This window comes from Cnephaeus nilssonii, assembly GCF_951640355.1.
Source record: "Cnephaeus nilssonii genome assembly, chromosome: 16".
NCBI lineage: Eukaryota > Metazoa > Chordata > Mammalia > Chiroptera > Vespertilionidae > Cnephaeus > Cnephaeus nilssonii.
Window position 1 is genome coordinate 30,058,526 of NC_137087.1, and position 72,089 is coordinate 30,130,614.

Genomic DNA, 72,089 nt, shown 5'->3' on the forward strand with positions numbered 1-72,089 from the left:
AGAAAAGGAAACAATCAGAACCACAGACATATAGGAAAATTTGTGTTACTGGTGTTTTATTAAGAATTAAGCCCAGAAAGATACAATTTCTAATTTTCACCATAATAAAATATTCAGTTTGGAAATTGATTATATCTTTCATTTTAAACGCATAGAGTTGGTAAAGGCATTTAGAATCAGTTGTTTTAATTTGAGAGGGGAGCATTATCTCTTTACTTAGGGCTTTGCTGGCAATGATGATTGACATGTGTAGAGTCTCTCAATATGTGTGTAAGTTACTGCCTAATGGTGCAATGAGGAAAGACTTTCTAAAGACTCCAGAACTCCAAACTGATCCAAAATTATTGGCCCATATATTAGCAACCTGGTTATCTAATTTGTTTTTAAGCTCCTAAGAAAATGGGGAGTATAAGTTATTTAAGATTTCTGAGTAACTAAGCTATTGATAATATACGTTCCTTGCTGTTTTTAGTGAGACAATTATAACCCAAAGTCATTGGGAGCCACTCCATGCTTTTCATAGTTCTTGTTCGTATTTTCCCATGATTCCCTTGGTTTTCTTTCAGAATCTTATACTCTAAAAGAGAGGATTTACAAATTTGTTTCAAAGCTTTGAATATTTTTCTACTGATTATTTAGTTGTTTTAGCAGTGTAATATGTTTGGTATATATACATCTTATGAAACATTGTAATTTAAAAGACCCACAAAAATATTTACATTTGACTTAAGCATAGCTTATATTTTAAGAAATGATGCTGGCAATTCCTTCTACAAAGCTGATCTGGGATGAAACTTAAAGGTTCAAATCAATGGATTTGGGCATTTCTCAGCTGTTGATGCTTGTGAAAAATTGCTGACAATTTGAGACACTAAATGTGTTTACTGCATCAGATGATGGTAAATGTTCTGGGTACTAACACTTTTTCTTTAGTTTTGCTCCCTGGAGATTAGATGTTTATATCTTCTATTTGCTACTCTCAGTGTTCTGAATTGGTTGCCTTTATCCACAAACAGCAGCACAAAGGCTAAAGGTATAATGGGCATAGACTTTAAAAAACAATCCCCCGTTTTAAATTGTGTTGTTTTTAGGATGGTGTTCCCTATTCTCCTCCAAGCGTTTATCATAAAATGAGTGGTTGGAGGAATATTTGAATCAAACACTGCCACATTGATTTTTAATTGATAATGGTTATTGTTTTAGACCTTGAGAGATAAAGTAGATGACATAAAAATGTAAGAGACTCTGAGTCAACAAGACTATCTATAATATACTGTAGTATAAAAGGGAAGATAGCCATAAATGAACTACAGTATGAATATTTTCATATTGCAGTACTTCTGTGGTATATTACTTTATTTTTCCTTTGCAGGTGGAGATTTAATCATTTTAGCAAATCTTGCTCCATTGAAACCATCAGGGAAGGGTTGGAAAGGTAATGAGTTGGGTTTTTAGACTATAGGGCTTAGAATAGTCTCTATGTATTTGACTGAACATAAACAATGAATTGGGTGGTGATATTTTCAAAACAAGATTGATTAGGTAAGCCAAATTATTCAGGGAACAAATTACTCTTGACTCTTGAGTCAATCAGAACAAATTACAAATTGTAACGAACTTACACAAATTCTGTTATTAATTCTCATGCAAACATGTTGTATAGCAAAATAAACTTTTTTCATTAAATGTGTGTCTATTTAAAATAATTGCACATGATTAAATGCTATGCTGTCAGAACGAGATTGTTCATGTAATACAGCTGAATTAGGTATTAGTGAAGCTTGGCACTTGTTATTAATTTTAAGGTTCAAAACTAAACATATCCAACATATCCAGTAAAATAAAACACAATATCCTCTTAAACTAGAAATCAGTTCTAATCAAGGAAAAAACATGATAAAAATCCATTTCTATTCATTGGCATTTTATTATGCTTTCTGATTTTTTATTCTATTTAATTTGGTAAAACATGAATAAAAATCTGAACAACATAAAGAAGAAGAATAAACCATTATGAGTGAAATCCTAGGCAAATTTCGCTTGTAATGATTGCCTCTCCTTGTCATACTCAATAGAACATAAACTCTCTTAAAGACAGAGACTTTTTCTTAATTCAATACTAAATCCATACAATCTAGACTAGTACCCAGCACATATCAATGCTCAAAGAAGATTAGATAAATGAAAGCCCATTTAGAAATGATAATTATTCCCCATTTCCAAAGATATTAAATAGCCTGTATATTAAATTATTGAATAGTTATAACATCAGTATATCCTAAACCTAAATGTTTATATTTTACATAGATTAACAGCATTTATAAAACATAAAAAATCTTCAGTAGTTAAAAATAACTATTATAACAATAATGATAACAAAAATAATTAAAAACAGATTAAGACATATTGTCTATGAATTTTGATTTAATTCCTGAGTATAGGCAGAAAACTAAAAATTGGGCCTTATAAATTTTTAAATTATGATCTATGCATGCATTTTTATTTCTGAGTCAAAAATAATATATTCAAGGCAGTTTAATAACCATTTGCCTAATATGAATTAATCATCAGAAAATTGGCATATTCTACTTTATTGTTTAGTTTCTAAACCACCAACACTAGTATAACTACTCAGTCTTAATTGAGGCTTCAATTAAATCTTAATGAATCCAGAAATTATTCCTCTATCAGATTTATAACTAAAGGGTCTGTAAACACATTTCTTTAATGTTTACTTTTAGTGGCCAGTAGCTAGTGAATGGACTAAAGTTTGACATATTTATTTATTATTTCAAAATTTATTGAATAATATTTTGTGCATGGTCCTGAGTGAATGTATATAAATGTATATTAAATGATTCCAGTCAATGAGATGAATGGTACTGGGCTTTAAAAATTTGCATTAGTTATAAACTTTTAATTTGGCTTCCTATATAGAATCCAGCATGTGCTTGATATTGGCAGAGGTCTGGAGTAACAAACCATGGTCACCAGCTGGAAACAGTTCTCCAAGATCGTAGCCAGAGCTGTCACAATAGACAGGATTGGCAAGGTTTAGAGAATTTTGAGATAAAATGGAAGGAAGGTAAACACCTGAGGACTTTGGACTTTGACTATTCAAAAAAGCGGTGACATACTAGATGATTACTTCTGAAGGAAGAAGAAAAAAAAATTTGCTCACTATCATCCTTAGCATTTACTATACAGTAATTTATATTTCTTTTTGTTAATCGATGTTCTATGGGATCATTGCAGGACCAAAGCTCATAGTCTTCCTTGATGGGCCATTGCAAAGTTGTATATCCCCCGCGTCCCATGTTTATTAGTCCTCCTGTTTGGAAGCAGACCTGCCAGATTATTTCTTGTTTACAAAGATGGGGGCATATTTGTTAGAACAGTGTACTCAGATTCATGAGAGCATTTATTGCCAGATGGTAGAGTTGTGACAGAAGGGTGAGTGCTTTCAGGCATAAAGAAGGAATGCCAATGAAATCTCCTTTGGAATTTTCTTCATGTTCAGAGGATTAACTAAGACAATAGCAAGCTCATATACTGCTTTGTGGGGACTGATGGAGGAGTGAACAGATGTTCATATTCAAAGCTATCTGGCTTAAGTTCTGGCTTTGGGACTAGGAATGGGCCAAGAAACAGCCAGCATTGTACAAGCAGGGGAGAACATTCTGGCTTTTCTCCTAACAGCCTCAAGAGGAATATGTATTATTAATACTCTTATTTTTATATCTTTAGAATCAATTCATTGGTTCATACTTCCCTATTGGTGCACTCTTTTTGGCAATTGTGGTGGTAGTGATGGAAAGTGGGAAGATTCTACATTTTATTCTCCGACAATTTCCATGCATTATCTCTTTTAACTCTTAGAAACATATTTTCAGGAAGATATTACTTTAATATTTAATAGCTGAGCAAACTGAAACTTAGAGAGGTAACACACATTGCTGAGGAGAGGGCAGAAGAGTCAGGAAGCCATTAGTGGTTATAAACCAAGCACTGCTGGGAGTTACACTGCCTGGCTTGACTCAAATATGAACACAGATCTTGTGGCACTGGGCAAGGTTCACTACTTCTTAAAATTTCATTCTTTCCACCTATTAAATAGGAATAATAAAAGTACTTTTCTTAAAGGGCTATTGTAAAGGTAAAATGGGACAAGACATATAATGTGTAGCACAAGGAAGGTTATTAAATCGACAAAATTAGGAATCAAAACCATGTATATGTTTTCGGATGTCACTCTGTTTCCTATTAGAGTTTGAGGCCTTACACCAATCTGGTACACTTATGAGAACCCAATGAATTTTCATAGCTGGTCATAAGGTAGTATATTTTGAGTAAGCATAATATGTCAGAATCTAAATTTACAAGGCAAATAAAATGTTTGTTACAAAAGGACACACCCAGGTGTGTGCAAATACATTAGTTCTCATGTGACATTTACCAAATGGTTCATTTTGTAGTAAGCCAAGTTTTAAACTTTGGGAAAGCATCTACTGTCTTTTGAAATACCGCCTATGTGAGGCAACCCACCTCACAGACAAGGGAGGAAAAATATTTTAAAAATTTATAAATTTCTAATTTGACATTTAGTTTTATAGAACAATTAAGAACATTGGCTTTAGGGTTAGGTGAATGTGTGTTTAAGTTTTTGCTTTTAAATTTTAGCTCTCTGACCTTGGGCAAGTTGCTTAATCTTTCTAAGCCTCAGTTTCCTCATCTGCAAAGTGATGCTAATACCTACCCCATAGTTTTGTTGTGAGCATTAAATAAAAGTAGATGTTAAGTGTTTATATTCAAGATACACAAGGAGTGAGGCCAGCTGGAAGCCTCCCCAATTCCAATCTGTAAGTCTTTCTGAAGCATCACTGTAATACATCAGAAATATGACTTATTAATTTGAGTCCATGTGTCATTTCATACTTTTGATGTGAAAATTGGTCCTTCTCCCATGGATTAAATCAGAGCCCAGGGGTTCCATAACAATTAAGTGGATTTTTCTGGTCACAATTATCTAACCTTTCTCTGTTTCATAGTGTGTGTGTATACTAGTATATGTGTGTGTAAGAGAGAGGAAGAGAGCCTCCTTAAACAGTAATTCAGAATCTGTGTGCAAGCTGTACTGCTACCAGAACAAACACCGTAACAATAAATAAATAAATGATATATATGTGCCATATTTAAATTTCATGAACTTGTGCTGTGTTTCACCTCTCTTCATTTGATCCTCACAATATTCAGTGAATTACATGCTGTAATTATTTCCATTTCATGACAGGAAAATTGAAGATTAGAGAGGTTAAATAACTCTTCTAAGATTATGCAGCCAAGAAGTATCAAAGACCAAATTTAAACCTAGTTACTGTGTTCAAAATCTTATGTTCTTTATCATCATGATATTAGTGGTGCTAGGTACTAAGATTTAATTTGGTACATAAATTGTAAGCCCTTCCTAAGAAGTTCTCTGGTTAAGATTATTGCAAACTAGAGTATAGGAATTACAAAAAAATGGGAAATGTTTTATAACATATATTTTTAACAGATTGTGTTTCAGTTCACACATTTATGTATATTTTTTGAGTATTTGTTATCTTGTGTTTTAATTTCCTTTTTTATTTTGATCTAATTGTAGGTTCACATGCAGTTGTAAGAAATGATACAGAGAGAGCTCCGCACCCTTTACCCAGTTTCCCCAATGATAACATCTTCTAAGCTATAGTACAATATCACAACCAGGATAGTGACATTGATACCATCCACTTATTCACATTTCCTCCTTTTTACTTGTACTTATTTGCATGTATGTGTTTAGTTCTACCACATGCAATTTTATCATGTGTAGGTTTTGTGTATTCACCCCTACACTTAAGATACAGAGCCCTTATATTACCACATATATCCCTCATGTTGCCCTTCTCTATTCATATAATACACCTCCCTACCTCAACCTCCTTTCCCTGCTATCCCCTACTCCTGCCAATTACTAATCTGTTCTCTGTTTCTAAAGTATTTTTAAAAATAAGTAAATAAATAAAATAGTTTGGGATCCTATCTAATAAAAGAGTAATATACAGATTGATCATCATTGCAACACACAATATAGCTGCCCCTATGTGGTCAAAGATTCTGCCCCCATGTGGACACAAGATGGCCACCACAAGATGGCCAGCAGGAGAGGGCAGTTGGGAGGCACCCGGCCTGCAAGGGAGGGCAGTTGTGAGGGACCAGGCCTGCAAGGGAGGGCAGTTGAGAGGGACCAGGTTTGCAAGGGAGGGCAGTGGGAGGTGATCAACCCTGCAGGAGAGGGCAGTTAGGGGTGACCAGGCTGGCAGAGGAGGGAAGTTGGGGACAAACAGGCTGGCAGGGGAGCAGTTAAGCATCAACCAGGCTGGCAGCGGAGTGGTTAGGGGGTGATCAGGCTGGCAGGCAGAAGCGGTTAGGGGCAATCAGGAAGGCAGGCAGGCAAGCAGTTGGGAGCCAGCAGTCCTGGATTGAGAGAGGGATGTCCGACTGCCCGTTTTGGCCCGATCTGGGATCGGGCCTAAACGGGCAGTCGGATATCCCTCTAGGAGTCCCAGATTGGAGAGGGTACAGGCTGGGCTGAGGGACAACCCCCCGCCGTGCACGAATTTCGTGCACCGGGCTTCTAGTTGTTATATAAATAGAATTCTATGATAATAATTTTTTGGGATTAGATTTTTTTCCACTCAACATAATTCACTCAAGATTAGTATATAAAAAAGCAATTGAGAAAAAAAAGCAATTGAGGTTTTATATGTTTTTCTTGCTGAACTCGTTTATTAGATTATGAGATATTTTGTTTTAGTAGATTTATTAGGATTTTCTGCATATACAACCATGATGTCTACAATAGGGACAGTTTTATTTCTTGCTTTTCAATCTGTATGTCTTTTATTTCTTTTTCTTGCCTTATTGTAGTGGCTAGGACTTCCAGTATTATGTTGAAAAGAGTGGTGATATATACATTTATTATGTGAGAAAATCAGTTTCTCTGTGTCAGCACCAAAAATTAATAGTAAACAAAACCAAAGTTATTAGCTCTCTTATATTTGCACATTATTTTGGTCCACAGATCAAGAAAAGTTAGCTATCATCATAATAATATGATGATGTATTTTCCATTATTGTTTCTATAATTTATAAAAACATACATTAGTAATTTAAAAAATATTTATTTTCTGGACTTATTCAAATAGTTGTTTTTATTTCAAGTTTTGGAGAGTACTAATTCATGTTTATTTTGTCTTCTGACCCTCAACTCATGGTGGATTATTATCTTTGTGCATTTTAATAGTTCTATATCATGAACTCATTTTAAGCACAAAAAATATTCTCCCCTAAAGAAGGTAAATATGACAAGTTTTTGGGAAACATTTTTTTCTGGAATGATTTTGAATTGGCTTTTGTTAGGTGCCTTAGGTGCATTACTTGCCTGTTTTCAATTTTCAAAATAATTTGTTGGCTTCATATTTCTCTGTGCCACTGGTGCATTGTAGATTTTGACTCCAAACTGGTGGGAAATATACCTGCAATTTATCACAGAAGAATTGTTTTTTTCCTTTCATATCTAGGACAAACCTAACCTGTCTTAGTTTGGCTTCCTCAGAAGGAGACCCCAAGGTAAGGATTCAAATCCAAGCAGTTAAGACCAGCTGGCATGGCTCAATGGTTGAGCATTGACCTATGAACGAGGGGTCATGGTTCAATTCCCGGTCGGGACACATGTCTGGATTGTGGTCTTGATTCCCAGTGTGGAGCATGCAGGAGGCTTCTCTCTCATCACTGATGTTTCTATCTTCTTTCACTCTCCCTTTCTCTCTGATATCAATAAAATAATATATTTTAAAAAATCCAAGCAGTTAATTTGGGAAGTTATCCCAGATAATACCAATTGGAGCCTGGTCAAAATGAGACAAAAAAGGGAAGAAAACCAACAAAGGTTGAATGACAACTGTAAGTGGTATTGCGTTTTTATTTCCAATTCCTCACTTTTAGTATAAAGATTGGGTTATTAGTGTGGGCAACTGGAGCATAACCCTACTGGAGATAGCATAACCTACGCCACAGTTACCCCAAAAAAGGAGTTACCCCATCATTGGTACCTTCTCTCCAATACTTTAAGCTTGCTCTATATATGCACCAAACCAAAAATCCATACCAGTTCTTCAGACACATTTTATTAGAGTCTCAGGTATTGGCTGTCAGCATTTTTGTCATTTCCCTGGGTCAATGGGTTGAGTAATGAGTGTTTCTTGCACTGAACTTATAGCCTTCCAGGATCCAGTGATCTTCAGAGTGCTGAGTTCCGATCCCCTACCTGATCTGGCCCAAGGCCTGCCCTCCTGCCCTGTGAGGGTGTTCAACCCTAAGGCTCTAGCCACTGGAGCTGACAGTAATAAATATCTTTATTACTGTCAGCTCCAGTAATACCCACTGCTCTGTCTTCAGCTTCCTGTTTGCTTTTGGCACCTGGATATTTGTTTTTGTGTTGTGTATTCTGCTGGAATTTGAAGACAACTCTTTTGAAAAGCTACACAGTGTACTGTGGTATGGGTGCACATTTATTAAAATCTTTTGCTTAGTGATGGACATTATTTGCGTGTGTGTGTAGGTTTTTGTTTGTTTTTGCACTATGAACATAGTTGCTCTAAACTTCCTTTTATATGTATATTTTGTAGTAGTGCATTTATCTATGGGATAAGGCCCCAGAAATGATAGAACATCTCAGAAGTTTTAACTGATTGATTCTTTACTGCATTCCAAAAAGGCTGAGGTAATTTATATTTCCACCATCATTAATGCTGGTAGAAAGATTTATCAGTCTTATAAAGACCAGTCAGAAATTAGAATCTTTCTTCTCAAAGCATTAATACTTTAATTCTCTAGTTTCTCATCAAAGAAGAGAATTTTGCCATTTATTTAAACAGAAAATAAATTGTATAATAATAAAATCAAAGCACCAAGATTGAACAATAAATCTGCAAACTTTGTGTCTGGCAAATCAGGAAACTTGAGATTAAATGCACTATCATTTATACCTGAACCAGAGGAAAAGAAATAATAGATTCTCACTTCCAACTAAACTAACTCCATCCAAGGAAAGTTATTACTTCTTAGCTTCCTGGTTAATGAGGGGTCATTCAGGTGCTTGGTATGAATCCTTAGGGAGCCATAACCTGGGGTTACAGCAGCCTGGAGACATCAGTGTGGTGATTAGGACATGCTCATGAAATCAGATGAAGGAACTGCTTCCTTGGAATTTGAAAAATGCTGCCTGTTAAAATGTAGTGTCAAAGTTATCTTGGGGATGCTTGAGTTCACAGGTTTCTGGCACAGTCGACTGGACAGGCTTCTCTAAAACCAGCCTGGTTTATCTCTGTTAAAATGAGCTTCTATTTCTGACACATTCTAACTGATAAATATCTCCTGAGCTCTATGTGGCCATGGCTTCTGCATTTGCAGTGTTTCTCTGTGAACTGAGACACTTTAAGAAAAAAAATCAACTCTGATCAGAGTACTATTTCTTTCCATTAAAATACAATTCCCATAAAATTTATTTTTACATATAAAAATAAAGACAATCTGATTGAGTGAAGTTTAACTAATTGTAAAATCACCATTTAAGTCTTCATATTCTGAATTTGTCATTTTAAAAGCAATGGCTGCACTGAAATTTATTTTGATATTATTTATAGAAAAAAGATTGGCTAAAATATCAATATAAAGATTTCAAAGGAAATAGTTAAAACTACCAGAGAGAATACTTTTCAAGCACAATAAGAATAATATTTTATGTAGCATCCTAATAAAAACATGCTAATGTAATTGTAAATCTTTTCCTTACATAACACTTGGTAACCCTCTTTCTAATTCTTGTAAATGCATGAAACTTTAAGAAAACAGTTTTTCTTTTCAGAAATATAAATTCCATTTCATTAGTTAAAAATGACTTCTCACTATTAAATCCTAATGAATTTTATGTGCAGTTTTATTTACTCATTTATATTTATTTGTGGTGTGTCCAGAAATTGTTAGAAGTGATTTTTGGCTTCTAGAAGAATACTTTATGTATGTCCACATAGAGTTCTTAACAATTCAGTCTGTCTTTTTGTGTGTGTGCAGGGAGAGAAAGGGATGTTTGGTGAGAAGAGTCTTATATCTCCTAATGGTCTAACTTCTCTTGAAAAATTCGTGCAGAGTCATCTGCCTTTTTTTCCCTAGTGGAAGAGGAGGTGACTTACAATGATTTTTAGTTTATGGAGAGGATCCTCTACAGGATTGTCCTTACCCATTTGTTTTGATTCAGTCAAATTCAGCCTTCACTAGGGAGATGTCTTGTTCACTGCATCAGCAAACAAGTTCTTTATCCACTAAGCTTCTATTATAATTATTTTGTATATTTCTCAGCATGTATCATATAGTGAATTATATCATAGCTGTTGATGTGAACTCTTGAGGTGAGTCCATGTTAAACATTTTTATACTCACCCATTCTCAAAAGTAATGTTATCAGCATGAGATTTTGCATGCAGTTAGTAAAAAATAAAGGCAAGCTAATCGAAATTGTCAGGTGATATGCTTCTTGGAGATGGGGAGGGTGTGTGGGAAGCAACATGTGGCCATGCTAATGAGAAGAAATAACTCTCGCAGAAAGCTGCACAATAAGAAGATTCATGTCACACAGATTATAAGTTACACATCTCATAAGTTTAATAACTAAAAAGGTGACATTTGAGCAAATACCTGCATGTGGTAAGGAAGTAAATGCATGTACTTTACCCATCTGATTAACTGAGCTGTTTATTGTATCAGTTGCTAGACTAAGTTTTGGTGGTAAAATGGTAAGAGCATATCCTGTCCTACTTTCTTCAAACTAGTGGGAGAGGCAAAATCAAGCAAATATCATAAATGAATGGAAGTTAAAACTGAGATAAGTGTTCTAAAGGAATGTGAGTGATGCCTTAAGAATGTATGAAAGAGAAACTTTGACTTAATTTTAAAGGGTAGGCATCCTGAAATTAAAATTTCAGGTTCCCTTGACAAAACAGTGTTTGAGCCAAGATCTAAAGGAGGGGTAGAAATGGATCAGATAGAGGGGCTTGCGGTTGGGACACAGAGGTGAAGAGTGTTCCAGATGAAAGACCATAATGGGCAAAGAGCCAGAGACAGAGTGACTGGGGGCTGAGGGGAAACTAAAAGAAGAAGGCGGCATATATATGGAGTCCAGAGGCCTAGAGACAATGTGGTATGAGGTGTGATCTGTGAGGATGGGCTGAGGCCCAGCCAGGCAGGCTCACAGTCTTTATTGCTACTAATGTTAGCATTTTCAAAGCATACCCATATCTGTTTTCTTATTTTATTTTTCACATCACCCATGTGATGTAGGTGGGCAGGATGCCTACAGTTGACAGATGGAATCCGAGATTCGAGTTATATTTTGAATCCTCATGATCAGTTAATGAAGTTGCTGAAAACAACTAAATGATTTGTATGTGTTCTATTCCCAGGGATTTTTCTCCCAGGCTACGGTGAATATTAAATTTGGGTACAGTGTCTGTTCCTTCTTTCCTTGATCATGGTCATGATAGTTGATTTTCACACCTAAAACACTGAAACATGTAAAATTGGTATAGTTTTGAGCTGGCAGGGGATTTCAAATCCTGGTCTTTTTGTCTGGTGATTCTGGCTTAATGTTATACCCTTACGGGAGGATATCATACTATGTTGCATATTCATAAATTCAGAATGAAATGCTTCACAAAATTGGTGTTTATAGTACTCCATTTTACGTTGTGATGACATTTTAATACAACTGTTCATGTTCTTTCATGAATCAGAAACTTTTTTTATCCTTTAGAATTTTCCCTTTATGTCAGTTTATGCAAATTATGTCAGTGGCGTTGCCTGCAATGTACACTGAAAATTTATACAAATGTAAAATATATTCAAGAACTGATAGAAATATTGGGCGACAGTCTATAAAAGGATTCAACAAAACCTACAGGTGTTAATCTTTTGTTGCAGATAAAAATTTCTTAAAAACTACTTCCCTGAAAAAATTTCATAATAGATTGTCATTTCCAACTTAATATAGAGATTTTTTTTATGTAGCTTGTTAAGAGAAATTTCTCACTCCCTTAATAGCAGCTAGCAATTCTGTATGGCATTGCTCAAAAGTTATCGGAATTCATTATATTGAATTTACATTCTCTTTAAATAGTGATTGCTCAGAGTAAAAGATACAATAATACTGCCATATTTTGTGTGTGGCTTTACTATATTATTAAAGTTTCAACTATGTATTTCTCTTTTTATAATAAAGATGATTAAAATTCTTTTGGTAACACATTTTGTAAAGATTATATGAAAAAAAAAAGAATCTCTGACCTTCTTTTTGTTTCTAATGATTTCAGTATCATACCGATTTCTCCTTTCTTAGAAGGTGCTTCATAAATAACTTATATTCCCTTTTACTTTTGATCTGTGCATTCATTCTCCCACTACTAAATGGTCATTTCCTCTGATTCCTTAAGTTCTGATATACAACTTCACCTCATTCCCCAAGTGAATCCTGAAACTATTCTATAAATATAGCTCTGTTGCTTCTGACTTCTTAGAATATCTGTCATTATCTATACTCTAGCTTCAAAGGAATCTGTGACAAGCCTGTAACCCAAGATTACAAAATGACTCTATACCATAGAAAAGGGATAAGAAGATAAAGGAAATAAGAAAATTAAGAGGAATTAAGAGGAAATAAAGGAAACAGGAGGGTAAAGGAAAATCCTAACCAGAAGACAGGAAGGCGGATCCCTACCACATTTAAAATTCCTGTTGCTTAAGTACGCTGGCAAGGATAGTGTGTTACAGTTGGTTCAGTGTTAGCGGAGAAATTTTGACTATACAAGGATAGTTAAAACTAAAACAGAAAAAAAAGAAACTTGCAATCAAATGTCCTTTCATGGAAATAAAAAAAATAGTATTATGGGGAAAATGAGAAGGAAGAAAAGACCAGCATAAACTGTTGCTGGAAAACCAATATGGAGCAGTATTTAATGAATGACTTCAGCTCTCTCTCTCTGATGGCACTGCATATCATCTGAAAAGCTTGCATTCACGTATTTGTCCAATATTATATCTCTTTATCTTTATTATGTCATTCTCAAAAGAGATGAGAGGACCCAGGATGTCCTGTTGATGTTCACATATGTCACCTGGATATGAGAAATACTCCAACTATTCTAGTGAAACTGTCCTGGGCCCTGGTAGAAATGAGGTGACATTCTTCTTCACCCTAGATTATAGAACTCTAATACTATCCATCTAGCATCTCTGTCTGCCTAAATATTGAATCCTGTCACAGTCCACAAGCTGTAGCACAGAATAAAGGTAATATTTCCCTTTCTGTCTCTTATCCAGTATTCTTGTCTTCTGATTTAAAAAATTTGCAGAAAAGTACTAGACACGTTCTAGGGAAGAAATACCTTTATTCTGTGATACTCTTGTTTGAAAATTGTGTTTATCAAGAAATCCCATACATTTAGGATATGTGATACTTATACTGTAAAACTACAGAAGCAATTTATAAAGAGAAAGCTATGATCCCATGGTCAGATATGCTAAGGACAAAGACTCAAGAATCATAGAAAACTATGAGTCTATCTCTGTTTTGCTTATTAGTTCATTAGATTCCACATGTGAGTGAAATTATATGGTATTTGTGTTTCTCTGACTGGCTTATTTCACTTAGCATAGTGCTCCCCAGGTTCATCCATGCTATTGCAAAGGGTAAGATTTCCTTATTTTTACCGTCAAGTAGTATTTCATTGTGTAAATGTATCACAGTATTTTTTATCCACTCATCTACTGTTGGGCACTTGAACTGCTTCCAAATCTTGGCTATTGTAAATAATGCTGTAGTGAACATAGGGGTGCACATGTTGTTTCAAATTAGTGTTTTGGATTTCTTCGGATATGTGGAATGTGATGAATAAAATGAACTAACAAGCAAAGTAGAGACCAACTTATTGAGAGCAGTCTGACAGCTATTGGGGGAAGGCTTGGGTGTCTGGGTGGGTGGTGGGTGGTAAGTAGAGGGATAGAGCAAAAAAGGAACAGCAGGAGCCCGGCCGGTGTTGCTCAGTGGTTGAGCGTCGAACTATGAACCAGGAGGTCATGGTTCAATTCCTTGTCAAGGCACATGTCTGGGTTGTGGGCTTGATCCCCAGTGGGGGCCATGCAGGAGGCAGCCAATCAATGATTCTCCCTCATCATTGATGTTTCTATCCCTTTCTCCCTCTCCCTTCCTCTGTGAAATAAATAAAAATATGTTTTAAAAAAAAGAGAAGATAAAAAGGGAGGAAAAACTCATAGATGTGAATAACAGTGTGGTGATTACTGGGGAAAGGAGGTGGGGAAGATTTAGCAGGGTATGGGGGATAAATGGTTATGGAAGGAGACTTGGCTTGGGGTCATGAACCCACAATACAGTGTACAGTTGATATGGTGTGGAATTGTGCACCTAAAACCTGTATACTCTTGTTAACAGTGTCACCCCAATAAATTCAATAAAAGGGGGAAAATAATCACAGATAACTATAAAACAATAACAAGTTTTTACTCTTTAACCAAAAGTGCTGTTGATACTCATTCTTTAGACCTGTATTGAGTAGATTCTATGTGTCATTCCCTGTGCTAGAGGATACAGAATGAACAAAGTGGGCCTAGAATATATTTCTGAGGATGCTTTGGGGGAAGGGCAGTGTTGTAGGTGGGTCTCTGGAAATAGTGCCAAAGATAGATTTCTGTGCTAGTGCTTTCAGAAAAAGCTGAAAGGAAGTGAGGAAGCAGGAGAGAGAAACTATCTAAAGGGTGTTTTCAGGTAAAGTCTAGCCTCAATCTCATCCTATGGCGAGTTCTCAACTATAAAGAGATTTGAGCTTTTGTGCTCTTCATACCAAACTGCCACTGGCTACCAGAAAAAATGGAGGGTAGTCGTAACTTCGCATGTGTTTCTGGGCAAGGCAGCTTACATCATGCTTCTTCAGAGAAGGTAATAGGAAAACATTGTTAGTGGCAACAGACACAGTAACTGGTAAAAGGTACTCTATACCTTAGCATGGCACCAACAGTGTCTGCTATTATCTATAACAGTGGTTGGCAAACTCATTAGTCAACAGAGCCTAATATCAACAGTACAATGATTTAAATTTCTTTTGAGAGCCAAATTTTTTAAACTTAAACTTCTTCTAACGCCACTTCTTCAAAATAGATTCGCCCAGGCCGTGGTATTTTGTGGAAGAGCCACACTCAAGGGGCCAAAGAGCCGCATGTGGCTCGCGAGCTGCAGTTTGCCTACCACGGAAATAATAAAAGGGTAATATGCTAATTAGACTGGACGTCTTCTGGACGTCATTCTGGACATCCTTCCTGACAAAGCCGGGGCTGGAGGGAAGCCAGCCCGGGCCCCAGGTGCCTGCGGGCGGCAGGAGGCGGGAAGCCCGGGTCCTGGGTGCTGGAGGGAAGCTGGTGCCGGCAGCCGGGGGAAGGAAGGCCTACTTTTGCATGAATTTTCATGCATCGGGCCTCTAGTAATTAATAAAAATGAGAAAGACATTGTGGAAACATAGGTAAGGAAACTGATTGTTTATGATTTGAGAAAAGAGAATGGGTGGAGAAATACACTCCATCTTGTTAGTGGTGGTCTGGCCAGGAGAAGAGAGGAATTTAGTCTATTATTGCATACATCACAGTGCTCCCAACCAGTGATGCCCAAACCTGTCTGAGTGACCACCCTCCAAACATGCTTGCCTGGAAGGCAAGTGAGCCAGCGGATCTTTAAGGTCACTTTCAACTCTTAGGTTTTATGATATTGCAGACGTGTATTAGTCCCCTGTGTTCTTATACACCAGTAAGCATACTTGTTTTATGCCACAATTTCTAAACAGTATCCTAGCATTAATTTTACTTAACATTTTTAGTGAAATGATGAAGGTATATCTATAACTGTTAGTAATCCTGAATTTTACTGGAATTTTGGTTCAATAAATTGTCTAATAACTTTCATAGTCTTCAGTGAGAGGTAAACACATTTAGGAGCAAGCTAAGAACCATATGCAGAGTGGACTGGCTATTATTAGATACAATAGATATTGAATTAATTTTTCAAGATGACTCAGCTTCTTGTTGCTGTGAGCAGGTACCTTAACTATGGAACCTCTTAATCTTGTGCCGACCGTTTTCTTCAGAGAGGAAGTTGGTTATGATCGCTGCTGTAGTCTGGCTCCCCATTCGGCTGGGGCTGCCTCAGCAGCAGAGGTGGTTGTTTTGGGGTAAGCACCTAGGCTTGTGCTTTTTGAACTTGGTGGGAGCTGTTCTGATCTTGTGAGGAGACCAGCCTGTGATGTGGCTTTGAAAGCCCATCCTGGAAGCTCAGACCATGAAGCTCTATTACTTCAGTTCCCTAATAATTCTGTAAATGGTTCAGTCACCCCTTCTGCTTAAACCAGCCAGAATACATTTGGTTTCACTAATTAAACCCTGACTGATAAACTTTCAAATGGAAATTTAATGATTACTAGATGTAGGGATAGAAGCTATGATATGATTTTAGACCTCAGGTAAAAATATTTTATTAAACACTTTACTGACAAAAATGTGGTTAGAAAAATTTCATGCATTATGAATAAGGTGAAAATTATTTGTAAAGGTATTGATTGCTTAAAACCTTATCTGATAATAAAAATAACATTTACTAGTGCATTCCAGAATCGTTGGAAAGACAGTTGCACTTTAAGTCAGCTTCTGATGCTGTAGCCAGGCCATGTATTGCCCTTATAGATCTCTTCATTTTGTAAAGACAAATTATATATTAGCTGGCTCTCGTGACACATAATGAGTATCAACCAGTAGCTTGTCCACCTAAGTGTAGAGTTATCTTGTAGTTTTAGTAGTTACTTGTCAGTGACTTGATAACTTTAAATTCTGCATATATTTAAATGCTTAAATTTCTGTTTCTTCATAAAAATTAAATCCTATGCTATGATCCCCCCCTCCTTATAATAAATAGTACATAATGTCTCAGGCTCTACAGTTAAACTCAGGGACATTTTAACTTGCTAGTGAATTATTTATTTCCACTGAGTCACCCATAATATTGTATTCTCAGTAATATGATGAAAATATTTCCAAAGAGGGTACTTTTAATATGTTATAAACTTCAATGTTATTTTACAATGAATAATTTGATTTCTAAACAAAGCAAAGCTTTAAGCAAAGGCTTTCTCTTTTTAATGAAATAGGGCAATGGGTAGGGGAACATTCTTCAGTTTTTAAAATAAAGCTTAAGGAATTATTTGAAGTTTTGAAATGTGTCATATAATGTATGTCCTTAGAAAATGCCACATGAAATTATAATAACAAAAATGTGTCAGTATGCTTGGTGCAATATTGCCAGTGACTTCATTCCATTTCAGTAGAGTAAGGTTTCTTATCTCTTGGGGTAATGATATACTTATGTTTATAGTAGATCTGCAAAACTTGACTTTCTTCATGTTTCTGAAGGGTTATCAACTGTCACTCTCCCAAATGAGAAACTACAGTATTGCCCCTGCTCTCTGATAAAAAGAACAGTTTGCCCAAGGGCAAAAGTACTGCTACATAATTAAATATCATCTTGGAAATGAACATAGTGCCTAAAGTATTGAGTCATAGGTCATGTCTTTAAAGGTAACTGATGTAATGATTCATACTGTGTATCATACCTGATTCACTTGCAATGGTTGGAGATCATGAAAATCAATGCACTGGGTGGCTTGGTTATTTTATGGTTAAAGCCAAAGAAATTAGTATCATTTTTATCATATTATTTATTAGCATACAATTTAGTTTTGCTAGTAAAGGACCAAGAAAACAGACTATTATTGTTTTCTTTGGCCCCTTTAATAGAATTGATTTGTATCAACAGTGACCTAGTGAAACAATGAATTTAAAAATTTAAATATCACTTTCTTGATAGTGATGATGATTAAAGTTACACTAAAGTAATTTCCAGTTTTAAAAGATAGAATATTTTATACTTTTTGTTTTTCTTTCTGATTTTCTCTCTATAATAATTCTGTGAGACAGGGCAAGATCTCATTGTCTCTATTATAGAGATGAGAAAACTGAAGTTAGGAAGACCTGCTATATATTGCAAAGTCCTATGACAGAAAAGAGAAGGAGAAGTAAGTGAAACATATGAGTTTTTAAAAGCTACATCTCTGTTTTCCACTTACTGATCTTAAACTTTTGAGTCTCTGCTAGAGAATTTTAAATTCACTGAGAAAGGAAAACAAGGTACTACCTATTAACAAATTATGATATCTTTATATGCATAGGCAGCTTAGCTAATAATTCATTTGATAAGCATCTATTAGGCACATTTGTATACAAGAGTGATTCCCAGAGATAGAGTATGGGAAGTATCAGAATTCCATGGGTATCTTTTTAAATATACACATACTCAAAGGTTATGCCTTCCTGGGGAAGGTGCATACCTCAGTCAGCTCAGGCTGCCATAATGAAATATATAGAAGGAGTGTCTTAAATAACAAACATTTATTTCTCATACTTCTGGAGGCTAGGATATCTAAGACCAAGATGTGGGCAGATTCAGTGCCTGATGAGACCCTCTTCCTGGTTTGTAGATGGCTGCCTTTTTGCCGTACCCTCACAGGACAGAAAGAGAGAGGGCTATGGTCTCTCTTCCTCTTCTCATAAAGGCACGGATCCCATCACAAGGGCCACACTCTCATTACCTCATGTAAATCTTACCATCTCCCAAAGCCTCCACCTCCACCTTCACCACGGGGATAAGGAGGACACAAATATTCAGACCACAGCAGGGTGTGTTTTACCCAGTGTGCAACTATTGCTGATGGGAGCGTGTCATTAGGTGCAGGTAAGTGAGAACCAGACAAATGTGAATCAGGGACATGTATCAACCAGTGAACCCTCATGGCTTCCCACATTTGGCTTATCAGCAGAAACAGGTGATTCTGTAGACTAGAGAATCACTGGAATATAGATGTAGCTTATTGTCCAACCTGAGAGAATAGTTAAAACAACTATTAGTTACAGTGCAGTAAGACCTTAAAGTCTTCTCAGAGAAGGATCAGTAGTTCAGTTGATCTGTAGTGCCTGAAGACAACTTCTGGAATTTGATGGTTGATCTCAACTTCCCAACATTGAGTCCTTGTGTTCTCTGAAAGATTCATCCTCTGCCTCTTAAAATTTTCAGTCAACTTTGTTTGGATCTGTCCCCACACCAGTTCTAGCCCCAGAGCCAAACTCCAGGTCAATTTGACCTCAATGAACCATGCTCAACTTTGTGCAGGTTGGAGAGAACCTTTTGAAGGGTACACTTAGTCATTTATACAGGGGATGGTACTACTGTTAAATCTAGGACCCAGGACTTTGATCTGTCCACTGATGGAAAGTGGTGCCAGCTAGTTATACAGGTATAACAGATATGGTAATGGAAATGGGGTAGCAATTCAACACAGCCATTGACATCAGGCGTGGCCATCAGGTTGGCATGCAGATATATTCATATGTGCAGAGAGCATAAAAAAGAGGACTCCTTTAGAGAAGTCTGTCAGGAGGTCATCAAGCCTTACTCAATCCTTAGGAAGAGAACAAACAAGAGGGTGGCAGGGTCCACGTCCTAAAGCCATTAGTGTACTTGGTAGGAGTATGCCCAAAGGAGTGGCAATAGTTTATCCTTCACTCTAGACTGAAAGTCCACAGGCCTGCGTCTACTGCACATACCAGACTCCCTGTGCTACTGGCATTTCAAATACCATGTCAGGCATCGAGCATGCATGCCACTCCCCTTCCTGAGGTCCTAGGCTGCAGGAGAAAGCAGGAACTTCTGCACAAATGCCTGAGTAATGGGTGAGGCAGCCTTGACAAGTCCGCTTTACATGTGCTTGTATCTCAACTTCTTCCCATAGTGAATACAGAGAAGGCTGTTCTATGATAAACCTTACCCAGTAGTGCTTAATATGTGTATTTACATTCTAAGGAATGTAAATACAAAGCCTCATTTAGTTCCCAACAACAAATTTATGAGGTAGTTCTAATTATCATTTTGGAGAGGAGGAAAACAAGACATAGAGAGGTTAAGTAACTTGCCTGAGGTCACACAGCTAGTAGATGGATAGCTGGAATTAACAGCCCAGGTAGTCCATGCTTTTCACCACTACACTATATTGCCTCTTAATTCTGTTATACTGCTGAGATGTTAATAGGTGTTACCTATTAAATTGAAAGGGTTTTGGGGAAATAAGATTAGAAGCGTGACTTATGCATATCTCAGGATTGTTAATCTGTGATGGGATGAGTGGGTTTGGTGCCGTGTCTCCAGGGGCCAGGATTCTGGAAAACATACTTTTTTAAAAAGCTGTTATTAATTATTAAAACAGCCAGCTTTGTATACCTGTGTATTCTTGCCAGAAGTTTCATAAATAGACTGAAAAGTTGCTTTTCTGGCAGAAAGCAGTTACGAAATCTACCAATTACTTATGCTAATGATTTAGTAAGATTCTGTTGAAATCAGAGCTAGAATTGTGTTCATTGGACTAGAAATTCTCTCATTCCCAATGTTATCCATGGAGTTTATCTGCATCTTTCAAGGATCGTCTTGAAGGCTCTTTTCTCTAGGACATTTTCCTCTTTTCCTCAGTCTGAAGCATTCTCTCATTCACTTTTGAAATAGAAAACAACTTCAGTTTGGCATTTCACATTAAAACTTTTTCATGTGCTACCCGACAGAGTAGTTTTTGTACATGTTTGAAAAAATCCTCTGTTATATCATAAACTTTGCATATCAGAAGCCATGTTTGCAGCCTTACAGTAAATTCCTACATATTCATGGCAGTCGAAGGTGTTTGTTGTTCAGTGAATGAAAAATATTTTTCATGCTCTTTTGAAAATTACTTTTGATAGATATTTACTTTCAGGTGTAAATATAATTTTGTTCTATTTTGTTTTTTTTGTATTAATGATAACATTAATTAAAGCTTAAAAACTAAATAAAGACATCTCTATCAATCAAAAGCATCAAACTGTTGACCTCTTTCTTTGACAGTGCTTTATCATCCTTGCTCATATCACATGCATATGTAATTTTTTATAGTTTTGATTATAATAAAGCTCTGCCTTTTTATATCTTTAAAGATTTTATTTTGTTAGAACAGTGTAGCTTCATAGCAAATTTGAGAGGAAGGTACAGATATTTTCCATATACTCTCTGCCCACACACATGCATAGCCTCCCTTGTTTTCAATGTTACACACCAGAGTAGTACATTTATTACAATTAATGAAACTACATTGGCACATCATAATCATAGCACATTTATTAGCTGCATGTGGTTTCATTCAAGATATTTTCTATACATTACTTAAGTCTTCTATTAATATTAGATACCCAAGTTGTGCCCTCTTTTTCTTATTATAATTAACACAAAAATTAAATCTATGTAATTAACATGTAAATTAAAGAATTGCAAGGCTGGGGAGAATGTGGTCAATGCTAGACTGACAAGTTATAAGAGCTCCTTGCTAAAAAACTTTTTTAATTTAGTATAAATATGGAAAAGAAAGTTAATGGAAGAAATTTCATAGTGACAAAATATGCTGACTGAAATATGAAAAAGTCATTTAGTAATTGATTTTTTTTTGCTCAAATGTGAAACAAAAATGGAAAGAGGTTATTTAAATCGTATTTTGTTTTATGTAGAAACATACAGATTGAGTAAAGGTCATGGGGCTTAAGTGAGAGAAGCAATAAATAAGAGGGCTGAGAAAACTGGATCCATCAGGCAATCAATGAAAGTTGAATAGAATAGAACCTAAACATACACCACACACACACACACACACACACACACACACACACACACACACACACACTCAGTGTTAACTCACAAGCACAGAAAATAGCAGCTCTAACATACTGGTCTTGCATTTCACAGTACAGGAGCTTTTCCTAAGAGAAATACCCATGCATTAAAAACCTAAAATGGCTTTTTACCCTACAAAAGTAGACAAGGTAAGGAAGAACTCTTGAGAGTTGATGTAGCTTGTCAATTCCAGAAGAGACTGAGCTGACCTCATTCACTGTCTCCTGATTTTCCCTCCCCCCCTTCCCCCTCCCTCCCTTCCTTTTTCTTCCTTATTTTCTTTCTTCTTCCACTAGTGAGGGCCTATCTTGTACCAGACTCTGTTCTAGGAGCTGAAGAAGCAAAGAATAAGCCAACATATACCCCTGCTCTCATGGATCATACATTCTTGTATAGGAAGTCATAAAGTAGATAAATGCATATACAAAAAAACTGGATAATTTCTGATTTTGGCAAAGAAAATGGACTGGGTGATCTGATAATGATCGATGGAGTATGTGTGTGTGTGTGTATGTGTGTGTGTGTGTGTGTGTGTGTGTGTGTAACATTTTAGATGAAGTTATCTGGAAAAGGTACTTTGAGTAACTAAAGATGAACTAAGACCTGGAGAATATTCATTAATAAGACATTAGTAAGAAGATTAAAGGTAAAGTTTTCCAGGCAGAGGAAATAACAAATGCAAAGATTCAGGAATGACTTTGGGGGCTCAGGAAACCCATGTGGCAGGAGTATAGCAAACTGCACTTGGAGAAAATTTCTGTTTTCTGGGGCAGACACCTTAGTAGGAATCAGAGACTGTATCAAGTGATACCTTCAAAGCAAGACTAAATTAGAAGGTTTTAAAGAACTTGAGATGGTTAATGGAATAATTGGAGCAGAGCATGGTTTTTCTATTCTTTACATGTGCATCATAGAGAATTTTTTCCTCACTGGAAAAAATTAATGTTCTCAAGATGAATTAGATTACATGTTAACAGACAGGTTATTAAAGTTTGATGCCTAAAGTGTTATATTTGTCATGCTGCAATAAACAGACAGAATAATGCTTGTAAAACTTAATTGTCACTAGAAAAGAATTCCTTGATGGCACATTTGATATTTAATTTAACACGTTAATTGAAGGATAACCCAGGCTTACATTTTAGAAAATCAATTTACCAGCCAATTTGTTAAGGCACAAAAAATGAGTCAGTTTCTGATTATGTAATGAGAAAAACACATACAAATGGGATTGTGGAGCTACCTTGTTTTCAGATATTTGGCAAGAAAACCCCAGAGAAGAGACTTTCATGTTGGGAGCTCTTAAGAATAAAATTCTCAAAAAGTATGTGTATTAAAATATACCACATTTTACACAAAAAATTGATTCACTTTATGAAGGAACATTAAATCTTTTAAGTTCCTTCATGTATTTGAAGAAAAAGAGTCTGTTGTTCATAGAAAATGAGCCACAGATAGAATAACAATCCCACTGGGAAATCTTTCGGTTGAATTTCATGTAATTTTCTTCAGCCTTTGACATTACATGGGTTGACTACAAACCATATGTAATTTGAAGCATACATCTGAATATTTCTTTATAACTTTTATTACTTTATTGTAACCTCTTGACTAGATTACATTCTTTTTGAAGGTAGAGAACACATTATCTATTTCTTTTTCATAATGTTATATAGCATCTAGACCCACGATAATATGACAAACTTGGTAAACCAACAATTTTCACAGGGTTTTCTGTAGGGTTTGATTCGGACACTGGGATAAAATAAATAGGGATGGAAAACTATGGTCCTAGAGCCCAAACTGGCCCTCAGCCTGTTTTTATTAATAAAGTTTTACTGGAACACAGTGATATCTCTTTGTTTACTTATTTTCCTCTGGGTGTTTTGCTGCTACAATGGCTAAAGTTGAGAAGAGACAGAACAAACTATAAGGGCTTCAAAATCTAAAATATATGGCCCTTTGCAGAAAAGGTTTTCCCATCCCTAAAATAGTCTTTTTTTGTGTGCCTTAGTGTGGTAAAAAATTATTTACCTACATTTCCTACCCTGTCTAAATAATTAATTTTGACGTTTGTTTCAGTATAAGCTGTGGTGTAAAAATCTAATTACATTCCTACACTATAGTTGCCTCTATAGTGTAGGAATATGTATTGAAATATATCACATTTTACATGAAAGACTGATTCGATTTATGAGTGAACATTAAACCTTTAAGTTCCTTCATATTTTTGAGGAAAAATGGTCTTGAAAATGGAAGATAGATTACCCAGTAAGGTTACCACTTACTGGATAATCTATCTTCATCATAATATAAACTATCACATTTATTATATACCCAAGGCCTCATTAAGAGTATGATTATTACTTAACATGTGTTGAGCTTTTTACCAGTATAACTTTATTTATTGCACACAATAATTCTATGATGTCTTACTTTATTATCCCCAATTTACAGATGAAACTGAAGCATATAGATGTTACATAACTTGTCCAAGGTTACACAGTTAAAAAGCTGTGGAGAAAGCAAGTTTTATAGATTTAAAAGAGATGAAAATGGCAATTATTAAATAATTTTTGAGCAAAAGTTAAGAATATATAAAATTCTTATCTATATTTTGATCATTTACTTGCTTTCTATTGTGTTAACTATATAACAAACACTTATGTGGCACCAAGCTCTCTTCTAAGCACATTATAAATATCAAGCCATCTAAACCTCACAGCAACCTTAGGAGGTAGGTATTATAGTCAACATTTTAACAGTAAGAAATTGAGGCCTGGAGAGATTAGGTGATTTGAAGGTTACCCAACAAAGAAGTGCCACAGCTGGGACTTAGAGCTGGTACTTAAACCCATGATTCTGCTTCTATTTCTTTTATTTGTTCTAGTAATCACAGAAAAAGAGTGTATCTAAATATTTTTTAAAAATGAGCTGTTGCTGACCAGTAGGGACAGCCACTAGTCAAGACTGATATACAATTTTAAATAGTGATATAACTAGAAATCCCAAGAAAATTACCTGAAACAAGTTGTATTAATAAAACAGCCTTGCTTTGTATTCCTCAACACTCTAGAATATGAAGTGTGCTCTACTTGGTTTAGAAAGGCATGTTTACACAATGTCATCTTACAGAAACCAGAACTGGTTGTCTGTATTGCCAATCCTGAAAAGTGTCTAAAACCTATAAACACGAACTTCCATGATGAAAGAATTCAATACTTTTTTACAGCATCAAATATGGATTTTTTTCAGTAAAATTCAGTTTACTTTTCTCCCCTCACACTTTTTTTATTTTAAAACTGGTTTTGAAAGGAGCACTTCCAACTCAACTAAGCTTTTAAGAACATCTTAAACATTCTTTAAGAGGTATAACTCCTCTCCTTGTCCTTTTTATTTGAGCATTGATGTGTCAAATACAATGAAGCGAACTTTTATACCCTACCAGAAAAATCACCCGTGGATTCTGCAGAAGCTGGATTGATTTCAACAGTAGAGTCATTTTTTTTTTTTCAGACGCCTGTGTCTGAACACTGTGGTTCCTTTCCTGGCTCTGGTGCCTTAGCAGTGATTAGGAAAAGCCCCACTCTGGGATTCAGAACTGTTTCCTGAGAGCAAACTGAGTGAAGCAGAATGATATACATTTATGCTTCTTAATTGGTTATACTTTTATGGTGGGACTGGAGTTTTTCTCCAGGAAGGCGTTGGTGTTGGCCATATCCAAACTGTGTGCACAATCAGGTCAAGATTCATGTCATTAGAAGATAACGGGGGCTGAGGGGCAATTATTGAGGGAAACATGGAACAGATCACATTTGGACAACCTGTTCAGTTTGGTACTTTATTCATGACTCCTGACTACCTGAGAGCCAACACCTCAATCAATTTTAAATGGTTGGCCTCACTTAAAATTGGGTTTGAAAAAGATGATTTATTGGGTCACTGGCTAAGGACCAGCTTGAAAAGAATTTCTTTTGCTAACACTGTGCTGTTAGTTGTTGGCATGAGTGGCCCTTGTATGGGCAAAGCCAACACCTTGTTCAGATGTCGATCCTGAGTTTCTGAAATGCTGAATATTTCTTTGTCCCTGGAAGATGAAAATATTATTTTAAATTTTCAAAAAGAATTACTTAATGTTAGGTCTGCAACTGTGAAATGAACAACTAATGAGTTAGCACATTTACAATAAGCAGATACATGTCATTCTTTGTATTTTTTATGCCTGCTTAGGTCTGATAATATGAAATGAATAGATAAAAATTGTGGGACTATTTTTTAGTAACAGTGCTTAAAATACTAAAATGAGGTTATTTGCTTTTTTTTTTTTTTAACCAACACTACATTTTCATATGACAGGTGGGAAAAATTCAGATCACTGATTTGCTTGTCCAAATAATCATATTAGGATCATATTGCTATAGAATTAGTGCTAATAAAGTCCAAAACTCATGAAAGAATAAGAGAAGGAAAGGAAGTCATCAGTAAGTGAATTGTTTTTTCATAAAGTCCTAAAATATTGTTAAAATGCAAGACCTCAGTAGTTTGTTCAGGGACAATATATTTTTTTAAGTAATGACATAATAAATACTTGTTTTGTACTCTCTAGTGGAACCTTTACTTATTTATGATGCAACCCAAGAGAATATTTGTGTCTGGGGGACTGATAGACATGCTAGCGTCAATATGCTTATATTTTATTAAGAATCACATCAGAGCAGCAAACCCAGAGTATTTGGAATGTTTGCTAATGCTTATTAATAACTCCTGGCATTTTAGTCACCAAACCAACAACAGACATTTGATGCATACTGATTCAGAAGTGATATCTGATAGAACTTTCCCCAACATTTATATACTAAAGGAAGGAAACCTGAATGCCATGGCACTAAATTACATTGGGCTTTGTTTCTCCCCTTCTGTATATATGTTCATTTGGAAAAGAAAGACATTTGCCACTGACTGGCTGCTTGACAGCTGTGTGAACTTGGATGACTTTCAGAATCATAGAGTCTTCTGGGTAAAGGGATCTTAAAGGTTATCTTGCCAGTCTACTCATAGGCTCCTTGAATCTCCCTTCAGCATCAGTACAAAGTAGTTTATCTTCTGTTTGATTCCTTCCAATGATGGGAACCCAGTACCATTCAAGGGAACTAGGGCCATTTTCAGACAACTTCAAGTAATAGAAAATTCTCCAACCACTGAGTTCTTTTGTTTTTAGTTATAGAAATGTAAGAGGATATAGTGACTACTGTCTTATCTCACATACTTGTTGTAATGATAAAGTTAGGTGATGCATATAGAAAGGCAGTACACTCAGTGAAATGAGGTCTACCTGAAGGTATCATTCTTATTACTCCAAGTGTGCTAGACTGGATGAGTATGCACACCTACTTGCTCTCCTTCCTGGAGAAGGATTATACTTCACAATTTAATGATTTAGGCTTGCTCATGTGATATATTCTGACCAATTAAATATGAATAGAAGTGTCACGAGGTATGCATGGTAAAAAGATTTAAGAGCCAGCATGTGGCCCCAAGTTCCCTTCCCTTTGCCATAACCATTAATATTCCAGTAAGAGGCTGCTCTCACAGCCTGAATCCTAGAGTGAAGATGACATAGGACAGAGCCACAACCTGTGCACAGGGACTTGTTGCATGAGTCAGAAATCAGTCTTGGTTGCTGTGAGCCACTGAGGTATTGGAATCATCACCATCTGACCTAGCCTTTTGTGACTGGTATATCATTTCCCCCCAGTCTGAGTTCAGGTTTGAATTACAAGTTATATTCTTGTGGCATTCTTACCACCATGGGTAAAAAAGTTTATCTTCTTTCTGCTGACTCTGCTGAGCCTCTTTTCTTTTGTAGTAGCCACTGTAGAAGGCAGGAAAGTGCTGTTTCCTGGACCGGCCAGGTAAGAATGCAAAAGCATATGGATGAACCACAGGTTTTTAATCCACTCATCTGCTGATGGGCACTTAGGCTGTTTCCAAATCTTAGCTATTGTAAATTGAGCTGCTATGAACATAGGGGTGCATATATTCTTTCTGATTGGTGTTTCTGATTTCTTGGGATATATTCCTAGTGGGATCACTGGGTCAAATGGGAGTTCCATTTTTAATTGTTTGAGGAAACTCCATACTGTTTTCCACAGAGGCTGCACCACTCTGCATTCCCATCACCAGTGTAAGGGGGTTCCCTTTTCTCCACTTCTTCACCAAATCGTTTGTTGATTTGTTGATGATAGCCATTCTGACAGGTGTGAGGTGATACCTCATTGTCGTTTTTGATTTGCATCTCTTGGATGATTATTGACTTTGAGCATTTTTTCCATATGACTTTAGGCCTGTCTATCCACTTTAGAGACCTGTCTATTTAGGTTCTTTGCCCATTTTTAAGTTGGATTATTTATCTTCCTTTTGTTAAGTTTTATGAATTCCCTATAAATTTTGGAGGTTAGCCCTCTTATTGGATGTATCATTGGCAAATATGTTCTCCCACGAAGGTGGGCTCTCTTGTTATACAATGGAATACTATGCAGCTGTAAAAAAGAAAGAACTCTTACCATTTGCAACATCATGGATAAATCTGGAGAGCATTATGCTAAGCAAAATAAGCCAGTCAGAGAAAGATAAATATCACATGATCTCACTCATATGTGGAATCTAATGAACAATGTAAACGGATGAACAAAATAGATCTAGAGACATAGAAGCATCGAAAAGACTGTCAAACCTCAGAGTAAAGTCAGGGGAGGGTGGAAGGTGGTAGACAAAATCAACCAATGAACTCACATGCACATATGCATACTTGTGATCTCATGATACTTTTTTTATGCAAATTCTAAGTTATGATCCATTTACCTCTTTGTAAGTTTCAAACTGTATTTTTCTCTAATTTAGCCTTTCTCAAACTTTTTTACTGTTCAACCTCTAGCTAGCCTTTTTAGAAACTTTTTTCTAGTCACCCTCCTTGAAATTTTAATACTATAGATAAACTGAACATTGTTTGTTTAGTGCTTTCTAGCAGAATATTTATTTATCACACAACCCACATTGAATATATATTTGTGCTGTATAATGAAAAATATTAAAATTTTCTTCACCTCCCAGAGCCAAAGTTTGCCTTTATTAAGAATGGATACTCTACCTGAAGAGCAAACAAATTAGAAAAGGCCAGTTTTTGAACCTTTCAGCTGCTGTGGGAAATCTCATAAAGTGTGGTCCTAAGCAGAGGTGGCTGAACTGAGCAGAGTGAGGCTCAGGAAGAGGACACACTTTCTTCATTATAAATTAGAGAATTTTCGCAGCCGAGATGCAACATATTTTGTAAAAAAAGGAAAAGAAAATTTAAATAATCAATCCAGCAATATCAAAGTTGAGTGGGTAGGAGATAGCATGGACTGTGGTAGAGTAGAGCAGAGAGTGACAATATCAATAGGTATAGCAAGCACTTAACAACCATGCACTGTGTGCCTCACCTTCACTTGCATTATTTCATTCAACTCCTCCAGCAAGTTTCTGAAGTAGTAGCATCAAACTAATTTATAGACAAGGAAACTTCAACTTAGAGAGGCTGTGAATGTGCCGAAGCTATGAAGCTGAAGGGCTGAGTCAGGATGTACAGCCGAGGCTGAGACTCCAAGTCCACATTCCTCACTAGAAGGTGACAGTTACTATACTCTAGAGTAGAAAAGAGGTTTGTCTGGGAATGAGCTCACTGTTGGCAAAGCAAGGAAGTCATAAAAGGGTTGGTGTCATTATTTTATGCTTCATCTTTTTAGAGGATTCTGTTCCACTATTTTCTGGGTAACTAAATAGTGACTATATCTGGTATATCAAAGATACATGTTTCATGATTGAGGGCTGAATCTTCCTAGAAATCAAATGTAATATATATTCATGACATACTTTATATTTATTTCACAACCTGCCTTTTTTTATATGGTTATAACTAGCCCCATAAATTTATCCTCAATCCACCTTATCAGGGAGAAAGCAGTGTTGAGTTAGTCTCTCTTCATGCCACTTTACGCCTTTTAGCTGCCCTATGTGATTTTCTTATTCCAGGCTGGCCCTCGTATTTATGTTGTCCAATGTCTCCAGGGTGAAAATTTTAGGCCAAACTATCATTTCAGTCTCCTAGGTTAAGTTTTGTATTTCTAACACTTATAATCATCCCTGGAATACAGGAGGGACTCAGTGAATATCTATTGAATGAACAGATGAATGATTAATTAGTAGAGGACTATTGGAATTTCAGGTCTGTCTTTACCATGGGCATTACTACTTATAAATACAAACAGTAACCTAAACAACACATTGCTGTGTGGCCACTTTGTTTTCTTTGCCCAGTGAAATGTGTGATAAACTGCAGATACTACTGTGTGTTTACATTTCTGCTTTAAGGTGGTAGACTAAGCAAGGCATTTAAAATCCCAGTGAGATGTTAGTAAAGAAGTGCTAAAGGTGATATATAACCTTTAGCAGTAAAGGGTCAATAGATGAAAGTTATGTCAACAAAATTTCTGGAAGACAAAAATCTAATGAAGACATGTTGGTGGATGAAACAGAGTGCAGAAGGCTGCTGCCTGTGAATCATTTTTTGGGGGGACACAGTGGTGTGGGGGAGCCAGGTCTAACTGGCCTGGGTTTGGGCTCATTTCTTTCCAACTCTGACTTCAGAAATGTCATGTTGGTAGCTTGAAATTGGCCAGGGAAGGAGAACAAATGAGGGCATCCTTCCCCTCCCCCTGCCCCTTTTCATTAGCTGGTTAAGTATTTACCAGCACATTATTGTGAAGAATCCATAGACGATCCAAGGGTTGGGCAATCTGGTCCAAAAGGTAACAGTGAAAGGTGCAGCTCAAAAAAGTGAGTAAGGATAATTAAAGGTCTAGAAGACCAAGTGTGCTAATTAGTCCTTACACGTTTTACCCTATTACTGCATGCCACCTGGCATTTAGTACCTGTGAGATCAATGCAGAACTCTAGCGGTTTCTCTAAAGTAGTGGTTCTCAAACCTTAGCTTGCCTCGTAATCACCTGGAAGCTTGTTTAAACAGATTGGTGAGCCTCAACCCTAGAGTTTCTGATTTAGCAGTTCTTGAGTGGACAACAGGAATTTACAATTCTAACAAGTTGCAGGTGCTCCAGCTGTTGGTGGTCTGGGGAGCACACTTTGAGAACCAGTGTTCTAAAGAAAGTAAATGAGAACCTTAGGGTGGATGTTGGCATGGCAAAGAAAAGTGCTTCTCATTTTGACACCTGGCTTCCTGCTTTGCAACTTAAACAGCCTTCTAGGCAACAACTGATTTCCATTAGACAGCCCAGTTAGCTTAGTCATTCAGCCAAGAGTCCTGTTGAGGACCCAAAACCAGTTATTCTATAGCTTCCCAGAATCAACCTTATCTTTCTTGTAGGGACCAGTCATCATATAGACATGTCCATGTAACTTTTGTTTATTCGTTTTCAACTTTACAATTAACCTTTAGTCAAAACATAGACAATGTAATTATGTTTACAAAATAAAATGTGTATGCAATCAATGTTAATGTAACAATAGAGAAAATGGCAGAAATTGGGAGATCAAAATTGGAGATACAGGCAAAAAATAATAAAAATATTAATCTTTTTATATAGTGAACATCTGAGTGATTGTTTTAAGTTGATAGCAAAATATATAGAATTTTCAGTACATTATTCAACTTTACCAAGATAACCAATTGAATAACTGAAAGGATGAAGGAAGAGGTACATTAGAAATGCATTACATAAAGAAATGCATTCTCATATTTTATAGTAGGGAGTAAATATAGTTTGGTGAAAACAAATAAAGAAACAAAAACATGAACATATTATTTGGTGTTTTGGAGGTAACAATCAGAATGAAAGATAGAATGATTGAAAGCATTGATTTCTGAGGAGTGGATAGTTGGCATGGTAATTGGGGAGAACACTGATGCTTCTCATTATAAAACTTGTGCTGTCCTGTAATTCAAGTGGACATATGAATGTATTGTTCTTTCTAAAAAATGTAATTTACATTAAGATGACTTCTCCATGGTACAGACAGTCTTGTGCATTTGTAGTTTATAGCTTAGTTTTAAAATGGACAATGGATGTACAAGATGTTTTAATTTAGGAATGCTGGCAGAAAATATGCTATTCTTTATAAATAAAACTCTGACTTGCTCACAGAATGCTTGCCTGCACTGAAATTATTTTCAGATGACTGACAATTGACTGAACAATTTTATTTTTCATCTAGCTCTTTGGGTACCTTTGGAGACTGCCAGTAATAATACAAGTAAATCAAGAGGATGGTGGTTGCTTTTATGTCAGTGGTTTCTAATAGACATAAAGCCAGATTGTAAATGGTCTTAACACTCAGATAAGCACTCTAAATTGTTTAAAAAAGAACCCTACATACTGCCAGCTTTGAGGCATGTCAATAATCTGCTGCCCTATAAACTGCCTTATGGTTTGAAGAAAATAATGTTTTTAGTTTGACAATTTACAGTTGTGAAAAAGTGAATTCATTCGATGTCTTTCAAAGACTATAATCGTCTCAGGCTTTACATTTGTCTTACATTTGGGCAGATCATATTCTTTTATTAGAATTTGAGGGGGAGGCATAAAAAGCTATGAAAATGAAATCCCACATGAAATTGCATCAAATTGACTTTCAGTTGGATGAGTACATTTGCTATTGATTTTGCCCCATAATAACAATAAATGGTTAATGAAAAAGCCACCATCTTTTATTTCTAGGTACCGAGTTCTAATATATATGTGGCTTGATGTCCTTCCTTTGCCAAAAAGTGTATTTATCCATCAAATTTATGAGCTATTATGATCAGGGATGAGTCATGCCACCATATCTTTAGCTTTCAAGACCCGGACACAATCATAACAATTGCTGGTTTGCATTCAAGGTGGGTGTTGTTTAACATGTAAGACCATTTACAGTGAAGATAATGAAGAAAAATTTATCAACTGAGACAGCCTGGTAGAGGAGGTGCTGGAAGTGGGTACTTAATTTTACTCTATTATTTAAGATAGAACATAGAGGTACACATAGGCAATCTGAGTATATTATTAGTAACTATGCCTGGAATTACAACAGTCATATTTCCAAAGGATTTACTGGCACAAAGCAGAGAGCCTTACACAATTTACTAATTTATCAGTACAGCAGTCTGAAATAGCACTACTCCTCTCTAGAAAGTTCTGGATGGAACAACTTGGTGAAATTGCATTGAAATCCTATGTAATGAAATTAATGAAAAATTCCTTGGATTATTAATTCTTTTTTGGTAAGTTCTTTTAACAAGTTTGATTTCCTAAATATGTGGAGTAAAGTGAAAAAGAAACAATGGGAAATTAAGTGTTTTTCTAGAAATTTGAAGCAGGTTTTTAGTTTAATAGTTGAAGATAATTACTTCAATTCTTTGCTCTAGTTTGAGAAAATTTTCTTTTTAGTTTTATATGGCAGTAATGTTTACATATAAATCTCAAAATCGCTGCTTCCATTGCACTCGACTTTATTGAAGCGATGTTCTTTGTCAGCTCTCAGGAAGTATACCCAATTTCATGCTTCTTGTTGAATGAAAAGTAACTTCTACCTCTTATCTCCAGACATGCTTTTTCCAAGCTCGAGACAATATCTCCAAAAAGATCTGGGAAAGGTGAGGGTGTAGAATACTTTTGGTATAGAGTAGTTTGGGAAGGCAGCAATAGAAAACTGGCATTTAATTCCTTTTTGGATTAGATTTGTGTGTGGCCTTATACAAGTCACCTAATTTATCTCTCATTCCCCAGTTTTTACATCTATAAAATTTTAATTAGATGATTCCCAAGGACTCTTGATTCTAAAATTTAGAGTTTGTCGAGAAATTAGATAGTTGTGTTAGTGATGATTCTGATTATTAGGGGAGGCTATGGAAACGAGCTTGGTTTACCTCTGTCCAGTTTGTCAGTTCACAGAGGGCATGGTTACTTTCATTTATCTGTAGTGCTTTTCAGCATTTATTAAAACTTTTTGCACAACCCATGCCTCAGTCAATATTTAATTAGTGTACATTCAGATCCTAGTGGTTGGGGATCCAGGGAGACTTTAGTACCTGTGAGATCACTGTATTGTGTATTTTCTCTATCATTAAGAAAAAAGAGCATATTTTCTGTTCCCCTTTATATTTCTAAGAGAATTAAAGGACTGGTGGCATTGTGGGATGAAATGGAAGTGGTGACTTGTATAATTACACTGGGGCTGGATGGAGTTAGGTCATAAGCTTTCAGATCTAGGTTCTGAAAACAGCACTGTAGTTACTGAGAAAGGTCTGTGGAGAAGACTGCTAGGAATCAAAATATACAAGTGAGACGACTCTTGTGTCTCTGAATTCCTACTCCTTTGATCTTCATCCCTTTCTTGTTAGGTCCAGAGCAAACATCATCCTCTTCCACTTTTCCTTCTGCTCTTAATTTGTAATTTCCCTGGCTTATCCTGTCCCTCAGAAATAACTGAGTATACCTGTTTCTCAAAATAGGGCATCCAAATTCAAAATAGGGCATCCTTGTGCTCTTTTGGTCTTTATCTTAAAAATAAACAGAGCTGGATGTAAACCACCCATAATGATTTACTTCAAGAAACTATCATATAATGACTGTATGACAGGGAGGATTCATAATAGTTTGCATAAGTTTTGAATAGTAAAGCAGAACAAAATGTCTCATGAGAGAAGACCAGAAATTAGATTTGCCCTGACAGTGAGAATGCCATCAAAATGTGCAGTGGCATTTGTGCATGTCATACAGGTGATTATTCTGCATCTAAGTTCTGACAAAGTTTAAACTTTGTTGGGTTTAAAGAAATTCAAATGTTTAAGTATTGTGGAGATTGAATTTTTGAGAGAAGATTATAGGAACAGGTAATACAGTTATGATTCATTGTGAATGAGTAGGAGCAAAAATGTTATGTGATAGTAGTTCAATATTTAGGGCAATGATATGGACCACAATACACAAAGTATAAATAGTTAAGCTACTGAAGGACTTAGCTATATTTTAAAAGGATAATTATGTAGGACCGAAAGAGGGTGCTGTGTCTCTTCCTGTGATCTTCATATCCATGGGTTTAATCCTATTCAAATATCCAAGTAAAGGCTAATGTATATGAGCTTAGTGTAATACAGAATGCTTTGGCTACTACAGTGAAAGTTAAGACTATACCAAAAACAATTTTATGAAGCAGAACCAAGTTGGAGGTCCTACATTACCTGGTTTTGGGACTCATTAAGTGGCAGTAACTGAGATAGTGTTGTATTGGCATGTGGATAGACATATAGATTAGTTGAACAGAACAGAGATGCCTGAAATAGAGCCACTCTTACTTGTCAGTTGATTTTCATCAAAGGTAACAAGGCAATTAAATGGGGATAGGGTAGCCTTATCAAAAATGGTGTTAGAATAATGGCATATAAGTTAAATAATGGGTATCAGCTATTGCCTTGTGCAGTACACACGTAATCAACCAACAAAATCATAGAGCTAAATGTGAAAGCAAAAATTAAAAATCTTCTGGAAGAAAACAGGAGGAAATCTTACTGAACTAAAAGAAAAAATGATAAATAGGCGTGCATCTAAATTAAAATCTCCTGCTCATCTAATGATGACCATCAAGAAAATAAAAAAGGCAATCCATGTATGTATAGCTCACATTTATTTCAGTGTTTAATATTAGAAGTGTTTTCGGTCTTTATTTAGGTGTTTGGTGATGTTTTTTTGTGACCAGAAATATTCAGTAGGAACTTAATTTTTGTTTATATCAATTAGTCTTTGGTAAAATTGGTTGTGTTAAATGTCATATCACTTAAAGTCACAGTTTCCAAGGACCTATCCACACGTTAAGTGAAGACTTTAATTTAGGAGTTTTCCTTTTTTAGCTTGAAATCTCAGCCTACAAAGTCTGAGAATTCTTTAGACAATAGAATTTTGTTTAAATGTATTTCCACAAACTCATTGAGGCCTGGAAACTGCTTGTTAAAGAGTTACTTTTGTATTTTGTTACAGAAAATCAACTGCTCAATATCTGTAAAGCATATAACCTCCTGGCATTCTGAAGTACAGAAGAAATACAAAATCTTATAACCTGGATGGGAATAGGTTTCTTGTTTTTTTGTTTTTTGTTTTTGTTTTTACTTCCCGTATCACCTTTTCCATTGTGCCTTGTACAAACTGTAGCCTCAACTTTAATACCTCTTGTGTAGGAAGCTCACTACCTACAATACTATTTCATTTCTCAAGAGCCTCCATGAAAGTAAAGATCCTTATTCTGGCCCTGCCTGTGTAGCTCAGAGGTTGAGCATCATCCTGTGCATCAATAGGTCCCTGGTTCAATTCTCGGTCAGGGCATATAGCCAGGTTGTAGGTTCAATCCTCAGTCCGGTGCACGAGAGGCAACCAAATGATGTTTCTCTCTTTCTCTCCTCTGTCCCTCTCTCTCTAAAATCAATTAAAAAAAAGAGAGAGAGAGATCCTTCTTCTGTAGAGCATTTCTTTAAATTCCACAAATTGACTCTAATTTTATAAATTACCATAGGAAGCTTACATTTCTGTTTTTTACCCTATCTGAAAAAGCATATGGTTCCCTATGAATTCTTTATTCCCATGGCTAGAAATTTCCTGTTCTTATATCCTCTTATGGAACTTTTCTTCTCACAGCATAAAATTCTGAATGTTTCTTTATGGCAAGGACTCTAATTATCTAACTCCCACTTACTATTTTTTAGTTTCTCCTCCTGTCATTCTGTGATACCTCTTCTATGTGCCAACAATGCTAAAATACCCATGGTTTGCCAAATGCAATAACTTTCATAGTGACATATTCAGAGACATTCTTTTTCCTGTGCCCAAAGAGCTTTTCTTACCCAGTCAACTCCTACCATCTTTTAGGACTCCCCCGGGTGACACCTGCTCTAGAAGTCCCCCTAGATCCCTCTGGGGAGGAAAGGTTCTCCTCTCTTCACTCTTACCATTTGTGGATACCTTTGACCAAGGTATATTTATATGCCTCACTTCCCAGATGGTAAACTTCTTGAAAGCAGTGACAATGCTTTTTTGTTGTTAATACTCACTTGAGAATATTTTTTTATTTTTTTTAAAGAGAGTGGAAGCAAGGGAGGAAAGAGGGCGGGGAGAGAGAGAGAGAGAGAACCATTATGTGAAAGAGACACATTGAATGGTTGACTCCTGCACATGCCCCGACCCAGGCTGGGGAATGAACCTGAAATCCAGGTACATGCCCTCGACTGGGAATCGAACCCATGGTTCTTTGGTGCACGGGCCAATGCTCTAACCACTGAGCTACAGCCAGGGCTGACTATGCCTTTTTTATTGCTCTGGGTATTCCTGAGTTGTACACAGTAGGTGTTCAACAAATGTCTTGTGAATGCATGGACTAATGCCTCTGGCTAAATAGAACAGCCCTGAACTCGTAGGTCTCCGGTAATGACTACAATGTACTTTTGCTTATAGGCTTAAATATAACAGGACATATGGTCTCTTTTCAAGTGTCAGGTTCACTTTGTTGTCCCCCCCAAAGCTACAAGTGTCAGAGCTGAGCTCTTTGAGCCACAGGTTCATTGTCCTTATCTCCTCTGACCCACAAGATCACATTTATTCTTTGTGATTTATTATTGCCCCTTATCATCTTCAACTCTACTTTTTCTCTGTTCCCTCCCTGACTTCTGGATCTCAGCCTTTGACATTTTTCTGACTTCAGTTTCTATTATTGTTCGTTACTAAAGCCAGATGATGGAACCTCTCTCTCCTGAATCTAGCTCTGACCTGATTAATTCTGTCTCTGGATGCTGTCTACACTTCAACTTGATGTTTTCTTCTCATGTCGTATTGATCTTACTGCATCATAGTTAGTGCTAGGCAGCACATATAGTGAGATGAAGCAATGAGCCAAGATAGCAATATCTGGAAACTAGTAAGCAAGGAAGAAGAATTAGGTGGTCAGTCTGAAAGGTAAGGACTAGTGTACTAGACAGAGCCAGGTACGTGCCACAGTGCCATCCCTGCTGCGTCTCATTATTTCTGCACTTTTGCTTATTCCCCTTTCTTCCCTCCTGGCTTAGAGAAAAAGATAACCTTCCCAGAGCCTCCAGCCGGGAAAAACCCAGGAAAGAAGTCATGGTTAGAACCCGAGCAGCATAAATGCCAGAAGGCATACCTGTGGTCAAAGTCCAAGCAGATGACTATTGACTGACACCTGTGAGCAGGTGCTGTGCCGTATGGTGCACATTGAAGGATGAGCAAAGGAGTCACAACCCCTGTCCTCGGATTGCTTGCAGTTGAGTTGGGGGCACTTACAAAAAAGCAGTTATAACCCTTTGTGAAAAGTTGTGATGGTGGGAGTATAGGTTGCAGTGGGACATATAGCAGGACGCCCCCACTGCGGTTTCTACCTGTCTCAGTGCTCTGGCCAAGCATTCCAGGGGTGCTTTTTTCTCAGAAACCTCAAATCTGAGGCTCACATTTTCTCTATCATGACCACTTTGAGAATCTCCCAATCCTGGGTCCCATCAACGCCCCTTTATCCACTTCAATCTCAGATTGCTTTGTTGGACCAAGTCACAACGCTGCTGCTGCTCTCTCTGCTACTGATGATCCTTTTATTTACGTCACGTTCACTCCCTAATGCATCACCCTGAGAGGCTGCTCCATCCTGTCCCTTCCAATCAACCTCAAATCTTTCATCCTCAGCACATGACCTTAACTCTCATTTTCCTGAGCAGATTGAGGTCATCCAGCGAGAACTCCCTCACCCCTCCACCCCTTGCTACATGCCGCAGTGCCATCCCTGCCGTGTCTCATTATCTCTGCACTTTTGCTTAACCCCCTTTCTTTCCTCCTGGCTTAGAGGAAAAGACAACCTTCCTTCACAGTACTGACCCCCTCTCCTGTGTTTTGGCCTCACATTCCTTCTGCTGCTGGTGGATGAAACTCCCCTGACTCTCTTGCTTAAATGTGCAGGCACAAGGTATTGGCCACCTTCATTCAAATCCTGGTTCTACTGAGTAGTACTAGGTGGGCAGGTACTCAACCAACCCAAACTTCAGGTTACTGTTTTGTAAAGTTAGTAGAACAATAAAACCTACCTATATGGACTGCTGTAATTATTGAATCACAAATGACCCTTTAAAATCTAATGTAGCATTCTTGGGGAGCAAAATATACCACCCTAAAGCATACCTCTTTGACATATTGATTATATTGAGCTGGTTATTTTTAAGAAACAGCAGAAATAGGTGAAGTTCTGAAAAGTGAGCAGAGTTATCCTTTTTGTAAGACACATTTACATTTATAAGGGAAATCTCCATTTGTAAGGGTGCCTCCTTTTCTGTACCATAGGAGAGGAGGGACTCTAAATCTCAAGAAACTCTTCTCATTGGAGAAGGCAAGGACTGAGATCTGTTATCCCTAATTGGCTCCCTACCTCCTACTTCCAACATCTTTTGTTTCTAGCTGGAGATGGTATTTAGGTGGTGGCTGGGACCATTTCAGAGAGTTACTCAGTTTTCCTGGGTTTCTCCCATGTATACAGGGAGGTATATATGTTATTAAACTTCCGTTTGATGACCAGTTAATCACTCTCTTAAAATGTTACATTAAAACTCCACCCAGGTATCTGGAGGGCATATTAGTATGCTTGATCCACAACTAAGTATTTTGTTTTGTTTTTTCCTCTATTGGGGGAAACTGGTATTAACTCAAGTTAATACTAAGAAATCTATATAACCAACCAAAATTGGAGTTGCAGCTTTGGCTGACAGCATTTCTTATATATACCCTTTTAAACTTAATATGTTGAACCATTCGTTTTCTGCTGCAATCTTAGCCGTATACAAATGGGACTAGAGAGGGACAGGTGAAATGCCTGTGGCTAGTCTGCAGGGAAGTTTTGGGGACAAATAGAACTGTTACATGCTGACACATTAGTACTTCTTTCAAATTTTGCAGAATTCTCTTTGTTGAGAATCAGAGGCATATTTTTAGACCTTGCATTGCTTCCAGTCTAGTGATCTTTTTTATGAGAAGCTCAAAGAATATTTAGTAATGATGCTGAGCTTTGTCTTGAGAATTTAAATGTGCAAACATATGTGGACAGTAGGGGTCACAGTTGTCTTAGATTAAGATCAGAAAACTGGTGTGCACGACTATGCTCTGTTTGTTTTACCATTGTTTTTAGGTTTATAGAATAGTAGCTACATAATATGAGTTTCCTTGGGAAATTCAGTATTTGCCCAAATTAAGAGGCTTATAATCTTGTCTTTCCCCCTTTTTGCACATTTGCATAACTGTCTTCAATAATCCTTTGCACAGAAAAGAACATTTTATTCTTTCAAACGAAGTTCTGCTTGATGGTATTCTTTTAATCACTTTCAAAACTAAAAGGAATTTTCATTAGGGACTTTTAAATTTTCTAATCAAAGTTCCTGGAAACGTTTTTTGAATAAATGAGTTTCATATTTTACACTGTGGCAAAAATTATTTCTCTTTTCTACTTTGAAGAAATGAATGAGGTAACTAGGTTTTCCATTTTGCACTAAAACTATAGTTGCTAGGAAATTATTTTTGAAACTTATTATTTGCCAGTGATTGGTCGGAATAGACATGTTTACCTAAGTCTCTACACTTACTGTAATATATCATGAGAGTTCACACAGCAATGACAATTGAACACAGTATTTGATGCAACAAATTATGTACTTAATTCATAACTTTTTGAGTAAAAATATTTGTAGGAGTTCAGTGTACTAGGAAAATACAAAGAGGGTAATAAAGCACTCATGAAGAGATGCAGTAATTGTAACTCATATTCCTAGTAAGAGTAAAAACTAGTACAATTTGTAAGACTTGTTTTGGGCAGTATCTACTATACTTGATCACACACACACTTAGCCACTCTGCTCTTAAAAATATATCACCAAACTTGCCAATAGCAGCACTATTTACAATAGACCCAATTCATATCTGAAAATCTATCAATGTATATTATACTACTTGAGTATAAAGTGAAAAAAGGCAAAGAAAGTAATGATGAGTTGTTTTATTAATAGAGCATAGTTGGGTGGTCTCAGTGCTTGGCAGTATCTCCATACATTTTTTTTTTTTGCATGGATCAGCATGTGACCCTTAATTTTCATGTTCACAATCATTTTTTTGCTAGGGTATCTTGTGTTGCCTAGGTTCAGAAAAATTATTTATTTTAACTAAACTTATAGAAGACTAATGAATAAATTAAGAGAGGTGCATAATTTATAATAAGTAATCTTCTTTTTCATTAACTAGAATATTCAAGTCTTTTTTGAGGTAAACCCTTCTATTATTGTTAAATTAATAATTAGAAGGTGATTTTAGTGAGTACAAGATGGATGCACCGACAGGATAATAATAATGAAGAGTTTTTCTTTAGAATATGTTAAAGCCCTATGATTTATTTCTCTTACATCACAGAGGTTTCCCCCCCTAATTCCTGGGTTAGTGTCTCCCAGATATAGTCTCTCATTCTAGAGATGTAATGTAAATAGTGCTTCCTCTCAATTTTATGGGCTTTCCATTTCTTATTTTAAGGTTGGCCATTTTCATTTTGATCATATCATCTTTTTGTCCCCCCATTGCCCATAGAGGACAATGCAGATAATGGAGTTTCAGACAACTGTGGATACATCTCATTTAAACATAACTGAGATCATATCCAGATCATCTTGGGAGATTTCACAGCTGTAATTAATGACATCCTTTGATTGCTGGTGTGTTCAAAGAGCTTTCTCAATTTCAAGTTCTTTGGGGCTAGCTACTTTGTGGTCTCATTTAAAAATCTTCGAATTTTGAAGTAGATAAAACTACTTTATTTCTTTATAACAGAATTATTAAACTGGAAGAAATATAAAAATGTCATTGTTCTTTCCCCCTGTTCCAACTATAGTAACATAAGCCAGTTCAACTAGGTGAGAATATTTTCTACTTTGAATAAGTATTTCTGAGGGAGTTAATACAGTTATTTTCAAAACCTATCTCACCTTTGACCAGTTCTAGAATGGAGGAGAGAAAGCAATAGTAGTAACTGTATAGTATTGTTGGGAGAAACTCAGTTTCAACTTAGTTTGGAGAAGTACTTGATGATTTGAAAAATCACAGACAAATTCCCTCTTTCTACTTATAATCTTTTGTTCATCCATTTTAAAGTCAAGCAGCCATAGGGAATAGAAACAACAGATGAGGGATTAATTACAAACCCATGTACTGATGTGTTGATATTTTTTAAATATCCTTCAGAAGAGATTCTTAATTCCAGCACAAAGATCTGAGGACACACATTCATGCAATTCAGAAATACCAAGAAGAAGGATATACTTTTCCTTATAGAACTAACTACACGTAACAATGGAGTCCAAGTCAACAGGGGTGACGGTATTACATTTAAGCATGCTGACCTTGCCACAACTTTTACAAGAAGATATTAAAGCAACTAGCTAAATGTCTTGATGATCAAGTCAGAAACACAGCAAGGTCAGGTACTCATGGTCAGAGAGCAGGCATAAAAGGCAGGATAGATAAAATATTTGCCTTTTAGAGGATTTTGAATAAAAAACACATAACATTTCCATTAAAGTTCATGTTGATGCATGACAATGAGAAAAGATAATTGATTTTAAACATTTGAATGCTTGAATACAAAACTATATTATAAAAGTGAAGAAAAAGGTTATTTTTATTAAAAATATTTTTAATTGATTTCAGAGAGGAAGGGAGAGGGAAAGAGAGATAGAAACATCAATGATGAGAATCATTGATTGTCTGCCTCCTGCACGTCCCCTACTGGGAATTGAGCCCACAACCTTGGACATAGGCCCTGACAGAGAATCAAACTGTGACCTCCTGGTTCATAAGTTGATACTCAACCACTGAGCCACTGTGGCCAGGCAAGATGATTAAACTTATTTCTCATTGACCTGGTTACTTGGATTGGTGCCCATGATTACATATAACATTGATTATATCAAGTGATGATATTATTTACAGAAGTGTATTTTTTATTACATCATGAAGGAATTTCCAAAATGTTTTCTGCTTTCATGAATGCTGGATTCCTAATTTTAGGTGCTTTTATTTAATGAAGATTCACCTCTTTCATTCATTCAGTGTCTGTTCTAAATGCTTTGCTAGACATTTTTTTTTGGGGGGGAGGTACAAAGATGGCTAAGAAATAATGTACTTTAGGCATTTATTTCTTAGTAAGTGATGTAGAATAAATTACCAACTAAGTATAGTTTAAATCCAAGTGAAATTCATGCTAAAAGAGATGCATTAGTAACTTATGCCTCATAAGAAAAAAAACAGTTTTTGTTATCAGGGAAGGCTGCAGAGAGGAGGTGACATTTTACCTGGGTCTTGAAAGATTAGTACTTTAGTAGCAGGAAAGCGTTCTAAGGGCATATCCTTGTCTAAGAGAACAGTAATTACAAGAACACAGAGGAATGTTCCTGATAGGTTCCGGTCATTATTGGTGATGTTCAGTATGGGATGAAATGTGGTAAAATGGGAGAGAGTTAATTAGGAAACAGACCAATCTTATAAAGGGAGAAGCTGAAGTCATTTCTCTGACAATTACCAATTGAATTTAATACTAAATCTGTCAAAATAACTGAGAACAAAATGTTTTACAAACACATTTGACCTGGAGGAAATCTCAGAGATTACCTACCGGTAGTTTAATTTCTTTCTCCCTCCCAAAACAGAGGCTCATAGAGAGGTTAAGTATTTTTAGTCAAGACTATACAACCAGGTTGGTTAGGTATGAAAAATGCCTGGTTACTGTTATTGGTCTGTAGCTCTTCCAACCATAGTAGGTAGGAAAGAGGCTGCTGGGCTGTGTGACAGAGTAGAGATCCAAGGTAGAAATATTGCCCATTATAATGGTAAAGAGGGCAGTAATTTTCTAGTTTTCTAGGTCGGTGGTGGCCTAAATTTGATGCAGGTACCTCAATGTAGCAGATATGCTGGGAGATGCATTTTTTGCTTGCCGAATTGAAGTATTCGTAGTAACCACATATTAGGACAACCACATAGATTTGTGTCCTGTGATCCATTTTTCTACAATAGCTACTTGACTAGACATGGGCATCTGTTTCCAGTTGATCCAATTTATTTCCTGGGAGTTTGGAATTGGGAAGGCTGAGATGAAAGATCATGTTGGGTAAGGACTAGCACTGGAAACATGAGAAGCTAAAGCCAGGTGTAAGAAGAGATAGGATTACAATAATGCAAGTAAAACAAAAATGGAGAAAAAAGAGGAGAAATTGTGCAGAGAGAAGCAGACAAAGAGGAATGAAGCCCCTGTGGTACCCATCCCCAGCTAAGTTTCCCCTCTTTCCCAGTAATATCTAACATCACCATTTCATGTGACGTCAGTGAGATCTAACATAACGTGAGCTGGTTGTATGGGCCTCTGCTGTGTGCAGGCCAAACACCTTCGATTTCAAGAATCATTTTGCTCTATGACTCTTTCAACTCCAAATTGTGAATAACCAGTTCATTTCCTTTTGAGTTTTGTTTTCCATACTTTTCTTCAAGACAAAACAAGAAACCCCTCATAAACCCTATTGTACCCATTTTGTTATTTGGGTGGAAATGCTTATTTTCTCTCTCTTTCCCCTTTGACCTGCTGAGTAAGGATTTCCTCATTCAGTCACCAAAGGACAATGGAAACCGTAGAAGTGTTCTTGAGCCTTTAGTGCACCAGACCAATGTGTATTGGGCAGAAAGGCTTGGATTGCCTGTGGACCTAAGCACTGTATCACCAACCTCCCTCCCTCATCTGTTGCAAAAATCACCCTTTAGTTGAACGAACAACTTGAAAATACGAAGAACGGGTGAGTTATTCTTAATGGTTTTCTTTTCCCTGTTCGTTACTCCATTGTCATTAAAGGGACAGTGGCTCTTGGCAGAGATCCTAAAATGAGCCCTTTCTGTAAGAAGGAAAAAATCTGTATAGATACCATGCTGGGACAGTAGTCTCAGAAACAACTTTCTTACACACCAGTGTTTCTGTCATGATAATGAACCATCGTAAATCTTTCTAACTGGGAAGCAAATGTACATTTTTAATGAGTTCCAGACTAAACAATATATAGGAAATATATTTCAATTACAATGCATTTCTTTTTACAAAAACAAACTTAAGGATATAAGTATCTATATTTATAAATTATAAATAATTTACTTATAAATTAAAAACATGAATTTGCAAGTCATTTGTAAGACACATCACAACCACTTCCAAATCATTTCGCCTGGGAAGCAACACATCCTATTTAGTAGAAATTGATTTGCCTACTGCTTTTTGAAAGGACTGTTTTTGTTTTCATAAAGTTGCAGGCAAATATATAAACACAAAGGAAAGTGGTTGAATTGGCCAGGATGTTCAAGACGTTCAGTAATTGGAATCAATGTAGATTTGGAAGGACCAAATAAACAATTTAATCCAGCCTTTAGGTTCTTGGAAAGAAGGAGCCTCCATAGGGAGATTCGCAGGAGCAGTGAGGATGGCAGGGACACTGTATAACCAAGTTGTCAACTCTGCCACTTTTACTTCAGGGAACATTGTGGCTTAATTTTCATACCGCTGTCCCTTTCTTGGCTGAAAGAATCACCCACAAGCCTCATTATCCTCATTAAACTGCAGTCACTACCTACAGATCAAGGACTACCTGCAGGCAGCTTTAATCAGGCAAAATAAAAGCAGCTCTGTTTGAGGCATAGAGCTCAGCAGGCCTGCTCACCAGTGCTGTTCCTAAGTGGAAGCTAACTCAGCATTTGCTCAGAATTAACCCCTCATATTTCAGCAACAGTTCCCTAGAGGGGCCCCTTGTCTGCTGGATCCTGAGGTGTATGTAGAACTCTTCCTTATCTCCAGAATTCAAAGGCCAGTTTTTCCTGTCTGGCTATCTCTCTGGCACCCTGCGCTGTAGTTGAGGCATCAGGAAAGGGGGGATTAGGTTTTAAATGTTGATTTCTACACCTAATATTCTTCCCTAGGCTGTTAATCTTTTGTATCTCAGTCTCTTCTTCCATAAAATAGGAGGGCTGAGAACTGTATTGTGTAATGAGGTTTTCAGTTATCTAATTGCTTTTAGGGGATGGGTAAAAATGGATATCAGATAAAACGCATATAAAGTGCCTAAAAATCTAGATATATGGCAAGGTTCTCAGAAAACACTAACAAATGCTGTTTGTATGAGAAAGTTGGCTTTGGATCCTCAGAACGTCTATTGCTATTATCATTATTGAACAGTAGTTAAAAAGAATGGTCAGATTTTCATATTTGCTAATGAACAAGTACAGCGGTATTGAAAATATGTGCAAAGTACAACTGCTTTAGGCTCTGATTTAAATAATTGCTTCAGGTTTTATGGAATACCCAAGACTAATCTTGTAGAATAAGCCTGCTAATATGAGACTTACTGGCTCAGCATTTGAATTTATTTTTCCCCCCTAAAATAATAGTTATAAATATGCAATGGCAGTGAAAAATGATTTAAAGGGGAACATTGCAGCCCTGTAGTCTCTGTTCTTTCATAAAAGAAACATCTGCATTTTACGCCCCCAGAATCACATCTCCTAGTTGCTGAATACTGAAAAGCTGTCTTTTATTTGAGAAAATAAAAAGTTAAGATTGTACATTTATTAGCATAAAGGGAATGCACTTTAAGTTTATTCAAATCATGAAATGCTAAGAAAAAGAAATTTGGATTAATTAAAAGCTACTTAGTCCTCACAGGGTTTTGGCTGGAGTATTAATGTAGCTTATTTCTACACATATGGCAGCAACTCTTGCTGACCTGTCAGGGTTGTGACTATTGATAAAGTGATTTAAGAACAGAGACATGCAACATAGATAGATCTTAGAATTTATTGTCCAAAGAAAGGTCTGTGAGTAATGGAAGAGAAAGGGTGATTCCATTTACCTATCATCTTCCTTCACTAGGAGAATTAGAGTCCTAAGTGTATATGTCTTAGTGTCTCAGAAAGAATATAGTGTCCCCACTTAGGAGAGTCTGAAGGACAGTGGTCTGAGCTCATCTCTGCCACAAGTCATTACACATTTTTGGATCCTGAGATTTTAAGTAGGTGATCTTTGAGTTTCTGAGAGAATGAGGTTTTCAGTTATCTAATTGCATTGTCAGATGTTGAGAGTATATTTAGAATTGAACCCTAGCTCAAATTACTGTTATGGGTTAAATTTGTCCCCTCCAAATTCATATGTTAAAATCTTATCTCCAGTACCTTAGAATGGACTTTATATAGAGTTAAAAGTCTTTACAGAGATAATCAAATAGGTCATTAGGATGGGCCTAATCCATACGACTGGTGTCCTAATAAAAGTGGAAATTTATATACAGTGTAGATGTACATATAGGGTGAATGCCCTGTGCACATGCAGGAGAGAGGCCTGGAACAGATCTTTCCCTTCCTGCCTTCAGAAAAACCAGCCCTGCCAAAAACTTGATTTTGGAATTCTAGCCTCCAGAATTATGAGACAATAAATTTCTGTTGTTTAAGACACTCAGATTGTGGTAATTTGCTGTGATAGTCCTAGAAAACTAATACAATTATTTATGAGCTGTGTGACTTGGACTAATTATTTGAAAAAATTTAAATCTTAGTCCTCCCAAGATAAAATGAGAATGATAAAAACAGAATGTTTAAATGAGTTCTGGAGTGAGTCCTTGGGTTTTTACTCTAGCTCTACTGCTTAATAGGTGTGTAACCTTGAGCAAGTTGCTTAACCTCTCTCTGCCTTAGTGTTTTTATTTGTGGAATGAAAGTAATAATAGTACCTATCGCATAGATTTGATGTGAGGAGTGAATGAGTTAATGAGTATAAAGCATTTAGAACTGTATCTGGTATTTGCTAAGTGCTCAATAAATGTTAGCTAATATTTTGGAGTATAAGATAGAGTATATAAAACATGTAACATCGTGCCTGGTACATAATAAATTTCTAATAATTGTTTATTATTATATTAGTTTCTACTTACTAATAATCCTAAGTAGTCCTAATAGATTAAAAAGAATTTGAATGCCCCCCAAATAAATTTTTTAATCTGTTAAAATAATAAAATACAGTGATTGAAATAAAATTCCACATTAAGGTTTTTATTAATATGTAAGTACTAGAGGCCTGGTGCATGAAAATTCATGCACTGGAGTGGGGGGTCCCTCAGCCCAGCCTGCCCCCTCTCACAGTCCAGGAGCCCTCAGGGGTGGGAGGTGACCTGGCGATCAGGGAAAGGTGATGCCCCCATCACATCTCTGCTGCTGCCATTGGCGGCAGTGCAAGCCTCGGCCGGCCCTGGTTACCTATGCCTCGGTGGCCCTGGGCAGCTGGGCAGCTGCCATTCGAGGCTTGCCTGCATCTTGGGCCCACCCTGGGTGGCTGGGCAGTTGACATCTGAGGCTTGCCTACCTCGGGCGTTAGCTGTGCCTCAGGCCGGTACTAGGTGGCTGGGCAGCTGTCATCTGAGGCTTGCCTGTGCCTCATGCCGGACCTGGGTGGCTGGGGGGCTGAGGGCGGGTCCGGCCACACCGTGCGCCTGCCACCCCTCTGGCGGGGCTGAAAGGACTCTGCTGAGGGGACTGGGCGCTACCATCTTGTGGCTATGGGTGCCGCCATCTTTGTGATGGCATGATGGTCAATTTGCATATCCCCTCTTTATTAGATAGGAGGCTTTGTCATATTGCCAATAAGATCATAAAAAGCTGCCATTGTTTCCACATATTCAATAATAACAACCTATTATCATTTTTGAAGATCTCATTCATGTCTTTTTGCTTTTATGTTTCTTTAAATGAATATGCCATGATGTTTTACATTTTTTTCAGTAGAGTTAGAGCAGAATTTTCTAGAGCAAATATTTCACTTAGAAAAAAAATCTTCAGTAGTGTGCTAATGGGAAGATGGCTGGTTTCCTTTACTCTTTTAATTTTCCCTTTTCTCCCTTCTCTAAAATAGTGTTAAAATTGGAAATATCTTTCTTATCGTCATACTTAATAAAATTAAGATATGAAGACTTTAGGATTCATTAAGATGATAGTCTCTCTAATTAATACAACAAAATTCACAGTAAATGACTATCAAAAAGAGGTGACTTTTGACCTGATTCAAAAGAGAACCAAAGGAGACAGCTCTTGTGACTAAAAATATTTTCTCTTTTATTTCTCAATTCATATTTCAGTTAAGGAATCAAAATTTTTTCTTCAGGAAGAAACTTCTTACAATTCAGGCTTTTATAATTCAAAGCTTTCTTATGTTGAGAAATAGTCTATTGGCTCTCAAGTGGGTTGCAGTGTGGTTGTTGAGCACGGGAGGGGGGCAGAACAGCAAATCCTTATTGATTGCATATTGACTATATTATGGCTGCTGTACTGTGGAAAGAGGCCATTTCTACAATGGAGAGGAGATTGTGGTTTCCTTTTTTGTTTATTGTGTTGTTTTTCTAAACAAGATATATAAATCAGGGTTCCAGCTTGAATACTCACAGAGATAGCTGAAGAGTTTAATTGAAGGACTCTCTATAGAGGTGTGGGCAGGAATAAAGAAACCACCCAGAAACATAGGCTAGCGAAAGTGAAAAGACGGTACCACTTCTAGGCATAAAATGTCAAGAGAGGGAGCAGGCAGCTGAACTCTCAGGAAATACAGCTCTGACAAGAATTGTGGCTGCAGACAAGAGGAATGAACCACTGCCAAATCATGTTGGCAGCAAGGGAGTAGGGGGAATACATTCTTTGACTTATTTATGTCCCTGCCTTCTGATACCTTGCCAGACCTTCCCAGTGGTTGAACACTGGGAACAGGAGAGCACGGGAGCTACTGACAGCAGTCCTTGACTTAGAAGTCAGCCTCTGAGGCAGAAAATAGGGCACAGAGAGGCTGGAAATGGATCTGGAAGGGCAAACTAAGATAAACTGCATGCAAAAGGCTTGTTGTTCTAAATTAAAACTGTATCCTAAATATGAGACCCAGTTCCAAGTTAATTAGAATAACGGTGATCATTTTTCAAATATTCAAAAGTGGCATTGAATTCATTCTTTTATACTCAATAATAATCTAAATTCACAAAAATAATTTTTGGTACCTTTTGTTCAAATGTTGTTTTCTTCCTGGTAGCAGGCTATCAAATGTAAGTGAAATATTTGTCCTAACTTGGTGATTTGCCACTTATGTAGCTGAATATTCACTCTCATTTGATCATTCACAAATCGCCTAGAAAGCTATTGATCTCAGATATAATAGTCATCTATGTATGAAAGTTGGGAGGAGCAAAAGTTAAAAATGAGGCCTTATTGAAGAGTGAACCTATGTGCTGTTTAGTGATGGATTGAGCATCAATCTTGCAATAATTACTTCTGTTTTCTTAGTCATCACATCAAATTAATCACTCTAGTTTTGGTACTTTGATATTCAACTGTTGGGAGCATTTAAGCTAAGCCAACCATATGGTGGGTGGTTAAGATGATAACTCTGGAGTCCTACTGCCATTATTTAAACTGCAGCTCAACAATGAATTAGTCTTGCAAGCTTGGGCAAGTATTTTAACACTTTAAAATTTCTTTTACTGATTTATAAAATAGATTTAATATTATTAACCACATTATAAGGTGATTATGTCTTACATAAAAATCTAAATCTAAAAATATTTAACATTCTGTTTGATGCATGAAATAATCATAACATTGAGAACCAACTGGATTTACCATTTAGACAGAACTGTGACAGATATAGTTAATCAGGGTTAATATAGGCCTATACTATTTAGTAGACAACCTTTACTAATGTGAGATTATACACACAATGGCAAACATGCCCTCTTGAGGCAGCATAGACAAACAGGAGGGAGAAATTTTAAAAAGAAGAAAAGAAACAGTGATAAAAGAGAATCTCCAAAATAGGAATTTTCCTATTTTTCAGAAGTTGACTTAATTGACCACTCAATGAAAGTGATATATTTAATTATAAAACTGTAAACTTTTAAACAATATTTAAGATTAGACAGGTTGGAACTCTTCTCAAAACAGACCGTGAGATGGGCTAGAGCAGTGGTCGGCAAACTCATTAGTCAACAGAGCCAAATATCAACAGTACAACGATCGAAATTTCTTTTGAGAGCCAAATTTTTTAAACTTTAACTTTTTCTAACGCCACTTCTTCAAAATAGACTCGCCTAGGCCATGGTATTTTGTGGAAGAGCCACACTCAAGGGGCTAAAGAGCCGCATGTGGCTCGCGAGCCGCGGTTTGCTGACCACTGGGCTAGAGAATGAGAATTGACATGAAATTTTTGCCTCTAGACATGGAAAACTTGGATCCTGGTGCTAGTAATGCAGTTACCTGGTATTTTGAATGAAATTCATTTTTCTTTTTCCTCCTATCTGTGTCTGAAGAAAGATAATTAATTCTGATTCCCTAATGCAAGCATGTCAAACTTGAGGCCCACAATGAATATTTTTGTAGCCCAGCCAATATAACGGTATGTAAGAAACATTTTAATAAAAATGTCGTCACTTAATATCCTGTTATACATAATTATTAATAATGAACTACAAGGTTTGCTAATGATTGATTACTATAATCATGTTGCATTCATTTCCCTTACGCACCTTACACGCAGGTGCACCATTTCTCTCACTAATACTAGCAGCGAATATTTAAAAGCCGATTGCCACATTATTAGTCTTGGACCGACTTGTTTGGTGTGTGCAACAGGAAATATTTCGCTTTCGGAGAACAAGAAAAATAGATTTGCATTACGCTTATTAATTTGTGCAGTTATTCAGTGTCTGTTTAAGGAAAAATATTAATTTTTATTAAAATGTTCTATTATTTTATGTTAACGATAACTCATTTATTTCAGCCCTTTGCATTCAGCATCTCTCTATCGAAATAAACCTACGTTTCTATGAAAATTGAAGCTTTTGTTTTCCTGCGGCCCACATAAACTTAAACCTTGTTTATTTGGCCCATGTTAGCCTTTGAGTTAGTTTTACATGCTTGGTGTAGGGCCGTGGTCGGCAAACTGTGGCTCGCGAGCCCCATGCGGCTCTTTGGCCCCTTGAGTGTGGCTCTTCCACAAAATACCACGGCCTGGGTGAGTCTATTTTGAAGAAGTGGCGTTAAAAGAAGTTTAAGTTTAAAAAATTTGGCTCTTAAAAGAAATTTCAATCGTTGTACTGTTGATAATTGGCTCTGTTGACTAATGAGTTTACTGACCACTGGTGTAGGGTATTTGTGTATGTGTATTTATGTTTGTGTGTTTTAAGCACCTACACTAATAAAAGAGCAAGATGCAAATTGACCGTACCTTCACGATGCCCACCAGCCAATCAGGAGTGACTATGCAAATTAACCCAACAAAGATGGCGGGTTAATTTGCATACACCAGCCCCCAGTGGCCGGGGGTGGGATGCAGGCGTTTCGCACTGCCCCAGCCTCTTTGGGCCTCTGGGCAGCGTGGGAAGGCGGAAAGGCGGCTCCAGGCAGAGCGAAGGCAGAAAGGCGGCTCCAGGCTGAAGCAAAGGCTGTGCCAGTAGCCAGGGTAAGGAAGGCCCATTCTGCATAAATCTTGTGCATCAGGCATCTAGTTATTTTAGAACTTGGGTTGATAATTTCTTCCAAAGGTAATAGGAGGTCAATTTTAAAGTTCTACTTCATATAAATGTATAAAGTAAGCACTGTTTTTTTTGAGATGACTCATTTCTTCCATTTTAGCTCTTTCTCCTTTCTTGTGTTCTAAACTCCCAGAACCATACATTGCTATTACTTCAGCCCCATCCCATATCCATTTTGTTTGTTTATTTGTTTCTATTGGTTGTTATCTACTCAGTTAGAAATTAGGTCTTTCTTCTTGCTTAAAAAGTCAAAATAAGTAAACAGTAACTGCTACTTCTGGGTGTTTATGATAATGATATCAATGATAGTTACCTTTTACTGAGCATTTCCTATTTTACAGACACTATACTTTCATATATTATTTGAATTCTTTCAACAAACTGTAAAGTAGGCTATATTATCATTCGCCAGAGGGGAAGTGGCTGGGAAGATGGACAAAAAAACTTAAAGGTTGAATAGCTTGTCCAAAACTTAAGAGTTAGTACATTCCTAAATCATGATTCAAATCTGGGACTCTCCCTATGTTCTCATTCTACCACAACAAACTAACTTAAACCACAATAACTATATACTTGGTAGTCTGATACCACACATGGTGTGGCATGTGAGTTAGCATATGGTATATTATAGAGAATGTTTCATGTGTGGTATACAGGATGGGGCAAAAGTAGATTTACAGTTATATGTGAAATACTTTGGCCTACCAACTCTCTCTATATATATCTTACCTAATAAAAGAGAAACATGCAAATTAACCATCATTCTGCTACACCCACAGCCAATCAGAGTGAGTATGCAAATTAACCCAACAAAGATGGAGGTTAATTTGCATAAGCAGCCGTGGAGCAGCTGGGAGGGGCAGGATGCCTGCTATGAGGGGAAGGGAGGCGGTGGAGGGAGCTACAGGAGTGGTGCTCTGGACAGAAGCGAGGACTTGCTGGCTCCCGGGCAGGTGGGATGGGAGAGGGGACGTACCGGCTCCCGGGCGGCTGGGGAGTGGGGACTTGCCAGCTCCTGGGTGGGCCAGGAGCAGGGACTTGCCGACTCCCAGGCAGCTGGGAGTGAAGCCAGGGGAAGGAAGGCCTATTCTTGCACGAATATCGTGCAAGGGGCCTCTAGTATACATATATTGAAATATGAACATAGTGATAAAAAAGAATGAAATCTTGCCAGTTGAGACAACATGGATGGGCCTAGAGAGTATTATGCTAAGTGAAATAAGTCAGAGAGAGAAAGACAAATACCATATGGTTTCTCTTATATGTGGAATCTAAAAAAAACGCCACAAAACAAATGAACAAACAAAACAAAACAAAAAGAGATTTAGATACAGGCCAAAGGCATGGTTGCGAGGGGAAGTGGCTGGGAAGATGGACAAAAAAACTTAAAAGGAAATATAGTCAATAATATTGTGATCTGTTTGCATGGTGACAGATGACTACTAGAATTAGTGGGGTGGTAACATTATAAGGTATAAAAATGCTGAGTCACTGTATTGTACACCTGAAACTACTATAACTAATATAATATTGTATACCAACTATAGTCAATTAAAAAAAAGTAAAAATACCAGCTACATAAATTTGGCTGATAGTGTTGTTCACATCTTTACTGATCTTATGTATAAGATTACTAAGAGAGGGATATTGACATATTCAACTATAAGTATTGAATTGTCTGTGTCTTCAGTCCTGTAAGTTTTTGCTTTATGTATTTTGGAACTCAGTTGTCAGGTATGTATGCCTTATAATTTTATATTTTCCTGATGTATTGACCACTTAATTATTATGAAATTATTCTTTTTGTTTCTAGAAATGTTTCTTTAGGTTTAGTATTAATATAATGTCTCTAGATCTTTTATGACTACATTTTCAGTTTGTCTTTTTCCATCCATTTACTTTCTACCTATTTGTGTGTATTCTTGACAGTATGTGGTTGAATCTTGTTTCTTTATTCTGTTTGATAACCTCTGCCTTTTGATTACAGTATTTTTGACCCATACATATTTGATATGTTTGGATTTATGTCTGACATTTTATTATTTTTCTGTATGTCTCATGTTATTTCCCCCTTCAATATCTTCTTTTTTGTTTGTCTGACAAATATTTTTCTGCATACTATTTTCATTCCTCTGTTGATTTTTTAATTATATTTTTAGAGTTGTTTATGTAGTGATTGTGCTAGAGATTGTAATATACATTTTATTTTATGAGCATCTTCTTCAGATCAACACTAATGCAAATCTGGTAAAATACAGAAACTTTGTTCTGATATAGCTTTATTTCTTCCCCTATCCTTTGTGCTACATTAACGTCTATAATAATAAAAGTGTAATATGCTAATTAGACTGGATGTCCTTCAGGACAAAGCCGGGGCTGTGAGGGAAGCCTGGGTCCCGGGTGCCGGAGGGAAGCCGGTGCCAGCAGCCAGGTGAAGGAAGGCCTACTTTTGCATGAATTTCATGCATCGGGCCTCTAGCATATTATACTTAAAAATGGTACAAACCTAACTATCAGTGCTATAGTTATTGCTCCTTAGAAAGCTTCATTTTGTAAAGAAACTAAGAGAAGAAAAGAGAAAATATATGTTTATATAGTATCCTAGTTTATCAGTTCAAGAGTGGGGGGGGCTTCTGAACAACAAACATTATTTCTCAGTTCTTAAAGCCGCGAAGTCCTGGATCAAGGCACTGACTTGCTTCCTCGTTCATAGACGGCTGTCTTCTGGCTGTAACTTCACATGGCAGAGGGGGCTAGGGAACCTCTCTGTGGTCTCTTCTGTACGGCACTCATCCCATCCCTCTCCACTCTCGTGACATCTTCGCCTCCCAGAGGTGCCACCTCCTAATACTATCACATGAGGGTTAGAATCCCAGCATGTGAATTTCTGAGGTGGAACACAGTCAGTCTGTAACACACAGTCATTTATATTTACTCACGTATTTTTCATTTCTTATGCTCTTCATTTCTTTCTGTGGATTCACATTACTCTTTGGTGTCATTTTCTTTTAGCCTGAAAGACTTTCTTTAGTTCGTGTTAGGCAGGTTGCTAGAACTGAATTACCTCAGTTTTTACTTATGTATGATTGTCTTTGTTTCACCTTCATTGCTGAAGGATAGTTTTGCTTTGCTGACAGATTTCTTTTTCTCTAGCACTTTGAATATTTCATTCTTCTGCCTTCTAGCCTCCATTGTCTCTGATGAGAAGTCAGCTATTAATCATATTGTTGTTCCCCGGTGTGTCATAAGTCATTGTTCTCTTGCTACTTTTAAGATTTTTTTCTCATGCTGTTGGTGGCTTGACTGTGATATGTTTAAGTGTGTATTATCTCTTTGTGTTGATCTTACTTGGGTTCCTTGTAATTTTTGCATCAACATAATATATTTTTTTTCATAAAATCTGGGAAATTTCCAGCAATTATTTCATTAAACAATTTTCTTATTTTCCTTCCTTCATTTCTGTGACTACTATTACACATATATTGGTACATTTGAATTTGTTCCACTGTCTTCTGAGACTTTGTTCAATTTTATTCAGACTATTTTACTTTCAGTTTTTCAGATTGCACAATTTTTTTTGCTATATCTGCATCAGTGTGAAGTTTACAAAGTAAATTTGACAATGGAGATTATTATTTTTTCTCTTATTTTCATTTCTTCTCATCTCTTCTCTCAACATTTTAGTTTAAAGTGACAAAGCCCAATGAATTTCTGAACAGGAAATAAATATAAATAGTGGAAACACCTCCAAACTCAAACCCCAAGGTTTCTCTATAAATGGAGTGAAAGGAATAATGTGGCTCAGATCAGTATAGCTTTGGAACAAAATTTGTCTACTCCACTCAGGAAAACCAAAGCCCCACAGTTAACATGATCCATCCTCTTGAGATGGTAATTAGTGACCATTTATTTATTTTTTAAGCAAATCTTTTGTGTGTGTTTGTTTGGTTCAGGAGAGATTGGTAATCTTATTTCCTACACCAAGTGGCTGATCAAAATGTTCCTTCCAAAAACAATTTGCCCTGGGAGAAATTCCGATAAATGCAATATTCTATTCAAACAAGTTACATATCTTCTCTTGTGAATTACTTTCCTGAAATCTGTAAGGGGGGTAACAGTGGGTATCTTGTAGAGTTATTGTAAGAATTCAGTAAGTTAACATATGTAAATATTTTAGAAAAGTGTTTAGCATATAGCAAGCATTACCGATGTATTAGCCATTAGTGTGACGATTATTTTAATAATATTTCTATGGTTGCCCTAGCTGGTTTGGCTCAGTGGATAGAGCATCAGCCTGCGGACTGAAGGGTCCCAGGTTCGATTCGGGTCAAGGGCACATGCCCTAGTTGCAGGCTCGATCCTCAGTAGGGGGCATGCAGGAGGCAGTTGATCAATGATTCTCTCTCATCATTGATGTTTCTATCTCTCTCTCCCTCTCCCTTCCTCTCTGAAAGCAATAAAGATATATATTAAAAAATAATATTTCTATGGTGTTTTAGAACCTTAGAAATGTTCTAGCATGCCAAATGAAGTGGCACACCCGATAACTTCTCATTGTAGCCTTGGGCCAATCTCATGTCTCCAGAACTTGTGTTGTCCATGGTGGGAGGATGGTTCTAATGATAAGTGCTTTGAGGAATCATCATGATGGATTTATCAGGTATGAAGTTCACAGTTGCCCATAAATGGTGTCTATACATGGTGATAGAATCAGTCAGTGATTAAGGTCACATTTCATTTTGTTTATTTTCAAAAGAGAAAAGTCAATCATATGAAAATTTATTTTTTTGTAGACATTGTCATTGTGATGCATTCATCTGTCAGATCCTGATTTGTAAATGTACTACTTGTGTGATGCAATACAAAAACTAATGGATCTTGAGTTCTTATCAGCTATTTTCACTTTAGTACCAATTCCCCTTCTTTCAATAGTTACATTTAAGGAAGACTGAATTAATTTTAGTCATCTCCATTGTATTGAATCAAAATTATAGCTACTGTTAAAAGAAATCAACAAAGATGTTTGGTAAAATGATCACAACCATTTTGACCAACTACTATAAAATATAATCACCTTTTTGAAAACTATATCTGCTTTAAAAGCACTGAATTTATGAATCTTATGTAAAAGTTTCATCTAGAAAAAAATCAGTATCAATTCCCTTAACTAGGTAGCCCTAAATAACTGTAATTAGAGCAGTTGAAGTGGGCTTTACTATAATTCAGGTTCCCACAGAGGGCTTAATCAACCTTTATGCATAATAAACACCCAGTAAAGCTAAAGTGTAATCCGTGTGTGCAAAGGGCATGGGAAAGATACTGTCCCCGGAGATAAGACTGGTCCTTCACAGAGTAGTTCAAGACAAATAGAAGTTTAAATAAAACTCTACCTGTCTGTCTCAGCACTTCTGTTACACTGAATGTAAATTCTGACATTATTTTAGTACATTCAAGCCTTAGATGAAAATATGCATGTAGCATTTGCAATACTCAAATTTTTCTTAAGTCTGTAAATTCAAAGACAAGTTACACATTTCCAACTCATTATAAAACTTACAATGTTCAATAATATGTGAATATTATATAAATATCTGTCTTGTTATTGTTTACATGTATAAATATCTTTTATGATCATTTTAATAATTCCCTCAGCATTAAGTGGTTTGTTAAAGCAAGTGATGAATAGGTGCCAGCCACAAGCACATCAGTAAATCTTTGTTCACTGACTGCTTATTCAGAGTCTATTCGATTTGGAATAAGTGTTTAATAATGTTGTGCTGGTCATTTTTCCACACAGTCCTAAGTAGCCTGAAAGTTTCTTTGTCTTACTATTAGGTGCTGTGAAGAAAGGAATGAGGGGAATCATGGTGTTGAATAGTGGACATAGGTGAACATTTATGGTTTGCTGAGAAGTCTTGATGACTGAATCATACACCAAAAGGGCAGAAACTTGTCCTGACCGATTTGGTTTGGTGGATGGAGCATTGGCCTGTGGACTGAAGGGTGCCAGGTTCAGTTCCAGTCAAGGGCATGTGCCTTGGTTGCAGGTACATCTCCAGTAGGAGGTGTTCAGGAGGCAGCTGGTCAATGTTTCTCTCTCATTGATGTTTCTAACTTTCTATCCCTCTCCCTTCCTCTCCGTAAAAAATCAATAAAGAATAAATTAAAAAGAGGAAGATACTTATTCTGACCTTTTGAGTACTGATTATCAGTAATTTCTGTGACCTCTACCTGATTTTTTTCTTTTCTATTCCAACATGACTAAGGAGAAGAATCCTGGAAATGCTATTTTCTGTGACTGTAGGCAACTCACAATTTGATTGTGAAGTTTGTTGCCTGTGATTGGGACCTCTGACTTGGTTTACAAGTCTACTCAGATTTCTTATGCTGTGCTTAGTATTTATTGCTCAAATGAGGATATCATACTGACATAACATACAGCTTGCTAAAGAGTATTTTGCTCTTTATTTATTAAAAAGTATTTTTCGAGTGTTATAGTAAGTACAGGGGATAAAGTAGCCAGCATGGGTCTAAACTTCACCTCACAGTTTCTTGGTGGTTCTGGTGCATTTGCTGTGAAGAGACTGCATCTTGGAGATGCCTGTGTGGCTTCCATTTCCATTTCCTTATGTATACTGTTGACCTTCCCTGAACAAATCTCTCTACTACCAGAGTCTGTGGCTTCTGGTTATAATTTGTATTGTTCTTACTTTTTTTTTTTAAAATTTCTTTATTGATTAAGGTGTCACATATTTGTCCTCATCCCCCCATTCCCATCCCACACCCCTCCCCATGGATGCCCCAACCCTCTGTTGAACTTAACCATTGGTTAGGCTCTTATGCATGCACACAAGACCTTTGGTTGATCTCTCCCTTCTCCCCCCACCCTCCCCTATCCTCCCTCTGAGGCCCGATAGTCCGATCGATGCCTCCTTGTTTCTGGTTCTGTTCTTGTTCATCAGTCTATGTTGTTCATCATTTCCCCTAGATGAGCGAAATCATGTGTCACTAGAGATATACTTATAAGAATTGAATGTGCGACGAGCAATAATAGTTATGCTGACAGGCAAATGAATCAGTCTGTAGTGAGTTTCTTTCTGGACCAACAGTTCTTTTGAGACCCAATATCAATGTCCACCAGTTCCTTATGAGTACATGTCGGCTCTGACCCCTCAGCTCTGGATGGTGGACAAATGGTGGTAATGCAGGTCCGACTCCCTCTGGTTTGGTCTCGGCCGGATCCAGGGGCACGGCTTCACCCGGATCCAGGGGCCCACGGCCTCACCCGGACCCGGGCTCCAGCCTCACCCGGATCTAGGGGCACACGGCCTCGCCCAGACCCAGGATTCAGCTTCATCCGGACCCAGGGGCGCATGGCCTCACCCGGACCCAGGGGCGCGTGGCCTCTCCCAGACCCAGGGTCGCGTGGCCTCACCCGGATCCAGGGGCCCACGGCCTCACCCGGACCCGGGGCCAGGCTCACCCAGATCCAGGGGCCCACGGCCTCACCCGGACCCGGGGCCAGGCTCACCCGGATCCAGGGGCCCACGGCCTCACCCGGACCCGGGGCCAGGCTCACCTGGATCCAGGGGCCCACGGCCTCACCCGGACCCAGGGCCAGGCTCACCCGGATCCAGGGGCCCACGGCCTCACCCGGACCCGGGACCCAGGCTCACCCGTATCCAGGGGCCCACGGCCTCACCCGGACCCGGGGCCAGGCTCACCCGGATCCAGGGGCCCACGGCCTCACCCGGACCCGGGGCCAGGCACACCCGGATCCAGGGGCCCACGGCCTCACCCGGACCCGGGGCCAGGCTCACCCGAATCCAGGGGCCCACGGCCTCACCCGGACCCGGGGCCAGGCTCACCCGGATCCAGGGGCCCACGGCCTCACCCGGACCCGGGGCCAGGCTCACCCGGATCTGTTCTTACTATTGACAGCCACTATTATTGAGCTTTATTCTATGAAAGGCACTGTGTCAAGTGCCTTGGAGGGAGCATCTCGTTTAGTTCTCACAACATCAGGCACTATTATTTTCTCTATTCAACAAGAAATGAAACAAGGCTTGAAAGAGTCTAAGTACATTATTCCAGGTTACACAAGCCCCACCAGGTAGAGCTGAAACTACTACTGAAAGGAATTTTAGAGATAGGACAGGCAGTGCTAGGGAATAAAGAGGGTCCATGGGAGAGGAATGCATATGTGAAGGGCAGAAATAGCTCCAAAGACACCAAAATGCTTTCACAGAGGATAAAGAAAAGTCACAAAGTACTGGGAAGAGTGAAACATATTTTCACAGAGGATAACAAATTGCCACAGGATAAGGGAAGAGGAAGGCATACATTCACAGAGGATAGAGGAATGTTGCAAGATAAGGGGGAGAGACGGAGGGGAGCATCACATGGACTTTGGTCTTTGAAATTGATACTGTGTAGCAGAGTGACCAATGAAAAAAGCTCGGGGGTCCTAAATTAAGGAAGGTCCCAATTAGAACTACAGCATATATAAACTGGAGACAAAAATGACATGAGACAGATTTTTTAGATTGATTTTTTCCCTCATTAGAGAGAGTGAGAGCAGGTTTCTCCTTTTTTGGGGCCCCTCCCCAGGGGTTCCCCTTTGGGGACCCCTCTCTAAGCAGAGTTTATATATGCTTCCAATAAACTTCCACATTATTATTAAAGACTAGAGGCCCGATGCACGAAAGTTGTGCAAAAGTAGGCCTTCCTTCCCCCGGCTGCCGGCACTGGCTTCCCTCTGGCACCCGGGACCCGGGCTTCCCTAGTAGCCCAGGCTTTGTCAGAAAGGTCCTCCAGTCTAATTAGCATATTACGCTTTCATTATTATAAATGCCTTTTAGTCTGATAATTTATTCTTCAACTTCATTGGACAAGGACCCACAGAAGAAAAGTCTGCACCCTGAACCCCACATTTCACTAATATAGTCTTATTCTAGAACTCAACACTTAACTATTATGATAAACTTTCTCTTACTTTCTTTTATTTTCATTGTTTACTCTAGTAATTCTTAACTGAAAGAATTGTGTATATGGGGGATTGATTAAGGGAAATGTGTTAATTAGTGTTTTTGAATTATAACGAGAAAATTTCATTTTTTGTTCTGGGAGTCTGACTCTGTTTCCTGATCCCACACCAGATGGGAGCACTATAATTTCCAGTTGATTCCCTTTCTCCCCTCAGCTGCTCCCAAAGAGGCTGAAGGTCTTCATTCTGGGCTCCCTCAGGGCCTCTTTCTGTCCACAGTATTAAAACATCTTCTATCACTTTCAATAGTTCTCCCCTTGGGGCTTTAATTTTAAATAGGAGGTCAATAATTTTAGTACAACAGATTTAGGGCAAATTAGTTGCAGAAAAAAAGGTCCTAGAAGATATATGATAAGAAGTCCATTTCTCAAATTGGTGTTTTCAAAGCCACCTGTGAGCCATGTAAATGTTCAATGGAAAACTAGCAAAAAGAACTTTCTGCTGACTTTGAAAATTTTGTAAATTCCTGGAATTATTTCTTTAAATCTAGTAAACATTTACTCAGTTCTTAATATTATGGCACTTAGATAGACATTACACATGATATCAAAGTGACACGTATAAACACCAGTCTTCCGAAGCCTAGAAGGAAGAACACACATGCAACCAACAGTAATAAAAAGCAGGGTTTTAAAGCAATGCCTGTGGAATCCTCGGAGGCTGTTACATTTTTTAGTTGTAGATATCTTGGGATTTAAATCACAAGAACCAAACATGACAGCCTCACAGGAAAAGGGATCCTTAGACCAACAGGAACCAACCCCATGAATGATGAGGGGGAGGAGGAGGAAGAGGGACTAGAGGGGAAGGAAAGGGCCAGCTCATGCAGTGTTGAGTACTGTCTATGTTAAATATTGTCTGTCTCTGGGCTCAGGACATACATTGTGTTTTCTTGGTGGAATTGGTGAATCTACTAGGAATTAGCTTATTTTGATTTCTATTGATCTAGACAGAAGGGCATTGGGGTATCTTCTTTCTCCTGGCTATTCAGGGATTGATACTGAATGTGTTTCCCCAAGGTGACAGAAATGTATAACCTCTATTAATTTATTGTTTAGCAAGTCAGTGTGATGCATACCAAACTCTGGGCAAAATGGCAGTGAAGAGAATTAGGTAGAACCATAGTTTCCATCAGTCAGCACTTATATATTACTGCCCATGACATCAAAAAAGGAAAAGGTAGATCTTACCATTAAAAATAATTGCCCAACTACTAACTGACATGATCAACTTGTCCGAATATGAAAACTAGTTTTTGTATAACCAAGTCTGAGGTTTGGCAACAGAAAGCTAGCTATTATGCCTATTCCTACCCCCACCCCCCACCACTCCCCACTAAAAACACTACCACCATATAATTGTTTTCCTTACCTCAGTCCCATCCTCTTCTCTTCAGATCACCCTAACTTCTATTCTGTTATCTCAGCCTGAAAAGTTAGGCTAAAATTGTTGTTTGTATGAAGTAAAAATCTTCCTAAAATCTCTTTTCTGTTCCCTTTCCTAAGGTTTGAGTTGTCCCAATATTGCCATATATTTATGCCCATTTTCTCAAGGAGACCATTCATTACCCTTCTTGAATAGAGTGAAATTTAAGTTTCCCTTCAAATGTCAGGAATCCAGGATTCTGTTTGGATCAGTGACTTTGAAATGATTGCAAGTACATAAACTGCCATGTACTGCCACCTTAAAAATGTAATCTGACAAAAGGGGCATGCAGCTATTTATCAGAAACTATAATGAATTACATCTATCTACTCCATCTATTCAACGGATTTTTTTTCCAAATTTCTTTAGTTTCTTGAGATACAGAGGTGACCACCACCTATAGTTGATCTGCTTTATGTATTGTCCATGCTTTATACAGTATCATAGTCACAAGAAAATAATTATGCTGTATAGAGTATATCAAGAAACCTGATTTCTTTAGACCTTTAGTAATTAGCCACTTAGGAGACAATGAGTTTATACTGGTTGATATTGATTCCAACCAAGAAGCCACTCAGCTGGGAGAAATCAGCATGGCATCTGGTAGTTAAGGAAGAATTAGCAGAGAAGCTGGGACATACAAAAGCCTTGACAGATGATTAGTAATTAGATCTATGAAGGCAAAGAGACATATCCTTCCAACTGTAGGAAGGTTGAGAAATAATCTCACTTCCTCCAATGCCAAGGCTGTTTTCCACTGAAGAACCTGTGTCTCTTCAGGTTCATTTTAACTGGCCCAGAGTAACCAGTTAAAGCCAACACATCTGATTTTAGGATCCTTGCTTGTGGCAACATTGACAAATTTTTCATTCATTCTTTTACTTCTATTGGTCAGGTGAACAAAAGATACAAAAACTTAGAGACATTAACTTGAGGCAGGTTAGTAGACACTAGGAAAATACCGTGACCAGTGGAATGGGGAAACTGAGGCAGACAGTTAAACAAATTGCTGAGCAGTATACAGCCATCTGCAAGACCCTATCATCCCTAGCCAAAGACACTTAAGAACAGATGGTTTATATCTCTTCTCCTCACCCTGAGAGCAAGTAGCTTAAATCACCGTACTCAGGGAAATAGATAACAGAGACCCAATTAGGGCTATTAGTCCCAGCCAAACCCAAGAACTGATGAAATCAGGGGACTAAATAAAAATCCAATTAGAGCCATTCAAATCCAAGATAGAGGTGAAGCTGACCAGAGAATGATTCCAAACCCCACTACCTGGTAATTTTGATGTATATTAAGGACACATCTGGAAAGCTGAGGGATATTCTGATTGAGACCTCCCTTAAAATTCCTGTGTGCAGAAAACAAATAAAAACTCTCATCCAGAGGACTCACTGCTCGCTCTCCCTTGAGCATGCCCACACCTCCCTTTCCTCAGGTGTGACCTTCTACTTTCTCCTAAGCTCCTAGGGCCTTCCTCTTGCCTAACTTCAAAGGGCTAAAGCAGCTCCTCCTAGGCTCAATCCTGTTCCTGTGATTTTGCTTCCTCTATTCTAAGCCCTTCTTTGTTTCACTGTCCCAAGCTTTAAGAAAGGGGGATTCTCAAAGTCCCCTGGATTCCCGTTTTGAGTTCTTTCCTGCACGAAGTCAAGAACCCACACATTCCAAGCTGTGCCTAGACACACTACCCTCCGCTCCCAGCCCATCCCGGTAACAATATCATATAAAGGGTGTCCTGAAGTATGGTTCATTTATCATTTTTATGTGAAGTGAGGGGATGCTCCTTGAAGGATCACTTTTGTTTGTTGGGGGTTTTTGCTTTCTGCCTCCCACCCCCATGCACTTATCTATATATAAAGAGTCAGGATCCGCAATGTCCAAAACGACCAAATGGATGACCAAACACTGGAAGTCAGTCCTGCAGCGCTGTGGGTGCCGTGGCGACCCAGCATGGACCACTGAGGGGCTGTGGATCAGGCCTGGAGAGAGGCCCAGAGAGAGAAGCAGGGTCTGATCCCCAGCTTCTGTGGCAGCTGTTGATCAGCCCTTGCCTCTTTTTCTCTCCAGGCCTCACCAGCAGCCGGAGATTGGCCCAGAGACTCTGACTGGCATAGGAATTGGCTAATCAGAACCAAATCTGGGTGAACTGCAAGGAGCCAATGGCTTCCTAGGAGGCAGAGCTTTTGACACTGACTGGCATAGAAACTGACCAATAAGAACCAAATCTGGGTGACCTGCAAGGAGCCAATGGCTGCCTACGAGGCGGAACTTTTGATGCTGACTGGCAAAGAAACCAGCAAATCAGAACCTAATCTGGGTGAACTGCGAAGGCAGAACCTAAGGTGCGGGCTGAGGAGGGGTTTTGAGGGCAACAGCTGCTTAGTATAAGGTGTAAGAAAATGATTCAATTTTTTAATGACTGGTTTGGCAGTATAGTGCATATGGCTGGCTATCAGTCCAGATATAGGGATTATGTATTTTTGTCTGCCAAGAGCATTTTCTCCTAATGAAAAAGGCCCCCCTCCCATTTAAGCAATCCTATCTATATAATCTATCTATACTAATAAAAGGGTAATATGCTAATTAGACCGGGTTGACGGGACATCTTCCAGACGTCCGACTTTTTTTCGGACAAAGCTATGGTAGTGGGGGCCATGGCAGAGGCAGTTAGGGGCGATCAGGCTGGCAGGGGAGGGCACCTCGGGGTGAGATCAGGCCAGCAGGGGAGGGCAGTTGGGGGCGAGATCAGGTTGGCAGGGGAGGGCAGTTGGGGGCGAGATCAGGCTGGCAGGAGAGGGCAATTGGGGGCAAGATCAAGCTGGCAGGGGAGGGCAGTTAAGGGTGATCAGGCAGGCAGGAGCGGTTAGGAGCCAGCGGTCTCTGATTGTGAGAGGGATGTCCAACTAAACTGGCAGTTGGACATCCCCCAAGGGGTCCCTAATTGGAGAGTGTGCAGGCTGGGCTGAGGGGACCCCCCCATGCATGAATTTCGTGCACCAGGCCACTAATAGTATATAATTTGTTTATAGCGGGTATGCAATACATATTAAGAGTACTGGATAGAGAAAGGAGGTCGAGATTATAATTTCCCATGGTCTTTTAGTAGGTAAATATTATGGAGGTGGGAATGAGAAAACTATGAATCTGCAAAAATGGATTTTGTTGATTAACAAAAAGGATGTAGTGTTGAGATATTATTTTGTTTTCTAAAATCATAGATTGTCAGAAACTTTGCTGTTTGAAAACCATATTAGTTAGAATAGAATAGCCCATTTTACAAAGAGGATCTTGGAGAGAACCAGAATTACTAATTCATGTTCAGAGCTATAGATAAGGAGTTTCTAAATAAAACATGCTAAATTTATCTTAACTTTGTAGTTTCCAAGGAAACAGAACCTTGAGTCCACTTTGCAGTCCAGACAGGATGTAAACCTCTTTCATCATGCCCTTGCTTCACTTTGAACAATAAAAGCTCTGTTTCATTTAAATTTTACCTAAACTTCACCCTTTCCATGAATCCTACAATAACCCTGCCTCTTTCTTTGTTTGATGAGAGTCATCACACAGTTGCTTTGAAGTGCCTTTCTTTGTTGTAGCAAGAAAATAAACCTATTTTGTTTCCATTTGCATGAAAATGCTGGGATAGCAATACTTACATTAGACAAAATAGACTTTAAAACACTCTAACAAGAGACAAAGAAGTACCCAGTAATTCCACTACTGGGTATTTATACATAGAAACCCAAAACAATAATTTGAAAAGACATAAACATCTCTATGTTTATTTCAGCATTATTTACAATAGCTAAGATATGGAAGCAATTTAATTGTCCATCCATAGAGGCAAGGATAAAGAAGATTATTTATATATACAATATCCATATTACTCAGCCATAAAAAATAATGCCATTTTGCCATTTTGACATGGATGGACCTTGAGAGTATTATGCTAAGTGAAATAAGTCATACAGAGGAAAATAAGTACCATATGATTTCACTTATACAGAAAGAAGTTCCTCGGGTTACGTCGGAGATCTATTCCTATGGCGCGACTTAACGTGATTTTCGCTGTAAGTCGGAATCCACCTACATAAGCACCTACGTCACTCACATGGAGCACATACACAGCAGTAATGAAGTGGAACAGTAAAAAAAAATTTAAAAGAAAGATAACAATTCCGGACCTTTACATGTGGTAAATAAATAATAAAAACATAAAGCACATAAGTATATACGTTGAAATGACGGAACTTTTTTTTTATATAAATAAATGGGAGACAGTGACGTAACCACGAAACGACATACGTTGAGTCTGATGTAACCCGAGGACTGCTAGTTGTATGTGGAATCTAAAAAAAAACAAACAAAAAACAACAACAAAAGAAATGAAAAAACAAAACAGAAACAAACTCATAGATACAGAGAACAGTTTGATAGTTACTAGATAGGAGGGGAGTTTGGGGGATGGATGAAAAAGGTGAAGGGATGTGATACTTAAATTGCCAGTTATAAAAACAGTCCCGGGGGCTATAAAGTACAGCATAGGGCAGTGGTCGCCAACCGGTGGTCCATGGACCACTGGTGGTCTGTGAGGTCCGAAAGGTTGGTGACCACTGGCTTAGGGAATATAACCAATAATCTTATCTAATAAAAGAGTAATATGCAAATTGACCGTACCTCTGCTACACCCACAAACCACGCCCACCAGCCAATCAGGAGTATGCAAATTAACCCAACCAAGATGACTGCAGCCACAGAAAAAGCAGGAAGGAGGCTTGGGTTTCCCTGGCGATGGAGGAAGCCAAGCTTTCTGCACACCCTGGCGGGCCCAGGCCTCCACTCCAGGCTACAAACTTTCAATTATAGAAGATAAATAAATCCCAACAAAAATGGCGGCAGCCACGGATCTGGAGAGAGCAGGAGGCTGGGGTTGCCCCTGGCTATGGAGGAAGCCAAGCTTTCTGCACACCCTGGCCTGCCTTGGCCTCTGATCAAAGCTACAAAGTTTCAATTAGAGAAGATAAATAAATCCCAACAGAAATGGAGGCCGCCATGGAGCGAGCAGAAGGCTTGGCTCCACTCCAGGCTGCAAAGTTTCAATTGTAGAAGATAAATAAATCCCAAATACCAGGGCCTCCCCTTGGGTCGCCGAGGGGTGTGGCCGGCCTGCAAACCACCACAGGCCCCTCGCCCAGGCCGCCCCACGCCCCAAGAGAACCCCCACCCTGATCCGGGACACCCTTCAGGGCAAACCAGCTGGTCCCCAACCATGCACCAGGCCTCTAGCCTATCTAATAAAAGAGTAATATGCAAATTGACCATCACTCCACCACACAAGATGGCTGCCCCCATGTGGTCAAAGATCCTGCCCCCATGTGGACACAAGATGGCCACCACAAGATGGCCAGCAGGGGAGGGCATTTGGGAGGGACCAGGCCTGCAAGGGAGGGCAGTTGGGGGTGATCAAACCTGCAGGGGGGGCAGTTAGGGGTGACGAGGCCGGCAGAGGAGGGAAGTTGGGGGATGACCAGGCCTGGAGGGCAGTTGGGAGGGACCCAGGCCTGCAGGGGAGGGCAGTTAGGGGCAAACAGGCTGGCAGGGGAGCAGTTAGGCATCAATCAGGTTGTCAGGGGAGTGGTTAAGGGGTGATCAGGCTGGCAGGCAGAAGCAGTTAGGGGCAATCAGCAAGGCAGGCAGGCGAGCAGTTGGGAGCCAGCAGTCCAGATTGGAGAGGGTGCAGGCTGGGCTGGAGGACACCCCCCACCCCCGCACCAGGTCTCTAGTCTTACCTTATAATAGAGAAACATGCAAATTGACCGCACCTCCGCTATGCCCATGATTGGGCCAGCGGAGGCTGAGGGCGGGACTCCGGGTGGCCTGTCGACCGTTGATAAAATCAAGATGGCGGTGCCCAGTGGCCACGCCCGAGCCGCTGCTCCCCTGGGGTGCCTGGGGTGATCGGCACCCCGGGGGGGCGTGGCCGCGCCCCTGCTGCCGCTCCCCGGGAGTGCCTGGGGCGATTGGCACCCCGGGGGGGCGTGGCCACGCCCGTGCCCGCTCCCGGGGGGTGCCTGGGGTGATAGGCACCCGGGGGGGCGTGGTCACGCCCGTGTAGCTGCTCCCCGGGAGTGCCTGGGGTGATCGGCACCCCGGGGGGCGTGGCATGGGGCGTGGCCGCTCCCCGGGGGTGCCTGGGGCGATGGGCACCCCGGGGGGCGTGGCATGGGGGCATGGCCGCTCCCCGGGGGTGCCTGGGGCGATCGGCACCCCGGGGGGGGCCGTGGCATGGGGGCGTGGCCGCTCCCCGGGGGTGCCTGGGGTGATCGGCACCCTGGGGGGGCGTGGCCGCGCCCGTGCCCGCTCCCCGGGGGTGCCTAGGGTGATCGTCACCCCGGGGGGCGTGGCCGCGCCTCTGCTGCCGCTCCCCGGGGGTGCCTGGGGCGATCGGCACCCCGTGGGGGGGTGTTCGCGCCCGTGCCGCTGCTCCCCGGGGATGCCTGGGGTGATAGGCACCCCGTGAGGGGCGTGTTCGCGCCCGTGCCGCTGCTCCCCGGGGGTGCCTGGGGCGATCGGCACCCCGGGGGGGCCGTGGCCGTGCCGTGCCCGCTCCCTGGGGGTGCCTGGGGTGATCGGCACCCCGGGGGGCGTAGCCCTGCCCATGCTGCCGCTCCCCGGGGGTGCCTGGGGCGATCGGCACCCCGGGGGGCGTGGCCGCGCCCCTGCTGCCGCTCCCGGGGGTGCCTGGGCGATCGGCACCCCGGGAGGGCGTGGCCGCGCCCGTGCCGCTGCTCCCCAGGGGTGCCTGGGGCCATCGGCACCCTGGGGGGGGGCGTGGCCGCGCCCGTGCCCGCTCCCTGGGGGTGCCTGGGGTGATCGGCACCCCGGAGGGCGTGGCCGCGCCCATGCTGCCGCTCCCCGGGGGTGCCTGGGTCAATCGGCACCCTGGGGGGCGTGGCATGGGGGCGTGGCCGCTCCCCAGGGGTGCCTGGGGCGATGGGCACCCCCGGGGGTCGTGGCATAGGGGCGTGGCCGCTCCCCAGGGGTGCCTGGGGCGATCGGCACCCCGGGGGGGCGTGGCCACGCCCCTGCCATTGCTCCCCGGGGGTGCCTGGGGCGATCAGCACCTTCTGGGGGCATGGCAAAGGGGCGTGGCCGCTCCCCGGGGGTGCCTGGGGCGATCGGCACCCCGGGGGGCGTGGCCACGCCCCTGCCATTGCTCCCCGGGGTTGCCTGGGGAGATCGGCACCCCGGGGGGGCGTGGCCGCGCCCGTGCCGCCGCTCCCCGGGGGTGCCTGGGGCGATCGGCACCCCAGGGGGCGTGGCATGGGGGCGTGGCCGCTCCCTGGGGGTGCCTGGGGCGATCCGTGTGAGAGGGATGTCCAACTGCAGGTTTAGGCCCGATTCCACAGGGATCGGGCCTAAACCTGCAGTTGGACATCCCCCGAGGGGTCCCATATTAGAGAGGGTGCAAGCTGGGCTGAGGGACACCCTCCCCAGTGCACGAATTTCGTGCACCGGGCCTCTAGTATTGTAATAACTATGTATCATGTTAGATGGGTACTAGAGTTATCGGGGTGATCACTTCGTAAGTTATATAAATGTCTCATTACTATGTTGTATACCTGAAACTAATATAATACTGTATGTCAACTGCAATTGGAAAAAAAAATTTTTTAACAAAAAGAAAATAAAACTATTTTGTTAGATTATAAGTTTGTCCTATGGCCTTTATCAGATTGGCTTCATCAAATCTTAATACTTTAGATCATGGTTTTAGGGCAAAAGGAGACTATATTTCTCCATCTGCTCAATAGTATTTGTTTTAAAGATTATTGATCTTTGCTTAATAATCTTTGTTTCAAATACTCTTTGTTTCAAAATATGTACACTGCTTCTAATGGAGATTAATTGATGTAAACTAGATATTTAGGTTAATTGCTCATTATAGAAGCATGTGTACAGGAATGCTATATCTTTGTCATTCCAATGCTAAGGGAATGTAAAAATTTAGAAAATTTCCTACTGCCACAGGGCAGAGATTTTTGTCTCTTTTGTACAGTGATGTTTCCCAAACATCCAACAATGTCTGGCATGTATTTTGTTCTTAATGTGTATTTATTGAAATACACACACACACACACACACACACACACACACACACACACACACTAAAAGGTTTGCTGTAAAGGGCTAGAGGGGCTATAGTAAACATACACTTTCAGTCTCAAAGAAACAAAATAGAGGCAGTTGTTTATATCACCTTGTTTGTTCTTACCTTTTATAACCTGGTATAACACTGTCTTCATTTATGATGCCTTCTGCATTATAATAATCTTTAATTACTTTTTGTTACTTACAATATATAATCAAATTCTCAGCTAGCTATTAAAAGAACTACACACTCTAACTCCACCAATCTTTTACGTTGCTATCCTGTTACTCCCTTATCAGGAACAAGAAACATCTTTTGAAATTCTAACTTATGGTGACTGCAATTGCTCCTCAGATATTCAGGTGCTTCCCTGACATAGACCTGTCCCCGTGGAGCCCAATGACTAGTTTTGGCGGATGTGCAGTGAACAAAGTGACATGGGTCACTTCCAGCTTAAGGAAGTTAGAAGCTGTTGTGCCGCCTCCTCTTTTTTTCTCTCTAAATGATATAGCCATGTTGGAAATGAATAATTCCAAGGTAGCTGATGAGATTGCCTACATCGGAATTTATATAAGGTGCACGAGGGACAAACAAAGCTCTATTGTGCTAATGCATTGGGATTGTTTGTGTTATAGCAGTTTGCATTATTTACTCTGCATGATACAGCATTTATATTCAAGCTGTTTCTCCAGTCTGGGGTGCCTGCCTTTCTACCTCTCCATCAGAAGCTTTTCTGTTTCTCAGG